Below are 72,089 nucleotides of genomic sequence, written 5' to 3'. Positions count from 1 at the left end.
CGCAGGTTTCATGAAATGAACTCAGAATGTCAAGTTATAATGAAATCTGCATTTTGTGTTAGTTTGTCATGATTTCTTCACGAAAACACGTTTTTCTATAATGTTACGTCAAACTCTTATAGGGGAAGCGCAGGTTTCATGAAATGAACTCAGAGTGTCAAGTTATAATGAAATCTTCATTTTGTGTTTGTTTGTCATGATTTCTTCACGAAAACACGTTTTCCTATAATGGTAGGTCGAACTCTTATAGGGGAAGCGCAGGTTTCATGAAATGAACTCAGAATGTCAAGTTATAATGAAATCTTCATTTTGTGTTAGTTTGTCATGATTTCTTCACGAAAACACGTTTTCCTATAATGTTACGTCGAACTCTTATAGGGGAAGCGCAGGTTTCATGAAATGAACTCAGAATGTCAAGTTATAATGAAATCTTCATTTTGTGTTAGTTTGTCATGATTTCTTCACGAAAACACGTTTTCCTATAATGTTACGTCGAACTCTTATAGGGGAAGCGCAGGTTTCATGAAATGAACTCAGAGTGTCAAGTTATAATGAAATCTTCATTTTGTGTTTGTTTGTCATGATTTCTTCACGAAAACACGTTTTCCTATAATGTTACGTCGAACTCTTATAGGGGAAGCGCAGGTTTCATGAAATAAACTCAGAATGTCAACTTATAATGAAATCTTCATTTTGTGTTAGTTTGTCATGATTTCTTCACGAAAACACGTTTTCCTATAATGTTACGTCGAACTCTTATAGGGGAAGCGCAGGTTTCATGAAATGAACTCAGAATGTCAAGTTATAATGAAATCTTCATTTTGTGTTAGTTTGTCATGATTTCTTCACGAAAACACGTTTTCCTATAATGTTACGTCGAACTCTTATAGGGGAAGCGCAGGTTTCATGAAATGAACTCAGAATGTCAAGTTATAATGAAATCTTCATTTTGTGTTAGTTTGTCATGATTTCTTCACGAAAACACGTTTTCCTATAATGTTACGTCGAACTCTTATAGGGGAAGCGCAGGTTTCATGAAATGAACTCAGAATGTCAAGTTATAATGAAATCATCATTTTGTGTTTGTTTGTCATGATTTCTTCACGAAAACACGTTTTCCTATAATGGTAGGTCGAACTCTTATAGGGGAAGCGCAGGTTTCATGAAATGAACTCAGAATGTCAAGTTATAATGAAATCTTCATTTTGTGTTTGTTTGTCATGATTTCTTCACGAAAACACGTTTTCCTATAATGGTAGGTCGAACTCTTATAGGGGAAGCGCAGGTTTCATGAAATGAACTCAGAATGTCAAGTTATAATGAAATCTTCATTTTGTGTTAGTTTGTCATGATTTCTTCACGAAAACACGTTTTCCTATAATGGTAGGTCGAACTCTTATAGGGGAAGAGCAGGTTTCATGAAATGAACTCAGAATGTCAAGTTATAATGAAATCTTCATTTTGTGTTAGTTTGTCATGATTTCTTCACGAAAACACGTTTTCCTATAATGGTAGGTCGAACTCTTATAGGGGAAACGCAGGTTTCATGAAATGAACTCAGAATGTCAAGTTATAATGAAATCTGCATTTTGTGTTAGTTTGTCATGATTTCATCACGAAAACACGTTTTTCTATAATGTTACGTCAAACTCTTATAGGGGTAGCGCAGGTTTCATGAAATGAACTCAGAGTGTCAAGTTATAATGAAATCTTCATTTTGTGTTTGTTTGTCATGATTTCTTCACGAAAACACGTTTTCCTATAATGGTAGGTCGAACTCTTATAGGGGAAGCGCAGGTTTCATGAAATGAACTCAGAATGTCAAGTTATAATGAAATCTTCATTTTGTGTTAGTTTGTCATGATTTCTTCACGAAAACACGTTTTCCTATAATGGTAGGTCGAACTCTTATAGGGGAAGCGCAGGTTTCATGAAATGAACTCAGAATGTCAAGTTATAATGAAATCTTCATTTTGTGTTAGTTTGTCATGATTTCTTCACGAAAACACGTTTTCCTATAATGTTACGTTGAACTCTTATAGGGGAAGCGCAGGTTTCATGAAATGAACTCAGAATGTCAAGTTATAATGAAATCTTCATTTTGTGTTAGTTTGTCATGATTTCTTCACGAAAACACGTTTTCCTATAATGGTAGGTCGAACTCTTATAGGGGAAGCGCAGGTTTCATGAAATGAACTCAGAATGTCAAGTTATAATGAAATCTTCATTTTGTGTTAGTTTGTCATGATTTCTTCACGAAAACACGTTTTCCTATAATGGTAGGTCGAACTCTTATAGGGGAAGCGCAGGTTTCATGAAATGAACTTAGAATGTCAAGTTATAATGAAATCTTCATTTTGTGTTAGTTTGTCATGATTTCTTCACGAAAACACGTTTTTCTATAATGTTACGTCGAACTCTTATAGGGGAAGCGCAGGTTTCATGAAATGAACTCAGAGTGTCAAGTTATTATGTAATCTTCATTTTGTGTTTGTTTGTCATGATTTCTTCACGAAAACACGTTTTCCTATAATGTTACGTCGAACTCTTGTAGGGGAAGAGCAGGTTTCATGAAATGAACTCAGAATGTCAAGTTATAATGAAATCTTCATTTTGTGTTAGTTTGTCATGATTTCTTCACGAAAACACGTTTTTCTATAATGTTACGTCAAACTCTTATAGGGGAAGCGCGCAGGTTTCATGAAATGAACTCAGAATGTCAAGTTATAATGAAATCTTCATTTTGTGTTAGTTTGTCATGATTTCTTCACGAAAACACGTTTTCCTATAATGGTAGGTCGAACTCTTATAGGGGAAGAGCAGGTTTCATGAAATGAACTCAGAATGTCAAGTTATAATGAAATCTTCATTTTGTGTTAGTTTGTCATGATTTCTTCATGAAAACACGTTTTTCTATAATGTTACGTCAAACTCTTATAGGGGAAGCGCGCAGGTTTCATGAAATGAACTCAGAGTGTCAAGTTATAATGAAATCTTCATTTTGTGTTTGTTTGTCATGATTTCTTCACGAAAACACGTTTTCCTATAATGGTAGATCGAACTCTTATAGGGGAAGCGCAGGTTTCATGAAATGAACTCAGAATGTCAAGTTATAATGAAATCTTCATTTTGTGTTAGTTTGTCATGACTTCTTCACGAAAACACGTTTTCCTATAATGTTACATCGAACTCTTATAGGGGAAGCGCAGGTTTCATGAAATGAACTCAGAATGTCAAGTTATAATGAAATCTTCATTTTGTGTTAGTTTGTCATGATTTCTTCACGAAAACACGTTTTTCTATAATGTTACGTCAAACTCTTATAGGGGAAGCGCAGCTTTCATGAAATGAACTCAGAGTGTCAAGTTATAATGAAATCTTCATTTTGTGTTTGTTTGTCATGATTTCTTCACGAAAACACGTTTTCCTATAATGGTAGGTCGAACTCTTAAAGGGGAAGCGCAGGTTTCATGAAATGAACTCAGAATGTCAAGTTATAATGAAATCTTCATTTTGTGTTAGTTTGTCATGATTTCTTCACGAAAACACGTTTTCCTATAATGGTAGGTCGAACTCTTATAGGGGAAGCGCAGGTTTCATGAAATGAACTCAGAATGTCAAGTTATAATGAAATCTGCATTTTGTGTTAGTTTGTCATGATTTCTTCACGAAAACACGTTTTCCTATAATGGTAGGTCGAACTCTTATAGGGGAAGCGCAGGTTTCATGAAATGAACTCAGAATGTCAAGTTATAATGAAATCTGCATTTTGTGTTAGTTTGTCATGATTTCTTCACGAAAACACGTTTTTCTATAATGTTACGTCAAACTCTTATAGGGGAAGCGCAGGTTTCATGAAATGAACTCAGAGTGTCAAGTTATAATGAAATCTTCATTTTGTGTTTGTTTGTCATGATTTCTTCACGAAAACACGTTTTCCTATAATGGTAGGTCGAACTCTTATAGGGGAAGTGCAGGTTTCATGAAATGAACTCAGAATGTCAAGTTATAATGAAATCTTCATTTTGTGTTAGTTTGTCATGATTTCTTCACGAAAACACGTTTTCCTATAATGGTAGGTCGAACTCTTATAGGGGAAGCGCAGGTTTCATGAAATGAACTCAGAATGTCAAGTTATAATGAAATCTTCATTTTGTGTTAGTTTGTCATGATTTCTTCACGAAAACACGTTTTCCTATAATGTTACGTCAAACTCTTATAGGGGAAGCGCAGGTTTCATGAAATGAACTCAGAATGTCAAGTTATAATGAAATCATCATTTTGTGTTTGTTTGTCATGATTTCTTCACGAAAACACGTTTTCCTATAATGGTAGGTCGAACTCTTATAGGGGAAGCGCAGGTTTCATGAAATGAACTCAGAATGTCAAGTTATAATGAAATCTTCATTTTGTGTTAGTTTGTCATGATTTCTTCACGAAAACACGTTTTCCTATAATGTTACGTCGAACTCTTATAGGGGAAGCGCAGGTTTCATGAAATGAACTCAGAATGTAAAGTTATAATGAAATCTTCATTTTGTGTTAGTTTGTCATGATTTCTTCACGAAAACACGTTTTCCTATAATGTTACGTCGAACTCTTATAGGGGAAGCGCAGGTTTCATGAAATGAACTCAGAATGTCAAGTTATAATGAAATCTTCATTTTGTGTTAGTTTGTCATGATTTCTTCACGAAAACACGTTTTCCTATAATGGTAGGTCGAACTCTTATAGGGGAAGCGCAGGTTTCATGAAATGAACTCAGAATGTCAAGTTATAATGAAATCTTCATTTTGTGTTAGTTTGTCATGATTTCTTCACGAAAACACGTTTTTCTATAATGTTACGTCAAACTCTTATAGGGGAAGCGCAGCTTTCATGAAATGAACTCAGAGTGTCAAGTTATAATGAAATCTTCATTTTGTGTTTGTTTGTCATGATTTCTTCACGAAAACACGTTTTCCTATAATGGTAGGTCGAACTCTTAAAGGGGAAGCGCAGGTTTCATGAAATGAACTCAGAATGTCAAGTTATAATGAAATCTTCATTTTGTGTTAGTTTGTCATGATTTCTTCACGAAAACACGTTTTCCTATAATGGTAGGTCGAACTCTTATAGGGGAAGCGCAGGTTTCATGAAATGAACTCAGAATGTCAAGTTATAATGAAATCTTCATTTTGTGTTAGTTTGTCATGATTTCTTCACGAAAACACGTTTTCCTATAATGGTAGGTCGAACTCTTATAGGGGAAGCGCAGGTTTCATGAAATGAACTTAGAATGTCAAGTTATAATGAAATCTTCATTTTGTGTTAGTTTGTCATGATTTCTTCACGAAAACACGTTTTTCTATAATGTTACGTCGAACTCTTATAGGGGAAGCGCAGGTTTCATGAAATGAACTCAGAGTGTCAAGTTATTATGTAATCTTCATTTTGTGTTTGTTTGTCATGATTTCTTCACGAAAACACGTTTTCCTATAATGTTACGTCGAACTCTTGTAGGGGAAGAGCAGGTTTCATGAAATGAACTCAGAATGTCAAGTTATAATGAAATCTGCATTTTGTGTTAGTTTGTCATGATTTCTTCACGAAAACACGTTTTCCTATAATGTTACGTCGAACTCTTATAGGGGAAGCGCAGGTTTCATGAAATGAACTCAGAATGTCAAGTTATAATGAAATCTTCATTTTGTGTTAGTTTGTCATGATTTCTTCACGAAAACACGTTTTCCTATAATGTTACGTCGAACTCTTATAGGGGAAGCGCAGGTTTCATGAAATGAACTCAGAATGTCAAGTTATAATGAAATCTTCATTTTGTGTTAGTTTGTCATGATTTCTTCACGAAAACACGTTTTCCTATAATGTTACGTCGAACTCTTATAGGGGAAGCGCAGGTTTCATGAAATGAACTCAGAATGTCAAGTTATAATGAAATCATCATTTTGTGTTTGTTTGTCATGATTTCTTCACGAAAACACGTTTTCCTATAATGGTAGGTCGAACTCTTATAGGGGAAGCGCAGGTTTCATGAAATGAACTCAGAATGTCAAGTTATAATGAAATCTTCATTTTGTGTTTGTTTGTCATGATTTCTTCACGAAAACACGTTTTCCTATAATGGTAGGTCGAACTCTTATAGGGGAAGCGCAGGTTTCATGAAATGAACTCAGAATGTCAAGTTATAATGAAATCTTCATTTTGTGTTAGTTTGTCATGATTTCTTCACGAAAACACGTTTTCCTATAATGGTAGGTCGAACTCTTATAGGGGAAGAGCAGGTTTCATGAAATGAACTCAGAATGTCAAGTTATAATGAAATCTTCATTTTGTGTTAGTTTGTCATGATTTCTTCACGAAAACACGTTTTCCTATAATGGTAGGTCGAACTCTTATAGGGGAAACGCAGGTTTCATGAAATGAACTCAGAATGTCAAGTTATAATGAAATCTGCATTTTGTGTTAGTTTGTCATGATTTCATCACGAAAACACGTTTTTCTATAATGTTACGTCAAACTCTTATAGGGGAAGCGCAGCTTTCATGAAATGAACTCAGAGTGTCAAGTTATAATGAAATCTTCATTTTGTGTTTGTTTGTCATGATTTCTTCACGAAAACACGTTTTCCTATAATGGTAGGTCGAACTCTTAAAGGGGAAGCGCAGGTTTCATGAAATGAACTCAGAATGTCAAGTTATAATGAAATCTTCATTTTGTGTTAGTTTGTCATGATTTCTTCACGAAAACACGTTTTCCTATAATGGTAGGTCGAACTCTTATAGGGGAAGCGCAGGTTTCATGAAATGAACTCAGAATGTCAAGTTATAATGAAATCTGCATTTTGTGTTAGTTTGTCATGATTTCTTCACGAAAACACGTTTTTCTATAATGTTACGTCAAACTCTTATAGGGGAAGCGCAGGTTTCATGAAATGAACTCAGAGTGTCAAGTTATAATGAAATCTTCATTTTGCGTTTGTCATGATTTCTTCACGAAAACACGTTTTCCTATAATGGTAGGTCGAACTCTTATAGGGGAAGCGCAGGTTTCATGAAATGAACTCAGAATGTCAAGTTATAATGAAATCTTCATTTTGTGTTAGTTTGTCATGATTTCTTCACGAAAACACGTTTTCCTATAATGTTACGTCGAACTCTTATAGGGGAAGCGCAGGTTTCATGAAATGAACTCAGAATGTCAAGTTATAATGAAATCTTCATTTTGTGTTAGTTTGTCATGATTTCTTCACGAAAACACGTTTTCCTATAATGTTACGTCGAACTCTTATAGGGGAAGCGCAGGTTTCATGAAATGAACTCAGAATGTCAAGTTATAATGAAATCTTCAATTTGTGTTAGTTTGTCATGATTTCTTCACGAAAACACGTTTTCCTATAATGTTACGTTGAACTCTTATAGGGGAAGCGCAGGTTTCATGAAATGAACTCAGAGTGTCAAGTTATTATGTAATCTTCATTTTGTGTTTGTTTGTCATGATTTCTTCACGAAAACACGTTTTCCTATAATGTTACGTCGAACTCTTGTAGGGGAAGAGCAGGTTTCATGAAATGAACTCAAAATGTCAAGTTATAATGAAATCTTCATTTTGTGTTAGTTTGTCATGATTCCTTCACGAAAACACGTTTTTCTATAATGTTACGTCAAACTCTTATAGGGGAAGCGCGCAGGTTTCATGAAATGAACTCAGAATGTCAAGTTATAATGAAATCTTCATTTTGTGTTAGTTTGTCATGATTTCTTCACGAAAACACGTTTTCCTATAATGGTAGGTCGAACTCTTATAGGGGAAGAGCAGGTTTCATGAAATGAACTCAGAATGTCAAGTTATAATGAAATCTTCATTTTGTGTTAGTTTGTCATGATTTCTTCATGAAAACACGTTTTTCTATAATGTTACGTCAAACTCTTATAGGGGAAGCGCGCAGGTTTCATGAAATGAACTCAGAGTGTCAAGTTATAATGAAATCTTCATTTTGTGTTTGTTTGTCATGATTTCTTCACGAAAACACGTTTTCCTATAATGGTAGATCGAACTCTTATAGGGGAAGCGCAGGTTTCATGAAATGAACTCAGAATGTCAAGTTATAATGAAATCTTCATTTTGTGTTAGTTTGTCATGACTTCTTCACGAAAACACGTTTTCCTATAATGTTACATCGAACTCTTATAGGGGAAGCGCAGGTTTCATGAAATGAACTCAGAATGTCAAGTTATAATGAAATCTTCATTTTGTGTTAGTTTGTCATGATTTCTTCACGAAAACACGTTTTTCTATAATGTTACGTCAAACTCTTATAGGGGAAGCGCAGCTTTCATGAAATGAACTCAGAGTGTCAAGTTATAATGAAATCTTCATTTTGTGTTTGTTTGTCATGATTTCTTCACGAAAACACGTTTTCCTATAATGGTAGGTCGAACTCTTAAAGGGGAAGCGCAGGTTTCATGAAATGAACTCAGAATGTCAAGTTATAATGAAATCTTCATTTTGTGTTAGTTTGTCATGATTTCTTCACGAAAACACGTTTTCCTATAATGGTAGGTCGAACTCTTATAGGGGAAGCGCAGGTTTCATGAAATGAACTCAGAATGTCAAGTTATAATGAAATCTGCATTTTGTGTTAGTTTGTCATGATTTCTTCACGAAAACACGTTTTCCTATAATGGTAGGTCGAACTCTTATAGGGGAAGCGCAGGTTTCATGAAATGAACTCAGAATGTCAAGTTATAATGAAATCTGCATTTTGTGTTAGTTTGTCATGATTTCTTCACGAAAACACGTTTTTCTATAATGTTACGTCAAACTCTTATAGGGGAAGCGCAGGTTTCATGAAATGAACTCAGAGTGTCAAGTTATAATGAAATCTTCATTTTGTGTTTGTTTGTCATGATTTCTTCACGAAAACACGTTTTCCTATAATGGTAGGTCGAACTCTTATAGGGGAAGTGCAGGTTTCATGAAATGAACTCAGAATGTCAAGTTATAATGAAATCTTCATTTTGTGTTAGTTTGTCATGATTTCTTCACGAAAACACGTTTTCCTATAATGGTAGGTCGAACTCTTAAAGGGGAAGCGCAGGTTTCATGAAATGAACTCAGAATGTCAAGTTATAATGAAATCTTCATTTTGTGTTAGTTTGTCATGATTTCTTCACGAAAACACGTTTTCCTATAATGGTAGGTCGAACTCTTATAGGGGAAGCGCAGGTTTCATGAAATGAACTCAGAATGTCAAGTTATAATGAAATCTTCATTTTGTGTTTGTTTGTCATGATTTCTTCACGAAAACACGTTTTCCTATAATGGTAGGTCGAACTCTTATAGGGGAAGCGCAGGTTTCATGAAATGAACTCAGAATGTCAAGTTATAATGAAATCTTCATTTTGTGTTAGTTTGTCATGATTTCTTCACGAAAACACGTTTTCCTATAATGGTAGGTCGAACTCTTATAGGGGAAGAGCAGGTTTCATGAAATGAACTCAGAATGTCAAGTTATAATGAAATCTTCATTTTGTGTTAGTTTGTCATGATTTCTTCACGAAAACACGTTTTCCTATAATGGTAGGTCGAACTCTTATAGGGGAAACGCAGGTTTCATGAAATGAACTCAGAATGTCAAGTTATAATGAAATCTGCATTTTGTGTTAGTTTGTCATGATTTCATCACGAAAACACGTTTTTCTATAATGTTACGTCAAACTCTTATAGGGGTAGCGCAGGTTTCATGAAATGAACTCAGAGTGTCAAGTTATAATGAAATCTTCATTTTGTGTTTGTTTGTCATGATTTCTTCACGAAAACACGTTTTCCTATAATGGTAGGTCGAACTCTTATAGGGGAAGTGCAGGTTTCATGAAATGAACTCAGAATGTCAAGTTATAATGAAATCTTCATTTTGTGTTAGTTTGTCATGATTTCTTCACGAAAACACGTTTTCCTATAATGGTAGGTCGAACTCTTATAGGGGAAGCGCAGGTTTCATGAAATGAACTCAGAATGTCAAGTTATAATGAAATCTTCATTTTGTGTTAGTTTGTCATGATTTCTTCACGAAAACACGTTTTCCTATAATGTTACGTCGAACTCTTATAGGGGAAGCGCAGGTTTCATGAAATGAACTCAGAATGTCAAGTTATAATGAAATCATCATTTTGTGTTTGTTTGTCATGATTTCTTCACGAAAACACGTTTTCCTATAATGGTAGGTCGAACTCTTATAGGGGAAGCGCGCAGGTTTCATGAAATGAACTCAGAGTGTCAAGTTATAATGAAATCTTCATTTTGTGTTTGTTTGTCATGATTTCTTCACGAAAACACGTTTTCCTATAATGGTAGGTCGAACTCTTATAGGGGAAGCGCAGGTTTCATGAAATGAACTCAGAATGTCAAGTTATAATGAAATCTTCATTTTGTGTTAGTTTGTCATGATTTCTTCACGAAAACACGTTTTTCTATAATGTTACGTCAAACTCTTATAGGGGAAGCGCAGCTTTCATGAAATGAACTCAGAGTGTCAAGTTATAATGAAATCTTCATTTTGTGTTTGTTTGTCATGATTTCTTCACGAAAACACGTTTTCCTATAATGGTAGGTCGAACTCTTAAAGGGGAAGCGCAGGTTTCATGAAATGAACTCAGAATGTCAAGTTATAATGAAATCTTCATTTTGTGTTAGTTTGTCATGATTTCTTCACGAAAACACGTTTTCCTATAATGGTAGGTCGAACTCTTATAGGGGAAGCGCAGGTTTCATGAAATGAACTCAGAATGTCAAGTTATAATGAAATCTGCATTTTGTGTTAGTTTGTCATGATTTCTTCACGAAAACACGTTTTTCTATAATGTTACGTCAAACTCTTATAGGGGAAGCGCAGGTTTCATGAAATGAACTCAGAGTGTCAAGTTATAATGAAATCTTCATTTTGCGTTTGTCATGATTTCTTCACGAAAACACGTTTTCCTATAATGGTAGGTCGAACTCTTATAGGGGAAGCGCAGGTTTCATGAAATGAACTCAGAATGTCAAGTTATAATGAAATCTTCATTTTGTGTTAGTTTGTCATGATTTCTTCACGAAAACACGTTTTCCTATAATGTTACGTCGAACTCTTATAGGGGAAGCGCAGGTTTCATGAAATGAACTCAGAATGTCAAGTTATAATGAAATCTTCATTTTGTGTTAGTTTGTCATGATTTCTTCACGAAAACACGTTTTCCTATAATGTTACGTCGAACTCTTATAGGGGAAGCGCAGGTTTCATGAAATGAACTCAGAATGTCAAGTTATAATGAAATCTTCAATTTGTGTTAGTTTGTCATGATTTCTTCACGAAAACACGTTTTCCTATAATGTTACGTTGAACTCTTATAGGGGAAGCGCAGGTTTCATGAAATGAACTCAGAGTGTCAAGTTATTATGTAATCTTCATTTTGTGTTTGTTTGTCATGATTTCTTCACGAAAACACGTTTTCCTATAATGTTACGTCGAACTCTTGTAGGGGAAGAGCAGGTTTCATGAAATGAACTCAAAATGTCAAGTTATAATGAAATCTTCATTTTGTGTTAGTTTGTCATGATTTCTTCACGAAAACACGTTTTTCTATAATGTTACGTCAAACTCTTATAGGGGAAGCGCGCAGGTTTCATGAAATGAACTCAGAATGTCAAGTTATAATGAAATCTTCATTTTGTGTTAGTTTGTCATGATTTCTTCACGAAAACACGTTTTCCTATAATGGTAGGTCGAACTCTTATAGGGGAAGAGCAGGTTTCATGAAATGAACTCAGAATGTCAAGTTATAATGAAATCTTCATTTTGTGTTAGTTTGTCATGATTTCTTCATGAAAACACGTTTTTCTATAATGTTACGTCAAACTCTTATAGGGGAAGCGCGCAGGTTTCATGAAATGAACTCAGAGTGTCAAGTTATAATGAAATCTTCATTTTGTGTTTGTTTGTCATGATTTCTTCACGAAAACACGTTTTCCTATAATGGTAGATCGAACTCTTATAGGGGAAGCGCAGGTTTCATGAAATGAACTCAGAATGTCAAGTTATAATGAAATCTTCATTTTGTGTTAGTTTGTCATGACTTCTTCACGAAAACACGTTTTCCTATAATGTTACATCGAACTCTTATAGGGGAAGCGCAGGTTTCATGAAATGAACTCAGAATGTCAAGTTATAATGAAATCTTCATTTTGTGTTAGTTTGTCATGATTTCTTCACGAAAACACGTTTTTCTATAATGTTACGTCAAACTCTTATAGGGGAAGCGCAGCTTTCATGAAATGAACTCAGAGTGTCAAGTTATAATGAAATCTTCATTTTGTGTTTGTTTGTCATGATTTCTTCACGAAAACACGTTTTCCTATAATGGTAGGTCGAACTCTTAAAGGGGAAGCGCAGGTTTCATGAAATGAACTCAGAATGTCAAGTTATAATGAAATCTTCATTTTGTGTTAGTTTGTCATGATTTCTTCACGAAAACACGTTTTTTCTATAATGTTACGTCAAACTCTTATAGGGGAAGCGCAGGTTTCATGAAATGAACTCAGAGTGTCAAGTTATAATGAAATCTTCATTTTGTGTTTGTCATGATTTCTTCACGAAAACACGTTTTCCTATAATGGTAGGTCGAACTCTTATAGGGGAAGCGCAGGTTTCATGAAATGAACTCAGAATGTCAAGTTATAATGAAATCTTCATTTTGTGTTAGTTTGTCATGATTTCTTCACGAAAACACGTTTTCCTATAATGTTACGTCGAACTCTTATAGGGGAAGCGCAGGTTTCATGAAATGAACTCAGAATGTCAAGTTATAATGAAATCTTCATTTTGTGTTAGTTTGTCATGATTTCTTCACGAAAACACGTTTTCCTATAATGGTAGGTCGAACTCTTATAGGGGAAGCGCAGGTTTCATGAAATGAACTCAGAATGTCAAGTTATAATGAAATCTGCATTTTGTGTTAGTTTGTCATGATTTCTTCACGAAAACACGTTTTTCTATAATGTTACGTCAAACTCTTATAGGGGAAGCGCGCAGGTTTCATGAAATGAACTCAGAGTGTCAAGTTATAATGAAATCTTCATTTTGTGTTTGTTTGTCATGATTTCTTCACGAAAACACGTTTTCCTATAATGGTAGGTCGAACTCTTATAGGGGAAGCGCAGGTTTCATGAAATGAACTCAGAATGTCAAGTTATAATGAAATCTTCATTTTGTGTTAGTTTGTCATGATTTCTTCACGAAAACACGTTTTTCTATAATGTTACGTCAAACTCTTATAGGGGAAGCGCAGCTTTCATGAAATGAACTCAGAGTGTCAAGTTATAATGAAATCTTCATTTTGTGTTTGTTTGTCATGATTTCTTCACGAAAACACGTTTTCCTATAATGGTAGGTCGAACTCTTAAAGGGGAAGCGCAGGTTTCATGAAATGAACTCAGAATGTCAAGTTATAATGAAATCTTCATTTTGTGTTAGTTTGTCATGATTTCTTCACGAAAACACGTTTTCCTATAATGGTAGGTCGAACTCTTATAGGGGAAGCGCAGGTTTCATGAAATGAACTCAGAATGTCAAGTTTATAATGAAATCTGCATTTTGTGTTAGTTTGTCATGATTTCTTCACGAAAACACGTTTTTTCTATAATGTTACGTCAAACTCTTATAGGGGAAGCGCAGGTTTCATGAAATGAACTCAGAGTGTCAAGTTATAATGAAATCTTCATTTTGTGTTTGTCATGATTTCTTCACGAAAACACGTTTTCCTATAATGGTAGGTCGAACTCTTATAGGGGAAGCGCAGGTTTCATGAAATGAACTCAGAATGTCAAGTTATAATGAAATCTTCATTTTGTGTTAGTTTGTCATGATTTCTTCACGAAAACACGTTTTCCTATAATGTTACGTCGAACTCTTATAGGGGAAGCGCAGGTTTCATGAAATGAACTCAGAATGTCAAGTTATAATGAAATCTTCATTTTGTGTTAGTTTGTCATGATTTCTTCACGAAAACACGTTTTCCTATAATGTTACGTCGAACTCTTATAGGGGAAGCGCAGGTTTCATGAAATGAACTCAGAATGTCAAGTTATAATGAAATCTTCAATTTGTGTTGGTTTGTCATGATTTCTTCACGAAAACACGTTTTCCTATAATGTTACGTTGAACTCTTATAGGGGAAGCGCAGGTTTCATGAAATGAACTCAGAATGTCAAGTTATAATGAAATCTTCATTTTGTGTTAGTTTGTCATGATTTCTTCACGAAAACACGTTTTCCTATAATGGTAGGTCGAACTCTTATAGGGGAAGCGCAGGTTTCATGAAATGAACTCAGAGTGTCAAGTTATAATGAAATCTTCATTTTGTGTTAGTTTGTCATGATTTCTTCACGAAAACACGTTTTCCTATAATGTTACGTCGAACTCATATAGGGGAAGCGCAGGTTTCATGAAATGAACTCAGAATGTCAAGTTATAATGAAATCATCATTTTGTGTTTGTTTGTCATGATTTCTTCACGAAAACACGTTTTCCTATAATGGTAGGTCGAACTCTTATAGGGGAAGCGCAGGTTTCATGAAATGAACTCAGAATGTCAAGTTATAATGAAATCTTCATTTTGTGTTAGTTTGTCATGATTTCTTCACGAAAACACGTTTTCCTATAATGTTACGTCGAACTCTTATAGGGGAAGCGCAGGTTTCATGAAATGAACTCAGAATGTAAAGTTATAATGAAATCTTCATTTTGTGTTAGTTTGTCATGATTTCTTCACGAAAACACGTTTTCCTATAATGTTACGTCGAACTCTTATAGGGGAAGCGCAGGTTTCATGAAATGAACTCAGAATGTCAAGTTATAATGAAATCTTCATTTTGTGTTAGTTTGTCATGATTTCTTCACGAAAACACGTTTTCCTATAATGGTAGGTCGAACTCTTATAGGGGAAGCGCAGGTTTCATGAAATGAACTCAGAATGTCAAGTTATAATGAAATCTTCATTTTGTGTTTGTTTGTCATGATTTCTTCACGAAAACACGTTTTCCTATAGTGTTACGTCGAACTGTTATAGGGGAAGCGCAGGTTTCATGAAATGAACTCAGAATGTCAAGTTATAATGAAATCTTCATTTTGTGTTAGTTTGTCATGATTTCTTCACGAAAACACGTTTTCCTATAATGTTACGTCGAACTCTTATAGGGGAAGCGCAGGTTTCATGAAATGAACTCAGAATGTCAAGTTATAATGAAATCATCATTTTGGTTTGTTTGTCATGATTTCTTCACGAAAAACACGTTTTCCTATAATGGTAGGTCGAACTCTTATAGGGGAAGAGCAGGTTTCATGAAATGAACTCAGAATGTCAAGTTATAATGAAATCTTCATTTTGTGTTAGTTTGTCATGATTTCTTCATGAAAACACGTTTTTCTATAATGTTACGTCAAACTCTTATAGGGGAAGCGCGCAGGTTTCATGAAATGAACTCAGAGTGTCAAGTTATAATGAAATCTTCATTTTGTGTTTGTTTGTCATGATTTCTTCACGAAAACACGTTTTCCTATAATGGTAGGTCGAACTCTTACAGGGGAAGCGCAGGTTTCATGAAATGAACTCAGAATGTCAAGTTATAATGAAATCTTCATTTTGTGTTAGTTTGTCATGACTTCTTCACGAAAACACGTTTTCCTATAATGTTACGTCGAACTCTTATAGGGGAAGCGCAGGTTTCATGAAATGAACTCAGAATGTCAAGTTATAATGAAATCTTCATTTTGTGTTAGTTTGTCATGATTTCTTCACGAAAACACGTTTTTCTATAATGTTACGTCTAACTCTTATAGGGGAAGCGCAGCTTTCATGAAATGAACTCAGAGTGTCAAGTTATAATGAAATCTTCATTTTGTGTTTGTTTGTCATGATTTCTTCACGAAAACACGTTTTCCTATAATGGTAGGTCGAACTCTTAAAGGGGAAGCGCAGGTTTCATGAAATGAACTCAGAATGTCAAGTTATAATGAAATCTTCATTTTGTGTTAGTTTGTCATGATTTCTTCACGAAAACACGTTTTCCTATAATGGTAGGTCGAACTCTTATAGGGGAAGCGCAGGTTTCATGAAATGAACTCAGAATGTCAAGTTATAATGAAATCTGCATTTTGTGTTAGTTTGTCATGATTTCTTCACGAAAACACGTTTTCCTATAATGGTAGGTCGAACTCTTATAGGGGAAGCGCAGGTTTCATGAAATGAACTCAGAATGTCAAGTTATAATGAAATCTGCATTTTGTGTTAGTTTGTCATGATTTCTTCACGAAAACACGTTTTTCTATAATGTTACGTCAAACTCTTATAGGGGAAGCGCAGGTTTCATGAAATGAACTCAGAGTGTCAAGTTATAATGAAATCTTCATTTTGTGTTTGTTTGTCATGATTTCTTCACGAAAACACGTTTTCCTATAATGGTAGGTCGAACTCTTATAGGGGAAGTGCAGGTTTCATGAAATGAACTCAGAATGTCAAGTTATAATGAAATCTTCATTTTGTGTTAGTTTGTCATGATTTCTTCACGAAAACACGTTTTCCTATAATGGTAGGTCGAACTCTTATAGGGGAAGCGCAGGTTTCATGAAATGAACTCAGAATGTCAAGTTATAATGAAATCTTCATTTTGTGTTAGTTTGTCATGATTTCTTCACGAAAACACGTTTTCCTATAATGTTACGTCGAACTCTTATAGGGGAAGCGCAGGTTTCATGAAATGAACTCAGAATGTCAAGTTATAATGAAATCATCATTTTGTGTTTGTCATGATTTCTTCACGAAAACACGTTTTCCTATAATGGTAGGTCGAACTCTTATAGGGGAAGCGCAGGTTTCATGAAATGAACTCAGAATGTCAAGTTATAATGAAATCTTCATTTTGTGTTTGTCATGATTTCTTCACGAAAACACGTTTTCCTATAATGGTAGGTCGAACTCTTATAGGGGAAGCGCAGGTTTCATGAAATGAACTCAGAGTGTCAAGTTATAATGAAATCTTCATTTTGTGTTTGTTTGTCATGATTTCTTCACGAAAACACGTTTTCCTATAATGGTAGGTCGAACTCTTATAGGGGAAGTGCAGGTTTCATGAAATGAACTCAGAATGTCAAGTTATAATGAAATCTTCATTTTGTGTTAGTTTGTCATGATTTCTTCACGAAAACACGTTTTCCTATAATGGTAGGTCGAACTCTTATAGGGGAAGCGCAGGTTTCATGAAATGAACTCAGAATGTCAAGTTATAATGAAATCTTCATTTTGTGTTAGTTTGTCATGATTTCTTCACGAAAACACGTTTTCCTATAATGTTACGTCGAACTCTTATAGGGGAAGCGCAGGTTTCATGAAATGAACTCAGAATGTCAAGTTATAATGAAATCATCATTTTGTGTTTGTTTGTCATGATTTCTTCACGAAAACACGTTTTCCTATAATGGTAGGTCGAACTCTTAAAGGGGAAGCGCAGGTTTCATGAAATGAACTCAGAATGTCAAGTTATAATGAAATCTTCATTTTGTGTTAGTTTGTCATGATTTCTTCACGAAAACACGTTTTCCTATAATGGTAGGTCGAACTCTTATAGGGGAAGCGCAGGTTTCATGAAATGAACTCAGAATGTCAAGTTATAATGAAATCTGCATTTTGTGTTAGTTTGTCATGATTTCTTCACGAAAACACGTTTTTCTATAATGTTACGTCAAACTCTTATAGGGGAAGCGCGCAGGTTTCATGAAATGAACTCAGAGTGTCAAGTTATAATGAAATCTTCATTTTGTGTTTGTTTGTCATGATTTCTTCACGAAAACACGTTTTCCTATAATGGTAGGTCGAACTCTTATAGGGGAAGCGCAGGTTTCATGAAATGAACTCAGAATGTCAAGTTATAATGAAATCTTCATTTTGTGTTAGTTTGTCATGATTTCTTCACGAAAACACGTTTTTCTATAATGTTACGTCAAACTCTTATAGGGGAAGCGCAGCTTTCATGAAATGAACTCAGAGTGTCAAGTTATAATGAAATCTTCATTTTGTGTTTGTTTGTCATGATTTCTTCACGAAAACACGTTTTCCTATAATGGTAGGTCGAACTCTTAAAGGGGAAGCGCAGGTTTCATGAAATGAACTCAGAATGTCAAGTTATAATGAAATCTTCATTTTGTGTTAGTTTGTCATGATTTCTTCACGAAAACACGTTTTCCTATAATGGTAGGTCGAACTCTTATAGGGGAAGCGCAGGTTTCATGAAATGAACTCAGAATGTCAAGTTTATAATGAAATCTGCATTTTGTGTTAGTTTGTCATGATTTCTTCACGAAAACACATTTTTTCTATAATGTTACGTCAAACTCTTATAGGGGAAGCGCAGGTTTCATGAAATGAACTCAGAGTGTCAAGTTATAATGAAATCTTCATTTTGTGTTTGTCATGATTTCTTCACGAAAACACGTTTTCCTATAATGGTAGGTCGAACTCTTATAGGGGAAGCGCAGGTTTCATGAAATGAACTCAGACTGTCAAGTTATAATGAAATCTTCATTTTGTGTTAGTTTGTCATGATTTCTTCACGAAAACACGTTTTCCTATAATGTTACGTCGAACTCTTATAGGGGAAGCGCAGGTTTCATGAAATGAACTCAGAATGTCAAGTTATAATGAAATCTTCATTTTGTGTTAGTTTGTCATGATTTCTTCACGAAAACACGTTTTCCTATAATGTTACGTCGAACTCTTATAGGGGAAGCGCAGGTTTCATGAAATGAACTCAGAATGTCAAGTTATAATGAAATCTTCAATTTGTGTTAGTTTGTCATGATTTCTTCACGAAAACACGTTTTCCTATAATGTTACGTTGAACTCTTATAGGGGAAGCGCAGGTTTCATGAAATGAACTCAGAATGTCAAGTTATAATGAAATCTTCATTTTGTGTTAGTTTGTCATGATTTCTTCACGAAAACACGTTTTCCTATAATGTTACGTCGAACTCATATAGGGGAAGCGCAGGTTTCATGAAATGAACTCAGAATGTCAAGTTATAATGAAATCATCATTTTGTGTTTGTTTGTCATGATTTCTTCACGAAAACACGTTTTCCTATAATGGTAGGTCGAACTCTTATAGGGGAAGCGCAGGTTTCATGAAATGAACTCAGAATGTCAAGTTATAATGAAATCTTCATTTTGTGTTAGTTTGTCATGATTTCTTCACGAAAACACGTTTTCCTATAATGTTACGTCGAACTCTTATAGGGGAAGCGCAGGTTTCATGAAATGAACTCAGAATGTAAAGTTATAATGAAATCTTCATTTTGTGTTAGTTTGTCATGATTTCTTCACGAAAACACGTTTTCCTATAATGTTACGTCGAACTCTTATAGGGGAAGCGCAGGTTTCATGAAATGAACTCAGAATGTCAAGTTATAATGAAATCTTCATTTTGTGTTAGTTTGTCATGATTTCTTCACGAAAACACGTTTTCCTATAATGGTAGGTCGAACTCTTATAGGGGAAGCGCAGGTTTCATGAAATGAACTCAGAATGTCAAGTTATAATGAAATCTTCATTTTGTGTTTGTTTGTCATGATTTCTTCACGAAAACACGTTTTCCTATAGTGTTACGTCGAACTGTTATAGGGGAAGCGCAGGTTTCATGAAATGAACTCAGAATGTCAAGTTATAATGAAATCTTCATTTTGTGTTAGTTTGTCATGATTTCTTCACGAAAACACGTTTTCCTATAATGTTACGTCGAACTCTTATAGGGGAAGCGCAGGTTTCATGAAATGAACTCAGAATGTCAAGTTATAATGAAATCATCATTTTGGTTTGTTTGTCATGATTTCTTCACGAAAACACGTTTTCCTATAATGGTAGGTCGAACTCTTATAGGGGAAGAGCAGGTTTCATGAAATGAACTCAGAATGTCAAGTTATAATGAAATCTTCATTTTGTGTTAGTTTGTCATGATTTCTTCATGAAAACACGTTTTTCTATAATGTTACGTCAAACTCTTATAGGGGAAGCGCGCAGGTTTCATGAAATGAACTCAGAGTGTCAAGTTATAATGAAATCTTCATTTTGTGTTTGTTTGTCATGATTTCTTCACGAAAACACGTTTTCCTATAATGGTAGGTCGAACTCTTATAGGGGAAGCGCAGGTTTCATGAAATGAACTCAGAATGTCAAGTTATAATGAAATCTTCATTTTGTGTTAGTTTGTCATGACTTCTTCACGAAAACACGTTTTCCTATAATGTTACGTCGAACTCTTATAGGGGAAGCGCAGGTTTCATGAAATGAACTCAGAATGTCAAGTTATAATGAAATCTTCATTTTGTGTTAGTTTGTCATGATTTCTTCACGAAAACACGTTTTTCTATAATGTTACGTCAAACTCTTATAGGGGAAGCGCAGCTTTCATGAAATGAACTCAGAGTGTCAAGTTATAATGAAATCTTCATTTTGTGTTTGTTTGTCATGATTTCTTCACGAAAACACGTTTTCCTATAATGGTAGGTCGAACTCTTAAAGGGGAAGCGCAGGTTTCATGAAATGAACTCAGAATGTCAAGTTATAATGAAATCTTCATTTTGTGTTAGTTTGTCATGATTTCTTCACGAAAACACGTTTTCCTATAATGGTAGGTCGAACTCTTATAGGGGAAGCGCAGGTTTCATGAAATGAACTCAGAATGTCAAGTTATAATGAAATCTGCATTTTGTGTTAGTTTGTCATGATTTCTTCACGAAAACACGTTTTCCTATAATGGTAGGTCGAACTCTTATAGGGGAAGCGCAGGTTTCATGAAATGAACTCAGAATGTCAAGTTATAATGAAATCTGCATTTTGTGTTAGTTTGTCATGATTTCTTCACGAAAACACGTTTTTCTATAATGTTACGTCAAACTCTTATAGGGGAAGCGCAGGTTTCATGAAATGAACTCAGAGTGTCAAGTTATAATGAAATCTTCATTTTGTGTTTGTTTGTCATGATTTCTTCACGAAAACACGTTTTCCTATAATGGTAGGTCGAACTCTTATAGGGGAAGTGCAGGTTTCATGAAATGAACTCAGAATGTCAAGTTATAATGAAATCTTCATTTTGTGTTAGTTTGTCATGATTTCTTCACGAAAACACGTTTTCCTATAATGGTAGGTCGAACTCTTATAGGGGAAGCGCAGGTTTCATGAAATGAACTCAGAATGTCAAGTTATAATGAAATCTTCATTTTGTGTTAGTTTGTCATGATTTCTTCACGAAAACACGTTTTCCTATAATGTTACGTCGAACTCTTATAGGGGAAGCGCAGGTTTCATGAAATGAACTCAGAATGTCAAGTTATAATGAAATCATCATTTTGTGTTTGTCATGATTTCTTCACGAAAACACGTTTTCCTATAATGGTAGGTCGAACTCTTATAGGGGAAGCGCAGGTTTCATGAAATGAACTCAGAATGTCAAGTTATAATGAAATCTTCATTTTGTGTTTGTCATGATTTCTTCACGAAAACACGTTTTCCTATAATGGTAGGTCGAACTCTTATAGGGGAAGCGCAGGTTTCATGAAATGAACTCAGAATGTCAAGTTATAATGAAATCTTCATTTTGTGTTAGTTTGTCATGATTTCTTCACGAAAACACGTTTTTCTATAATGTTACGTCAAACTCTTATAGGGGAAGCGCAGCTTTCATGAAATGAACTCAGAATGTCAAGTTATAATGAAATCTTCATTTTGTGTTTGTTTGTCATGATTTCTTCACGAAAACACGTTTTCCTATAATGGTAGGTCGAACTCTTAAAGGGGAAGCGCAGGTTTCATGAAATGAACTCAGAATGTCAAGTTATAATGAAATCTTCATTTTGTGTTAGTTTGTCATGATTTCTTCACGAAAACACGTTTTCCTATAATGGTAGGTCGAACTCTTATAGGGGAAGCGCAGGTTTCATGAAATGAACTCAGAATGTCAATTTATAATGAAATCTGCATTTTGTGTTAGTTTGTCATGATTTCTTCACGAAAACACGTTTTTCTATAATGTTACGTCAAACTCTTATAGGGGAAGCGCAGCTTTCATGAAATGAACTCAGAGTGTCAAGTTATAATGAAATCTTCATTTTGTGTTTGTTTGTCATGAGTTCTTCACGAAAACACGTTTTCCTATAATGGTAGGTCGAACTCTTAAAGGGGAAGCGCAGGTTTCATGAAATGAACTCAGAATGTCAAGTTGTAATGAAATCTTCATTTTGTGTTAGTTTGTCATGATTTCTTCACGAAAACACGTTTTCCTATAATGGTAGGTCGAACTCTTATAGGGGAAGCGCAGGTTTCATGAAATGAACTCAGAATGTCAAGTTATAATGAAATCTGCATTTTGTGTTAGTTTGTCATGATTTCTTCACGAAAACACGTTTTTCTATAATGTTACGTCAAACTCTTATAGGGGAAGCGCAGGTTTCATGAAATGAACTCAGAATGTCAAGTTATAATGAAATCTTCATTTTGTGTTAGTTTGTCATGATTTCTTCACGAAAACACGTTTTCCTATAATGTTACGTCGAACTCTTATAGGGGAAGCGCAGGTTTCATGAAATGAACTCAGAATGTCAAGTTATAATGAAATCTTCATTTTGTGTTAGTTTGTCATGATTTCTTCACGAAAACACGTTTTCCTATAATGTTACGTTGAACTCTTATAGGGGAAGCGCAGGTTTCATGAAATGAACTCAGAATGTCAAGTTATAATGAAATCTTCATTTTGTGTTAGTTTGTCATGATTTCTTCACGAAAACACGTTTTCCTATAATGGTAGGTCGAACTCTTATAGGGGAAGCGCAGGTTTCATGAAATGAACTCAGAATGTCAAGTTATAATGAAATCTTCATTTTGTGTTTGTTTGTCATGATTTCTTCACGAAAACACGTTTTCCTATAATGTTACGTTGAACTCTTATAGGGGAAACGCAGGTTTCATGAAATGAACTCAGAATGTCCAGTTATAATGAAATCTTCATTTTGTGTTAGTTTGTCATGATTTCTTCACGAAAACACGTTTTCCTATAATGGTAGGTCGAACTCTTATAGGGGAAGCGCAGGTTTCATGAAATGAACTCAGAATGTCAAGTTATAATGAAATCTTCATTTTGTATTAGTTTGTCATGATTTCTTCACGAAAACACGTTTTCCTATAATGTTACGTCGAACTCATATAGGGGAAGCGCAGGTTTCATGAAATGAACTCAGAATGTCAAGTTATAATGAAATCATCATTTTGTTTTTGTTTGTCATGATTTCTTCACGAAAACACGTTTTCCTATAATGGTAGGTCGAACTCTTATAGGGGAAGAGCAGGTTTCATGAAATGAACTCAGAATGTCAAGTTATAATGAAATCTTCATTTTGTGTTAGTTTGTCATGATTTCTTCATGAAAACACGTTTTTCTATAATGTTACGTCAAACTCTTATAGGGGAAGCGCGCAGGTTTCATGAAATGAACTCAGAGTGTCAAGTTATAATGAAATCTTCATTTTGTGTTTGTTTGTCATGATTTCTTCACGAAAACACGTTTTCCTATAATGGTAGGTCGAACTCTTATAGGGGAAGCGCAGGTTTCATGAAATGAACTCAGAATGTCAAGTTATAATGAAATCTTCATTTTGTGTTAGTTTGTCATGACTTCTTCACGAAAACACGTTTTCCTATAATGTTACGTCGAACTCTTATAGGGGAAGCGCAGGTTTCATGAAATGAACTCAGAATGTCAAGTTATAATGAAATCTTCATTTTGTGTTAGTTTGTCATGATTTCTTCACGAAAACACGTTTTTCTATAATGTTACGTCAAACTCTTATAGGGGAAGCGCAGCTTTCATGAAATGAACTCAGAGTGTCAAGTTATAATGAAATCTTCATTTTGTGTTTGTTTGTCATGATTTCTTCACGAAAACACGTTTTCCTATAATGGTAGGTCGAACTCTTAAAGGGGAAGCGCAGGTTTCATGAAATGAACTCAGAATGTCAAGTTATAATGAAATCTTCATTTTGTGTTAGTTTGTCATGATTTCTTCACGAAAACACGTTTTCCTATAATGGTAGGTCGAACTCTTATAGGGGAAGCGCAGGTTTCATGAAATGAACTCAGAATGTCAAGTTATAATGAAATCTGCATTTTGTGTTAGTTTGTCATGATTTCTTCACGAAAACACGTTTTTCTATAATGTTACGTCAAACTCTTATAGGGGAAGCGCAGGTTTCATGAAATGAACTCAGTGTCAAGTTATAATGAAATCTTCATTTTGTGTTTGTTTGTCATGATTTCTTCACGAAAACACGTTTTCCTATAATGGTAGGTCGAACTCTTATAGGGGAAGCGCAGGTTTCATGAAATGAACTCAGAATGTCAAGTTATAATGAAATCTTCATTTTGTGTTAGTTTGTCATGATTTCTTCACGAAAACACGTTTTCCTATAATGTTACGTCGAACTCTTATAGGGGAAGCGCAGGTTTCATGAAATGAACTCAGAATGTCAAGTTATAATGAAATCTTCATTTTGTGTTAGTTTGTCATGATTTCTTCACGAAAACACGTTTTCCTATAATGTTACGTCGAACTCTTATAGGGGAAGCGCAGGTTTCATGAAATGAACTCAGAATGTCAAGTTATAATGAAATCTTCATTTTGTGTTAGTTTGTCATGATTTCTTCACGAAAACACGTTTTCCTATAATGTTACGTCAAACTCTTATAGGGGAAGCGCAGCTTTCATGAAATGAACTCAGAGTGTCAAGTTATAATGAAATCTTCATTTTGTGTTTGTTTGTCATGAGTTCTTCACGAAAACACGTTTTCCTATAATGGTAGGTCGAACTCTTAAAGGGGAAGCGCAGGTTTCATGAAATGAACTCAGAATGTCAAGTTGTAATGAAATCTTCATTTTGTGTTAGTTTGTCATGATTTCTTCACGAAAACACGTTTTCCTATAATGGTAGGTCGAACTCTTATAGGGGAAGCGCAGGTTTCATGAAATGAACTCAGAATGTCAAGTTATAATGAAATCTGCATTTTGTGTTAGTTTGTCATGATTTCTTCACGAAAACACGTTTTTCTATAATGTTACGTCAAACTCTTATAGGGGAAGCGCAGGTTTCATGAAATGAACTCAGAATGTCAAGTTATAATGAAATCTTCATTTTGTGTTAGTTTGTCATGATTTCTTCACGAAAACACGTTTTCCTATAATGTTACGTCGAACTCTTATAGGGGAAGCGCAGGTTTCATGAAATGAACTCAGAATGTCAAGTTATAATGAAATCTTCATTTTGTGTTAGTTTGTCATGATTTCTTCACGAAAACACGTTTTCCTATAATGTTACGTTGAACTCTTATAGGGGAAGCGCAGGTTTCATGAAATGAACTCAGAATGTCAAGTTATAATGAAATCTTCATTTTGTGTTAGTTTGTCATGATTTCTTCACGAAAACACGTTTTCCTATAATGGTAGGTCGAACTCTTATAGGGGAAGCGCAGGTTTCATGAAATGAACTCAGAATGTCAAGTTATAATGAAATCTTCATTTTGTGTTTGTTTGTCATGATTTCTTCACGAAAACACGTTTTCCTATAATGTTACGTCGAACTGTTATAGGGGAAGCGCAGGTTTCATGAAATGAACTCAGAATGTCAAGTTATAATGAAATCTTCATTTTGTGTTAGTTTGTCATGATTTCTTCACGAAAACACGTTTTCCTATAATGTTACGTTGAACTCTTATAGGGGAAACGCAGGTTTCATGAAATGAACTCAGAATGTCCAGTTATAATGAAATCTTCATTTTGTGTTAGTTTGTCATGATTTCTTCACGAAAACACGTTTTCCTATAATGGTAGGTCGAACTCTTATAGGGGAAGCGCAGGTTTCATGAAATGAACTCAGAATGTCAAGTTATAATGAAATCTTCATTTTGTATTAGTTTGTCATGATTTCTTCACGAAAACACGTTTTCCTATAATGTTACGTCGAACTCATATAGGGGAAGCGCAGGTTTCATGAAATGAACTCAGAATGTCAAGTTATAATGAAATCATCATTTTGTTTTTGTTTGTCATGATTTCTTCACGAAAACACGTTTTCCTATAATGGTAGGTCGAACTCTTATAGGGGAAGAGCAGGTTTCATGAAATGAACTCAGAATGTCAAGTTATAATGAAATCTTCATTTTGTGTTAGTTTGTCATGATTTCTTCATGAAAACACGTTTTTCTATAATGTTACGTCAAACTCTTATAGGGGAAGCGCGCAGGTTTCATGAAATGAACTCAGAGTGTCAAGTTATAATGAAATCTTCATTTTGTGTTTGTTTGTCATGATTTCTTCACGAAAACACGTTTTCCTATAATGGTAGGTCGAACTCTTATAGGGGAAGCGCAGGTTTCATGAAATGAACTCAGAATGTCAAGTTATAATGAAATCTTCATTTTCTGTTAGTTTGTCATGATTTCTTCACGAAAACACGTTTTCCTATAATGTTACGTCGAACTCTTATAGGGGAAGCGCAGGTTTCATGAAATGAACTCAGAATGTCAAGTTATAATGAAATCTTCATTTTGTGTTAATTTGTCATGATTTCTTCACGAAAACACGTTTTTCTATAATGTTACGTCAAACTCTTATAGGGGAAGCGCGCAGGTTTCATGAAATGAACTCAGAGTGTCAAGTTATAATGAAATCTTCATTTTGTGTTTGTTTGTCATGATTTCTTCACGAAAACACGTTTTCCTATAATGGTAGGTCGAACTCTTATAGGGGAAGCGCAGGTTTCATGAAATGAACTCAGAATGTCAAGTTATAATGAAATCTTCATTTTCTGTTAGTTTGTCATGATTTCTTCACGAAAACACGTTTTCCTATAATGTTACGTCGAACTCTTATAGGGGAAGCGCAGGTTTCATGAAATGAACTCAGAATGTCAAGTTATAATGAAATCTTCATTTTGTGTTAGTTTGTCATGATTTCTTCACGAAAACACATTTTCCTATAATGTTACGTCGAACTCTTATAGGGGAAGCGCAGGATTCATGAAATGAACTCAGAATGTCAAGTTATAATGAAATCTTCATTTTGTGTTAGTTTGTCATGATTTCTTCACGAAAACACGTTTTCCTATAATGTTACGTCGAACTCTTATAGGGGAAGCGCAGGTTTCATGAAATGAACTCAGAATGTCAAGTTATAATGAAATCTTCATTTTGTGTTAGTTTGTCATGATTTCTTCACGAAAACACATTTTCCTATAATGGTAGGTCGAACTCTTATAGGGGAAGCGCAGGTTTCATGAAATGAAGTCAGAATTTCAAGTTATAATGAAATCTTCATTTCGTGTTAGTTTGTCATGATTTCTTCATGTAAACACATTTTCTTATAATGGTAGGTCGAACTCTTATAGAGGAAGCGCAGGTTCCATGAAATGAAGTCAGAATATCAAGTTATAATGAAATCTTCATTTCGTGTTAGTTTGTCATGATTTCTTCATGTAAACACAAATGCACAAATGTCTTGGCATGCTCAGATCTCGATATACACCTTCTGCAGGTGCGCAATACGCCGTCGTCTCGAGAGTTAGCGTGTTATCATGTTAGCATTTAGCATGTCTTAGCATGCCCGGATCGGGCCCGAACTTTCGATCTACACGTTCTGCGCGTCCTAGGCGCGCAATCTGCTCTTATCGCAAAAGTTAGCATGTTAGCATTGTTAACATCCAAACCGGAAGTGGGCGTGTCTCCGCCTGGGAACATCGTAGACATTAGCAACAAAGTTCCTCAGATCCCTCTCCACCAGTAGAGGCCACCTGCACCAACCAAATCAAAGCCCGCCTACATGTAAAAAAAGTTACGTTTTTTCACAATATCTCGCAAACGGAGCGAGATACGGCCTTCCTTCGCACGCATGGCGCCTATGCACCAGGCCACGCCCCCTGCAACGGCCGTGGGGCGGGCCAGGGGGGGTGCAGCCACAACCATTGCACCAGCCTCTCGCGATGCCGTAACCATTAACCTGGAAAATTACACAAAAATAATTTAAATTTAATTAAACAAAGCCACAGTTGTGGATATATGGATGGACTCAGATTGGACAGTGCACTCCTGTGGCCCTGGGACGCTGTGGTCACAGTCTCATATCCCTAACCAGCCCGTACCATTCAGGTCCATTACATCAAGGCCCAGTGGGCCTACAATTTTTTCGCCGGTTCCCTGATGAGGATCTGGCAGTCCGAAACAGCTGTTGGAGCCTGATCTAAAGATCACGGTTACCACTAATACTTTAGTATAGCCTTAACTGACAACCTGGCCCTAACCCTAAAGCCCAGTGAGGCCTAAACCTAAAGCCCAGTGAGGCCCTAATCCTAAGCCCAGTGAGGCCTAAACCTTAACCTTAAGGCCTAGTGAGGCCTGGGCCTGGAGTGTATATCACCCTGACTTTATATTAACCTTAAGGAAGGGAAATCTAACCATAGATGAGATTTAAAATTATGCAGAGTAACATAATTATTATATATATGCATTACCCACTGTGTACCCTCATTTGCCTCAATCCTCAGAGGAGGAAGGTCATGGGACACAGTTGAGGTGTTAAAATAGTTTATTTATTTATATTAGATGAGGATGGCAGTGGATTGACCTTGGGGGGTCACCGGCACTGGGATGTGCCTCCGGGGGACACCGGGAGCTGAGCCGGCACCGTACACAGGGCGGCGCTATAACCATAGTACGGACAACAAGCCTCAGTGAGGCACATGAAACCTTAGTAAGGACATAACCTGAGACAGGGAAAATAGGACAATTACCTCCTGAGCCGGCGTAGGTCTCATAGTCCAAGCTATAGTATAGCAGTTAAATATATAATATTTAGTGTACAAACCTCAGTGAGGACATTTAAAAAGTAGTACTTACCTGTTTGTGCTGTCGCTCCTCCTTCTGCTCCTCCGGATCACTTACCTGGTGTGTTCAGCTCTCCTGGATCCTTCTGCTCCGTCGCCCCTGGAAAATTACACAAAAACGATTTAAATTTAATTAAACAAAGCCCCAGTTGCTGATATATGGATGGACTAGGATTGGACAGTGCACTGCTATGGCCCTGGGACGCTGTGGTCACAATCTCATATCACTAACCCGTAACCGTAACCAGAACCGTGACCATAACCACTAACCTTGACCGTAACCGTAACCCTCACCCATAACCATAACCGTGAAGAGTAGATTTTATAGGTCATCTTTTCTGAACCAATGGCTTTTGATTAAAGGACTAAAATTCACACTTCCTGTTGCTTGTAGGTGTCAAATAACATCTGCCTCAGATTAATTTAGTCTACTGAATGATGAAACAAGGTCAAAGTGGAAGTGGGCGTGCCCACTTGAAAAATGCAGATTATGTTGAATTTCAAGCATTTTCTCCTGAAGAGTAAATTTTATAGGTCATCTTTTCTGAAACAAAGGCTTTTGATTGAAGGACTAAAATTCACACTTCCTGTTGCTTGTAGGTGTCAAATAACAACTGCCTCAGATTATTTTGGTCTACTGAACAATGAAACAAGGTCAAAGTGGAAGTCGGCATGCCCATTCGAAAAATGCAGATTAGATAAAAATTTAAGCATTTTGTCCTAGAAAGTAAATTTTAAAGGTCCGCGGTCATCTTTTCTGAACCAAAGCCTTTTGATTCAAGGACTAAATTTCACACTTCCTGTAGCTTGTAGGTGTCAAAAATCATCTACCTCAGATTATTTTAGTCTACTGAACGATCAAACAAGTTCAAAGTGGAAGTAGGTGTGCCTATTTGAAAAATGCAGATTAGATAAAACTTCAAGCATTTTCTCCTGAAGAGTAAATTTTATAGGTCCGCGGTCATCTTTTCTGAACCAATGGCTTTTGATTTAAGGACTAAATTTCACACTTCCTGTAGCTTGTAGGTGTCAAAAATCATCTGCTTCAGATAATTCTAGTCTACTGAACGATGAAACAAGGTCAAAGTGGAAGTGGGTGTGGCCATTTCAAAATATAGTTTAGATTAAATTTCAAGCACATTCTCTTGGAGACTAAATTCTACATGTCGCACATACTATACTGGTCCAAAGGCATTTGATTAAAGGACTAAATTTCACACTTCCTGTAGCTTTGTAGGTGCCAAAAACCATCCACTTCAGATTATTTTAGTCTACTGAATGATGAAACAAGGTCAAAGTGGAAGTGGGCGTGGCCATTTGAAAAATGCAGATTAGGTTCAATTTCAAGCATTTTTTCCTGAAGAGTAAATTTTATAGGTCATCTTTTCTGAACCAATGGATTTTGATTGAAGGACTAAAATACACACTTCCTGTAGCTTGTAGATGTCAAATAACATCTGCCTCAGATTATTTTAGTCTACTGAACCATGAAACAAGGTCAAAGTGGAAGTGGGGGAAGTGGGCGTGCTCATTTGAAAAATGCAGATTAGGTTAAAATTTAAGCATTCTGTCCTGGAAAGTAAATTTTAAAGGTCCGCGGTCATCTTTTCTGAACCAAAGCCTTTTGATTAAAAGACTAAATTTTACGCTGACCTTAACATGTAGTTCTCAAAAATAATCTGCCTCAAAACGTATTAATCAACTTAATGATCAAACAAGGTCAAAGTGCTATAGTGGGCATGCCTATTTTAAAATGCAGATTAGATTCAATTTTAAGCATATTCTCTTATAGACTAAATTATGTGTTTTAGCATGTTTCAACAATGAATCAAGGTGAAAGTGCAAGTATTTTCATTGCAGTCCGAAATCTACAGGTCCCAGGTCCTCTTTTCTGTATAAGATGCTTTTGATTAAAAGACCAAAATTTAAAAGTGTGGTACAATCTGGCTTCCATCTCTTCCTGAAACCTTCAGTCAATTGGTTTGTATTGCTTTCTGAGACACACTTCAACCAAATCACAATTTTTGTTATTGCACTCATTATTGACATCAAACTTGCTTTTTAATGGCATCAAAAACGTTCCCCAAGAATTCCAGCTGGGTTATTTTCAGACAAAAGTCAATCACATTCCAGTCAGCATAGTCATCTGACACTTCTCTCATTTTCACGCATAAGCATGATATGCTTTGGACTGGGCTAAATCTTTGCCAATGAAAGATTTTCACGCTGGCTTATATTTCTCTGATTATTACAATCATCTATTATGAGCAGGTTTCCTGTTAAGGTCCATTGCAAGAGAAATATTACAATAGTTTCATTTAGGAACATGTCTTTTTCACAGCATGCAGTTTGATTAAGTTGAGGACCAGGAAAGCCAAGCAAAATATGGAACGCTTCACGAATTTGCGTGTCATCCTTGCGCAGGGGCCATGCTAATCTTCTCTGTATCGTTCCAATTTTAGTATATGTGCTGCCATAGCAAGCACATAGTTGGTGCCTGATGAAAGATTATATAGGTGAGGAAGTGGTATGAGCATTCCTCATGTCGGTGGCACAGCAATGGCTATGCCCTGGCCCTATATTTTGCCAGAACATGAGTATAAAGAAGCTAAAGTATTGGGAAATATTTCTTTCACACTTCCCTTTGCATGTAGATGTCAAAAATCTGCCTCATAATATTTTTGTCAACTTAACGATCAAACGAGGTGAAAGTGCAAGTGGGCGTGCCTATTTAAAAATGCAGATTAGATTAAATTTCAAGCATTTTCTTGGAGACTAAGTTATAATTATCGCAGGTACTCTTTTCGAAACTAAAGGCTGTTGATTAAAAGACTAAATTTCACACTTCCTGTAGCTTGTAGGTGTCAAAAATGATCTGCCTCAGATTACTTTAGTCTACTTAATGATAAAATGTCAAAGTGGAAGTGGGCGTAGCCATTTAAAAAAATATTATAGATTAAATTTCAAGCATATTCTCTTGGAGACTGAATTATACGTGTCCCACATACTCTTTACTGAACCAAAGGCTTTTGATTGAAGGACTAAAATACACACTTCCTGTAGCTTTGTAGGTGTCCAAAATCATCTGCCTCAGATTATTTTAGTCTACTGAACGATGAAACAAGGTCAACGTGGAAGTGGGCGTGCCTATTTGGAAAATGCAGAACTGATTAAATTTCAAGCATTTTCTCCCGACGAGTAAATTTTATAGGTCCGCAGTTCTCTTTTCTGAACCAATGGCTTTTCATTCAAGGACTAAATTTCACACTTGCTGTAGCTTGTAGGTGTCAAAAATCATCTGCCTCAGATAATTTTAGTCTACTGAACGATGAAACAAGGTCAAAGTGGAAGTGGGCGTGGCCATTTGAAAAATGCAGATTAGGTTCAATTTCAAGCATTTTTTCCTGAAGAGTAAATTTTATAGGTCATCTTTTCTGAACCAATGGATTTTGATTGAAGGACTAAAATACACACTTCCTGTAGCTTGTAGATGTCAAATAACATCTGCCTCAGATTATTTTAGTCTACTGAACCATGAAACAAGGTCAAAGTGGAAGTGGGGGAAGTGGGCGTGCTCATTTGAAAAATGCAGATTAGGTTAAAATTTAAGCATTCTGTCCTGGAAAGTAAATTTTAAAGGTCCGCGGTCATCTTTTCTGAACCAAAGCCTTTTGATTAAAAGACTAAATTTTACGCTGACCTTAACATGTAGTTCTCAAAAATAATCTGCCTCAAAACGTATTAATCAACTTAATGATCAAACAAGGTCAAAGTGCTAGTGGGCATGCCTATTTTAAAATGCAGATTAGATTAAATTTTAAGCATATTCTCTTATAGACTAAATTATGTGTTTTAGCATGTTTCAACAATGAATCAAGGTGAAAGTGCAAGTATTTTCATTGCAGTCCGAATTCTACAGGTCCCAGGTCCTCTTTTCTGTATAAGATGCTTTTGATTAAAAGACCAAAATTTAAAAGTGTGGTAAAATCTGGCTTCGATCTCTTCCTGAAACCTTCAGTCAATTGGTTTGTATTGCTTTCTGAGACACACTTCTACCAAATCACAATTTTTGTTATTGCACTCATTATTGACATCAAACTTGCTTTTTAATGGCATCAAAAACGTTCCCCAAGAATTCCAGCTGGGTTATTTTCAGACAAAAGTCAATCACATTCCAGTCAGCATAGTCATCTGACACTTCTCTCATTTTCACGCATAAGCATGATATGCTTTGGACTGGGCTAAATCTTTGCCAATGAAAGATTTTCTCGCTGGTTTATATTTCTCTGATTATTACAATCACCTATTATGAGCAGGTTTCCTGTTAAGGTCCATTGCAAGAGAAATATTACAATAGTTTCATTTAGGAACATGTCTTTTTCACAGCATGCAGTTTGATTAAGTTGAGGACCAGGAAAGCCAAGCAAAATATGGAACGCTTCACGAATTTGCGTGTCATCCTTGCGCTTCACGGCAGACGATCTTCTGCTTTAAGTGAAACAATTGTTCCAGCTTTCATTGGCCGGCGACGCTGAACTGTTTCAAAACGACCCCGCGCGATTGGCCGGCGACGTTGAACTGTTCCAAATCGACCCCGCGCGATTGGCCGGTGCGGCTATATCCCGCCCACCCTGGGAAAGAATTGTTTCAGCCCGCCTCCTCCGCTGAAAGAACTGTTTCGCCGAAATGACCCCGCGCGATTGGCCGAGCCGCGAGCCTTGGTTCCGCCCGCCGGCCGGCGCGCTTATATGAATGAAGACCACGGCTGCGGGGACATTATCGTCGCATCTGTCACTCCTTTTGCTTCGTCTCCGACGTCCTACACAGCTCTAACAGGTAAGCCCGAGAAGCTGCTTATTCTTTTTTTTCGGTCCTTTAACCGATTGATTTCGTGTCTTGCAGATCGTTAGTTTGATGATGTCGATCAGATATGTCATATTGCATACGAATGCCGATGCTCAGAATGTAATTTAAAAAATATTTTGTACAGAAAAGTTATGTAGTCTTTGTCATTAGTAATACTTCTTGCCAGTAATTTAACATAAACATAGCCCTGTTTACTTAAAAAGATGCAAAATTCTCCATGAAACATTATATTAATATATCAATAAATATGACAGCCCTGTTTACTTAAAAAGATGCAAAATTCTCCAGGAAACATTATATTAATATATCAATAAATTTCACAGCCCTGTTTACTTAACAAGATGCAAAATTCTCCAGGAAACATTAAATCAATACATCAATAAATTTCACAGCCCTGTTTACTTAAAAAGATGCAAAATTCTCCAGGAAACATTATATTAATACATCAATAAATTTCACAGCCCTGTTTACTTAAAAATATGCAAAATTCTCCATGAAACATTATATTACAGTTTTTCTCCATTGGTTTGGCTCATTTCTTGAAACCGAGATGACATTCTCAAAATAACATGGACAAATCTCCAAACCACCTTGCAATTGTTCACAACAGAATGTCATTTCTCATTGGTTTTATCAAATTGCAAATGCTTTAGTACATGTCTCAAGTGACTCTGTGCTTTTTTTCAAATGATTATGTACAAGTAGCTACAGTTAGCACAATGAGCCCACATTTAGCACATTTTCCAAATAAATAGATCTTGCTGATCTAAACTGATTAGTTGATTTTTCAGTGAAATGGTTACTCTCTCCAAAACATATCAGCATGGTTTCATTGTGTAAGTCATCATATGCACAATTGTCTGTTCAACTGTCAAGGATATAATACCATGAAAGAATTTCTTGGAACATTTGATAAATTTATGACAGTAATTGACAATCAATCAGGTGAAATTAGAACTAACGAAGGGGATCCACATCACAGGGGATCAATGTAGGGGATGGCTGAGACATTCACGCCGTTTCTTCCCTCGCTGCATCGCAAGAGAAAATATCCGTTGCGATGTGGATGAGAATTTATGGCCTAACAGAGAGCAGCGCGTCGATGGCCAGGAGGATGAGGATGGTGGCCAGGAAAGAGAGGGTGACAATGGCGACCACTGAAAATATTACTGTACTATAGTTCTGAAACTTTATTTAAGTATGGTAGGCTACAGTTTTTTTTGTTTTTTGTTTGTGTTTATAACTGTTCACATTTACAGAATCCTGTATACGTTTTCTTTTCACAGTATGTTCTCTAATGTTAACATTTCTTTGTACGAATAAAAATGTTTACAGTTTCCTTGAGTATGAGTGGTTTATTGGAGGCTGCTTTTACTGTAAAAACTTTTAGTTTTATTCATAGTTGTATTCTGTTGCTAGACCTGTGCCTCAGTGACAAAACGTCTAAGCATTTTGACTTGCAGTGCTTAAACAATGCCAAAGGTATAATGCATTTTGGGGGCATTGACTATTTATATGAGAAGGATATTTAGTTTTGACACATGGATAAACTGTTTTGGGAGAGATATGAGCTTTTGCAGGGGATCCATGGTGTTGTGCTAAACCATCCAGGTTATTTTGACAAAAGCACTAAATGAATGCACATGTGCCAAGGCAATTGAGAAGGATCTGTGCTATTTTGACTGTACTGACCTTTTATATGGGAAAGGAATCTGCTTTTGAAGCATGGATGAAGAGTTTGGGGAAAGATATTTGATTTTGCTAGTGAGCTATAATGTTGAGCAGAACTGTAAGATTGTTTGGCCAAATGACCTTATGGTTTTGAGAATGTCATCTCGGTTTCAAGAAATGAGCCAAACCAATGGAGAAAAACTGTAATATATCAATAAATATCACAGCCCTGTTTACTTAAAAAGATGCAAAATTCTCCAGGAAACATTAAATCAATACATCAATAAATTTCACAGCCCTGTTTACTTAAAAAGATGCAAAATTCTCCAGGAAACATTAAATCAATATATATATTTTTATTTCATTATGTCTTGCATTATGTCCAAGAGATGTTTACATTTATTGAGCTGTTCAGTATTTTTTGCTGAGAATGCAAGTATAACATGGACACAGCTCTGTTTACTTAAAGATCAAAAAATTCTCCAGGAAGAGAATATATCAATATATATTTTCATTTCAGTATGTCTTGGTTTATGTTTGCATTTATTGAGCTGTTCAATATTTCTTTCCTATCAGAATGGACAGTTTTCCGCTTTGAGCCCAGTGGGGAGCTCACTCTGCGCCCCTCACCTGAGGCACTGGCCACCCAGAGAGCCCGTGTGGGCAAGCGAGTGTGCTATCCAGTTTGGCCAGTACCGGGGGAAAACCTTCAAGTGGCTTCTGTCCAATGACGTTGGCTATGCTGCCATGGTCCTGGCTGGGCATCAGGCGGAAGGGATATCCTTTGAGGAGTGGAAGGCACAGCACGAGGAGCCGCGTTAAATTATAGTGTTTTGTTGTTATTTGTTGTTATGTGTATTATTTATTTCAATTGCTTTGTGTAATTTTTGTAAATAAATTCTTTTTTTTTTTCCCCTGAAGTGTGTACGAGACTTTTTCCCCAATATATTAATAAATATTATTATATATTACTATTATAAATTTTATATTTATAATAAAATAATTATATATATTATACTTGTATGTTTTGCTGAAGTAAGGCACATATAAGCCAAGTAGGGGTATTTTCAGACTTATTTCAGAGGTGAGGCGGAGGCCGGATTCGAGCCCACTACCCCGTGCTCCGGAGCGCTGTCTCTTAGCCCTAGCCGGGTGTCTTAAAGGGGCAACGGCGCTGAGGTAGGCCGGTGGGGCCCACACCCCCGGGCCCCGACGGGTCGGCTCGGGAGAGCCGTAGGCGAGCCCTCTGTGGTGAATTTCAGGGGCCCCTGAGGTGGGAGGGGTGGGGCCCGTGCCCCTGCCACACTCAGGGGCCCCGGCGGGGCCCACAGAGAAGACCAGGGGCCACCTTTTGCGCAGGGGCCATGCTAATCTTCTCTGTATCGTTCCAATTTTAGTATATGTGCTGCCATAGCAAGCACATAGTTGGTGCCTGATGAAAGATTATATAGGTGAGGAAGTGGTATGAGCATTCCTCATGTCGGTGGCACAGCAATGGCTATGCCCTGGCCCTATATTTTGCCAGAACATGGGTATAAAGAAGCTAAAGTATTGGGAAATGTTTCTTTCACACTTCCCTTTGCATGTAGATGTCAAAAATCTGCCTCATAATATTTTTGTCAACTTAACGATCAAACGAGGTGAAAGTGCAAGTGGGCGTGCCTATTTAAAAATGCAGATTAGATTAAATTTCAAGCATTTTCTTGGAGACTAAGTTATAATTATCGCAGGTACTCTTTTCGAAACTAAAGGCTGTTGATTAAAAGACTAAATTTCACACTTCCTGTAGCTTGTAGGTGTCAAAAATGATCTGCCTCAGATTACTTTAGTCTACTTAACGATAAAATGTCAAAGTGGAAGTGGGCGTAGCCATTTTAAAAAATAGTATAGATTAAATTTCAAGCATATTCTCTTGGAGACTGAATTATACGTGTCCCACATACTCTTTACTGAACCAAAGGCTTTTGATTGAAGGACTAAAATACACACTTCCTGTAGCTTTGTAGGTGTCCAAAATCATCTGCCTCAGATTATTTTAGTCTACTGAACGATGAAACAAGGTCAACGTGGAAGTGGGCGTGCCTATTTGAAAAATGCAGAACTGCCCACCCGGGGAAAGAATTGTTTCAGCCCGCCTCCCCCGCTGAAAGAACTGTTTCGCCGAAATGACCCCGCGCGATTGGCCGAGCCGCAAGACTAGCTCCGCCCGCCCGCGCGCTTATATAAATGAAGACCACGGTTGCGGGGACATTATCGTCGCATCTGTCACTCCTTTTGCTTCGTCTCCGGCGTCCTACACAGCTCTAACAAGTAAGCCTGAGAAGCTGCTTATTCTTTTTTTTCGGTCCTTTAACCGATTGATTTCTTGTTTTGCAGATCGTTAGTTTGATGATGTCGATCCGATATGTCATATTGCATAAGAATGCCGATGCTCACAATGTAATTTTAAAAATATTTTGTATAGAAAAGTTATGTAGTCTTTGTCATTAATAATACTTCTTGCCAGTAATTTAACATAAACATAGCCCTGTTTACTTAACCTTATGCAGTGAACCAGGGGCCCCTTGCATGGGGGGGCATTTCTTCCCTCTTTGCAATAATTACCTTATAACTTCAGATATAAAAGTCACAGACACATGCCTGATACCTAAAAGCAAAGTTGACCACTTTACAATTGATTGTAGGAAGTTCAATAACGAAATGAATAACCTGTGTATAATTTATGGACATGCGAATATAACAAAAACAATATAACGTCTTTGTGTCTTAGATTTTTGTAAATATTTAAAAACTACCTAATGGAATAGGTCCAATTTTAAAAATCTGGTTCCCAAACTTGTTTTCTACATGTGTGCCCAATTTCATATCATTTGATGCAGCCCAACAGGTTTTACGGAGGAAAGAGCAAATGGTGCAACTGGGAGCCTTTCCTATCCAAAACCTAACCTAAACTAATCTGAAACTTATCCAAAATGGCAATAGTGTAACTAGCAGTGTTTTTTGCGGTAGCAACTTTCTTTCTAAATGCATTACCACTTATAGGTCATAAGTAACAATTTGTCACACATCATCACCACACATTTGTAGGAAAATCTATATTTTATTCACATGACTTGTGCCAAACATCCAAAACCTATCCAAACTGGCCACAGTGTAACTAGCAGTGTTTTTTGGGGTAGCAACTTTCTTTCTAAATGCATTACCACTTATGGGTCATAAGTAACATTTTGTCACACAAAATCACCACACATTTGTAGGAAAATCTATATTTTATTCACACGACTTGTGCCAAACCTATCCAAAATGGCCGCAGTGTAACTAGCAGTGTTTTAGGATAGCGTCTTTCTTTCTAAATGCATTACCACTTAAGGGTCATAAGAAACATTTTGTTTCTAACCATAACCCTGCATAACTGTGCCCAAACAAAGCCCGACAAGTGCCCCGCATAACTGTGCCCAAACAAAGCCCGACAAGTGCCCCGCATAATTGTGCCCAAACAAAGCCCGACAAGTGCCCCGCATAACTTTGCCCAAACAAAGCCGACAAGTGCCCTGCATAACTTTTCCCAAACAAAGCCGACAAGTACCGTACATAATGTTGCCCAAACAAAGCCGACAAGTACTGTACATAACTTTGCTCAAACAAGGCCGACAAGTGCCCCGCATAACTTTGCCCAAACAAAGCCCCGCGTAACTTTGCCAAAGTGAAAGCCAAAAGCGCTGCATTACTTTGCACACTTCAAAGCTTGACAAAGGCGATGCGGAACTTTTCCCAATGTACCACAATACAAGTGTTACCAAAGCAAATGTTAATTGTAATTTGCTGAATCACGTAATTATAAAAATCTATAGAATAAAAGAGTAAAATGTAAACTGTAAATAAATGTACTTATGTCGAGCGTTGCACCCTCTCCGCGCAAAAAAGCGTCCTCCATCGAATCAATGGATAAAAGCGACACTTTCTTCCCCCGAACCACTCTTCAAAATCATCTTCTGTGCTTTCTCAACAGTGAAAGTCATCCAAGCCATTTTTCTTCAGTCAAAAAAGTTGTTGTCCGAAAATAACTGGGTAAACTCACGGAGACTACGTGCGCAATGCGTACTCGAGACACTCCCACAAATACTGCACCTGCAGAGAATAATTTGCGCATTCATGTCCCCAGCGCGAAAAACAATGCCCTATCAGCACATCCCATACCATTTTGCAAACCTTAGACACACCTCTATTGGATGAAGCAAATGACAATGTAATTTGATGTTCATGTAAAAAGTTTATTATGGTGAAACATAACCGTGGGCAAAGGTTCAGTGCGTAAAAAATAATGTGCTAGCAGGGAAGCAGAGCATATATCTGAAAAAATACTTGACAATGAAGGATTACAGTGATTGATTTATGTACATAAGAGATCAAGCTTTCAAACGAGGGTAACTTTGTCATTTTATTCACTGGTTTTCTTCTAAAACTACGAAGATAAAAAACATTGCACGAATGTACAGAATGCCGACTGACATTTTTCCGCGATGAGTGAGCAAGCTATTTGAGAGCATTACAGTCATATTTATGGAAAAATGCGTGTTTTGTCTTAATACTGTGACGGTTTATGAATTATTGGCCATGAAAGAAATAGTTTGAAGTGCTTAGTTTTCATTTTATTAACACTTATATTTTACTTCCTGACAGTAGACCAGTTAAAAGATGGCTACCATGGTCATTTTATTTTTACTTGTTACAAAAAACCATGGCACAAAAATTGAGCAACTTTCTACAGATATTATCTGAAAGGTTTTTTGTAGTGTAACAAGCCGTTTTTGGTTGATTTGATACATTTGTTTCTTTTATTGAACGTCATTTTTTTCTGTTATTGAAAATTCTGACGTATGCGTCCGAACCACTAGGCGGCGACAATGAAAGAGTTAAAAAGATGCAAAAATTCTCCAGGAAACATTAAATCAATACATCAATAAATTTGCCAAATTCTCCAGGAAACATTATATTAATATATCAATAAATTTCACAGCCCTGTTTACTTCAAAAGATGCAAAATTATCCAGGGAATATTAAATCAATATATCAATAAATTTCACAGCCCTGTTTACTTAAAAAGATGCAAAATTATCCAGGGAACATTAAATCAATACATCAATAAATTTCACAGCCCTGTTTACTTAAAAAGATGCAAAATTATCCAGGGAACATTAAATCAATACATCAATAAATTTGCAAAATTCTTCAGGAAACATTATATTAATATATCAATAAATTTCACAGCCCTGTTTACTTAAAAAGATGAAAAATTCTCCAGGGAACATTAAATCAATATATATATTTTCATTTCATTATGTCTTGCATTATGTCCAAGAGATGTTTACATTTATTGAGCCGTTCAGTATTTTTTGCTGAGAATGCAAGTATAACATGGACACAGCTCTGTTTACTTAAAGATCTAAAAATTCTCCACGGAGATAATATATCAATATATATTTTCATTTCAGTATGTCTTGGTTATATTTGCATTTATTGAGCTGTTCAATATTTCTTTCCTATCAGAATGGATTCTGCACCAGTTTTCCGCTTTGAGCCCAGTGCGGAGCTCACTCTGTGCCCCTCACCCAAGGCACTGGCCACCCAGAGAGCCCGTGTGGGCCAGACTGGAGACGCCCGGGACCACCGGCTGGTAGCAAGCGAGTGTGCTATCCAGTTTGGCCAGTACCGGGGGAAAACCTTCAAGTGGCTTCTGTCCAATGACGCTGGCTATGCTGCCATGGTCCTGGCTGGGCATCAGGCGGAGAAGGAGTCCGGCAACCTGAGCGACACTACAGCAGCGAGCAGTGTTATGAGAAATAAGGATGTGTTCTTCAGGTAAGCCATTAAACCACAAGGCACAAAATCACTACATCCCAACAACATTGATAGAAAAGTCCAGTGTTAACCAATCCCTCATTCCATTTCTGCACATAGGTATGCCAGCTCCTTCCCCAAGATGAGTGAGGCCATCAGGCAGCGGCGGCGGGTGGAGGCTCCATCACACAAGTCACTTGTGGGATTTGGTGCACACCGGCATTGCACCTACAAGGAGCTGTATGAGTGCAAGGGCAGGGAGAGGAGGAGGTAAAGTCTCTGTTTTTGCTTTACATATTGTAGTTTTTGCAAAGTTATTTAAAGTTCATGCATAGGACGTGAGCACTCACTCTTAGTAGTAGCCTGCTAAATGTGCTTGTAATAGTAATGATTGTAATTTTTGTAATAATGACTGATGATTTATGTCCCCCCCCGCCCCCCGGTACCCTGCCCGTCATCCAGCTATGTCCAGTGGGTTAGGGAGCAGCCCAGCAAGCCAGGGACCAAAATGGATGCACTGAAGAAGTACATCCAGATGAGGGATGCACAGCGGGCACCGCCCAGCTCTGTGCCCTTCGAGGTCCCCCTTGCCGTTCCGGGCTCCTCTAAGGCGATGACCAGCACAGCTCCTGGTAAGCTTTAAATACAGTTTATGCAGAACTAACAACTGCAGTGTTCTTTTGTTCAGACTTATATACTAAGATATTTTCCATTCGTGTTTGTCAGAGCCCTCAGATGCAGACCTCCTGGCCTGTGCAGTGGAGCTTGAGACGTCAGGTGAGTCTAAATGTAGCGTCTCCTCCGAAAAATGGTCCAGCCTTAACTGATGGTTTTACCTTTTTATTGCGAACCTTGTGTAACAGAGTTAGAATTGCACTTTGTTAAAATTATAATATTTTCAGATTGTATTGTGATTTTTATTTAAAGGTTTTATTTAATATTTGTGAATTTTATCATTTTGAAAACACATTTTGCAGTCATTTTTATTCATTGTCTGTGGCAATTACAAACCTGCACATCGCCCCTTTTTGTACCTCCTGTGTTTCCGTAGTTCGCCTTTTTCCCCGCTTCCCCTCACAATGCTGCCGGGTATTGATGAGGGTAAGTTGTGCGGAGAGTTGCTCCTGAGAGTATTTAATCGTCTCTTTTTGTACTGAAAATAGTTGTCATTTGTGAAAGCTATATTACTATATTACGGTATTTTTGTCTGGGTTTTATTGCGAAATTAAGTTTGTGACAAATTTTACGGAGTTTAACATAAGTGCTAAATGCACGTGGGCAATCCGCCATTTTGTGTTCGTCATTTTTATTTCGCAGTGAGAATACTGTTATTTTTGTATGTATAGGGGTCAGATGTGCATTGCAGTCCGAAGACAATATATATGTTTAATTGTCTTCTACAGGTACGTTTATTGTCTATCATTCTCTTTACAGTTTAATTACCTAAACATATTTAGCTCTGGTGCATTTCATTCTTTTTTTTTCCACATAAATCTTTGTATGTAGTTTTTTGAATTTGGTTCAAGGTTATAAATCAAAAATGTGTTAATTCTGTTGTAACTGGGAAGAAAAGAAAAACGTTTTCCTGTCGATTTTAATGTATCCTTATGTATGGAAAAGTGGATAAATTGTAAAATTTACGAAATGCTTTGACATACATGTTTGAGAAAATAATTAATCTGACCATACAATGCTGCCGGGTATTGATGAGGGGGTCAGATGTGCATTGCAGTCCGAAGACAATATATATGTTTAATTGTCTTCTACAGGATTCAATAAAATAATGGAAAGCAGCTTTTGGTGTTGTTCTGGTGTCTAAGAGTGAAAAGCAGATCCGTCACACTTGCATTAATTAAACAATACACTAATGTACCAACGTAAGGGCTTGTGCCGCTTCGGAGGGCGCAAATCAGTATGTCCTCCCCCTATTTCCCTTTACGTGAGTGCTTACCAGGGCTAAGCACGTGATTTCAAAATAAAAGTCCCACAAAACAAAGTAAAACCTAGGCAATATAAATTCACAAAATTATATAAAAATAATACCTTAGGCATATTAAATAATACAATATTCCCTTGTCCAACAAAAAATAGAAATTGGGCCATTTACACTAAATATATTTTTGAATAAATAAAATGATGCGTTGTACATACAAAATTTGCTAAATTATACAAACATATGAACTGTATATTTACTGTTGTTGTTGTTGTTATTATTCATCTTTGTTAGCCGTAAATGCTGAAGTGGGATAAGGTAAGCAGCTAAGCTGAATGTTAGCCTCACTGTCCTTGGTGCTGGTGGTCTACGCTGCACTGGCCTGCATGTCCTGTCTGCTTGTCTGCCATAGTAGGATAATTACATAGAGAACTTAATACTTAACCACAACTTTTCTTTACATGCCTATGACTATGTGCTTAAACTTGCCTTTCATTAATTAATTAATTAATTCATTCATTCATTGTCTTGCTCATCCTGTCATTTATTCTCTATTAATTTTTTAATCATTTAGTAGAAATCAAATAACAGTATGGCTTCTGCTAGTTGCTTTGTAACACTGCTCACAGTAAACTAAAAAAAATGCTGTATGTCATGTTTCCAACAACACTGGCCATGTAACTGTCAGTCTGTCTGTGCCCCCGCCCCCCACCCCCAAAGCGGTCGCTTCACGCTCCTCTCCCCGGAAAGCCTCCGCAAAGGCAGACGTCTCTCTTGCTGCTTCTGAGGTGATATGTAGCCAAAACTGCATCCTGCTTCATTTATTTTATACTAAGAGTGAGTAGTAGAACGAGTTCCAAATCAGATATTGACATTATTATTGTTGTTTTTTTTGTAGGACGTCCCTCTTCCAGAAGCCTGGAAGCCCCAGCTGCCAAAGGAGCAGCACAAGTGGATCAGCCGCGCCCTGTTCAGGAGGAATAAGGACGGGAGGCCTGTCCTTATTGACTCCTTGCAGTTGTGGTGGCACCCGCCCGCACCACGCCCCGTCTTCAGTCAGCCGCCAGCTTCACCCGCCCCTTTCTTCACCCGCCCCTTCTTCCTGTGGATGCCCTACCGCATTTGGGCGTTTAAGCTCGTGTGCAGGCAGCCCGACTGCTACCGGGTCGGGCAGCGCCTGACGTCCTACGGCCTGTACAAGACAAGTTAGGAGGGTGCTGGACATAGACGGCTGGTACTTCATGGCCACTGAGTACCTCGAATGCCGTCTGTGTAAGAAGGTGGCAGGCTGGTCACAGGACATCTTGGGGCAGCTGGACCCTGCGCACCGTGCAGAGTTTCCGGCCGTCCTGACGTACAGGTAAGCATTTCTCTATCTGTTATGCATTGGGATGCGAACATCTCTGAGCCCCGGTGTCTGTTTGATCTGACGTGAGGCTGCTTGGCCACTTTGGCAATCTAGCAAAAGGTCAGAGCAGGTCAATCACTCATGTCGCCTCGGAGCCACAGTGTCTGATAAAGTCCCTTTGATCTGACACCTGGCAGCTTGGCCTCTTTGACCTGCTCTGACCTTTTGCTAGATTGTCAATCACTCATGTCACCTCGGAGCCCCAGTGTCTGATAAAGTCCCTTTGATCTGACACCTGGCAGCTTGGCCTCTTTGACCTGCTCTGACCTTTTGCTAGATTGCCAATCACTCATGTCACCTCGGAGCCACGGTGTCTGAGAATCTCTTTGATCTGGCAGCTTGGCCTCTTTGACCTGCTCTGACATTTTGCTGGATTGCTACATGTGAAGTCGTTAGCACCCATTGTTCTTGCCTGGGCCCCACGCACCTTTGAATCACCCCGTACTGTGCTCTTTTACACCACCACAATTACCCTTCCACCCCCTGACAGAGACACACACACGCCTACCTCTTAGTGTAGTTGAAAGGTTGGTCTTTTTGAATGAAATCCTTTAACTTTGTGTGCATGTGTGTGTTTTTGTGCTTACAGGTTGTCCTATGACCTGAAGGTGGTGAGGCTGATGCGACAGCGTTCGCTCGGCAACAGTGTCTCCATGCTGCACAACAAGCTGAAGGAGCAGCACAGTGAGACCTGGATGGCACGCACACTGCGATATCTGGCAGTGTGCAGGAAGTTTCAGGTCCCTGGTGCTGTTGTGCAGCAGGTGGCACCACCACCACCCATGGCGCCCGTCCCCTCAGCCCAGTGGCTCCTCACAGTCCATGCTGAGGATGTCAGGTCTCCAATTGGGGAGATGAAGGCCAGGATCACCTCAATTTTTTGATTTGTCTTGAAGATGGATTCCACAAAGAAGGTAATTTTCACCACCTCTCTCTCTCTCTCTCTCACACACACACACACACACACAGGCTTTCAACAAAAGTGGATTGATGGTAACCTTTTTCTTTTTAGGTGACCAAGAAGCTGGCAGGTGCAGCGGCTGGAACAATGGCCTGGTCAACCAACGTGGGCAATGAGCACGGGCAAGTCCTCATGTCCGTGCTCACTGCTCATGAGGGTGACGGGCTGTTGCCCATGGCAACGGGGCTGATGCGGCGCTACCGTGAAGCCGGTGTCCCTCCGCCCAAGCTCCTGTACGTGGACAGAGACTGCTGCTCGTCGGTGGGGAAGTCCAGAGCGGCCGCCATGTTCTGCGAATGGGAGGAGCTGGTCGTCAGGCTGGACGTGTGGCACCTGATGCGAAGATTTGCGGTGGGCGTCACCACGGACAGCCACCAGCTCTACGGCCTCTTCATGGCGAAGCTGTCGTCGTGCATTTTTGAGTGGGACAGTGCAGACGTGGCTCGCCTGAGGGAGGCTGTTCGGGCGGAACTGGAGGGGAAGCAGGGCATCGTGGGCCTGACCGAAGACCAGATCACCGGCAGGCTGACTGCGAAGATGCTGGCTCGGCACTGTCGGCGCCGTACGCGCGGAGCCCAGGAGACTGAGCGGCTCATCGCTGAACTGCTAGAGGCCTTCAGGGATGTGAAGGACACGATGGGCATCCCCCTGCTGGACAGCCAGAGGATGGACGTCATATGGGACACCCAGAGGCGCCACCTTGGTTGCATCCAAGACCTTCCTGGATTATGGCTTTACACGGAGACGGGGCAGCTGACCAAGGGAGGGATCGTCCTCCACACCTACCGCTGCGCGCGCGGCTCCACGTCGTTGTAGTCGTTCTACCTCCACCTCAACCGCTTCATCCCTGGTGAGTATGTCCTCCTTACACTTTCTGCATGTGCCTTTGCTACTGAATTAGTACACGTGTGTGCGTACTGAGCGACTTAACATGCGCGTTTCCTTTGTTTTACAGGCACCTCCGCCAACGCTGAAAATTTCCAGGCCTACCTGCTGGAAGGGTTGGTGCAGTGGAACGAGGACAGAGTGGTGGCGGCGGACCAGCCGGAGCAGGTGCTGCGCTGTTACAGTGGGCAGCTGCAGCACAGCCTCAACCACCTCAGCCAGGAGCTCCTGGGCCTCAAGCTGGTTGAGGACTATACAAACCAGGGGGGAGTACACAGGTAGGTGTGGTTATGTGGACCATCACCATGTTCTAACCATGGACCATCTCCCCGGTTATGTAATGGTTACGGCTTTGTATGATCTGCCATAATTCTGTAAGCCGGATTTCGCTGCAGGAGAACTCATCGGGGTGGAGTACCTGTACTCCCAGCAGTGCAGATGGCACCCCCGATGTCCTGGAGAGCTTGGAGGATGAAGGCTTTGAAGAGGCAGACCAGGAAGAGGAACATGACCACACCATTTCCTCTCTGCACTTCCCTGATGGCTCCCTCCCTCTGCACTCCTCACCCGCTGCTGTGGCAGAGGTCCTCTCAGCTCATGCAGAGCTGCCCATGGACCAAGGCCCCAGCACTGTGACTCCTGGCACTGGTGATGATGAGGATGATGATGGCGATCATGTAAGGCCAAAACTGGCGACGCACAATCTACATTCACTGATTTTTTAAATTAATTTAATTTTTTTCAATTCACTTAATGGATATTTGCAGTGCTGTTTCACTCCACTCACACTTTGCTCCCTTTGTCATCCTGTCAGGCTTTCAGAGGCCCCGATGGAGCCCCGGGGTACGACCACGTGGTCAGGCTGGCGGGGTACCTGGTGGGGCTGCGCCACGAGCTCTGTCTCTCGGATCGTCACGTTGCCAGGATCGTCTCTCTCTGGAACAACCTGCCAGAGAGAGACAGGCAGCGTGTCTCGTACCCACCGAGGCACAGGGAGCGGCTCCTTCAGGGCAGGTTCAAGGCTAGCCACTAGAAAATGTCAGTGTGCGCAGGCAAGGAAAGCCTGAAGCGGTGAGTGAATTGTCTGTGATATTACAGATTTCCAGGCATGCACTCCTTTGCTGCTGTGTTACACTTGGCCTAACTTCTAAATTTTTTTTGAGCAGCTGCCTGCTGGGCCAAGGCACCGGGCCTGCACAGTGGCCTCATGCGAGCAGGCTCGTGGAGGCCATCTGCTTGGAGCTCTCACTTCACCCAGCTGGCCAGAAGATCGCTAGGGTGAAGCTGAACCGCTGGGCTGCCATCCTGCAGGACTACGGCAGGATCAGATGGCTGGTCCTGAGCAGCCCGGGGCTCATGCAGGCCACGTCGCTGCAGCTTTTCGAGATAAACCAGCGTACGCTGTCTGTTTAGTAAGTGTGTTCAGCCACCATTTGAGATCATTTTTTTTTTTACAGCTTAATGGTAAATGCTGACTAAAGTTATTTACAATAGTCTTCCTGCAAGTGTAGCGGAAGCTAAAACCATAGGTTCCTTTAAATCAGAGCTAGATAAGATTTTAACAACTCTGAGCTATTAGTTAAGTTCTCCACAAACAAGCTTGATGGGCCGAATGGCCTGATTTAACTCTCGTTTGTAAATTTCTTATGTTCTTATTTAAAAAAATGTCTCGTTTCCCGTAGGCATAACGAGTTAGTCAAGCAGCAAGAATGTGCTGTGCTGTCCATGGACATCCCTCTCCCCACCACCAGCCTGACAACAGCCGCCCCTCTACCTGAGCCCAGGCAAAAGGAGCCAGAGTCTGCTGAACCGCCTTCAGACCTGAGCCAGTTCGGCTTTTCGTCCCCTCCTGACCTGTCCGGGCAGGCTGTGCAGAGACGGCAGCAAGCTCCCCCTACTGCAACTCCGCAACCCCAGCCTGCTCCCCTGCCCCCTGCATCAGTCCCGCCTGTCCCCTTCCCTGCCCCGCCGACACCTGCACCAGCCATAGCTGCCCCGCCGACACCTGCACCAGCCATAGCTGCCCCGCCGACACCACCGGCTCCCTCGCAGGCAGACTTCCCCGGCAGCCTGCCCGGGTTAAAGACTTGGAGCCGGACCACCGAGTGGAGGCGGAGGAAGGCAGCTGAAGCTTTGGCCGTTTCCCAGGGTCTCCCCATCACACCACTTGTCAGCCATCCGCACTACACGTGCACACAGTGTGGGCAGCCGCGGAGGCAGCAGTATGGACACAGGAGATTTAAAAATAAATTCTTCTGTGAGAAGGCGGAAGGGATGTCTTTTGAGCAATGGAAGGCACAGCACGAGGAGCCGCGTTAAATTATAATGTTTTGTTGTTATTTGTTGTTATGTGTATTATTTATTTCAATTGCTTTGTGTGATTTTTGTAAATAAATTCTTTTTCTTTTTTTCCCTGACTTTTCACAATATATTAATAAATATATAATTATTATATATTATTATTATAAATTTTATATTTATATTAAAATAATTATATATATTATACGTTTTTGTTTTGCTGAAGTAAGGCACATATAAGCCAAGTAGGGGTATTTTCAGACTTATTTCAGAGGTGAGGCGGAGGCCGGATTCGATCCCACGACCCCGTGCTCCGGAGCGCTGTCTCTTAGCCCTAGGCGGGTGTCTTAAAGGGGCAACAGCGCTGAGGTAGGCGGGTGTTTACATGAAGAAATCATGACAAACTAACACGAAATAAAGATTTCTTTCTGACTTCATTTCATGAAACCAGGGCTTTGCCTATAATAGAACGACCTAACATTATAGAAAAACGTCTTCACATCAAGTAATCATGACAAACTAACACAAAATGAAGATTTCTTTATAACTTGAATTCTGACTTCATTTCATGAAACCAGCACTTCCCATATAATAGAATGACCTACCATTATAGGAAAACTTGTTTACATGAAAAAATCATGACAAACTAACTGAAAATGAAGATTTCTTTATACCTTGAATTCTGACTTTATTTCATGAAACCAGCACGTCCCGTATAATAGAACGATCTACAATTATAAGAAAATGTGTTTACATGAAGAAATCATGACAAACTAACACAAAATGAAGATATAATTAAAACTTGACATTGTGACTTCATTCCATGAAACCTGCGTTTCCCTTATAATAGTTCGACCTACCATTATACGAAAATGTGTTTACATGAAGAAATCATGACAAACTAACAAAAAATGAAGATTTCATTATAACTTGAAATTCTGACTTCATTTCATGAAACCTGCGCTTCCCCTATAATAGTTCGACCTACCATTACAGGGGGTGCAGAATTATTAGGCAAATTAATATTTTGTCCACATCATCCTCTTTATGCATGTTGTCTTACTCCAAGCTGTATAGGCTCGAAAGCCTACTACCAATTAAGCATATTAGGTGATGTGCATTTCTGTAATGAGAAGTGGTGTGGTCTAATGACATCAACACCGTATATCAGGTGTGCATAATTATTAGGCAACTTCCTTTCCTTTGGCAAAATCGGTCAAAAGAAGGACTTAACAGGCTCAGAAAAGTCAAAAATAGTGAGATATCTTGCAGAGGGATGCAGCACTCTTAAAATTGCAAAGCTTCTGAAGCGTGATCATCAAACAATCAAGCGTTTCATTCAAATTAGTCAACAGGGTCGCAAGAAGCGTGTGGAAAAACCAAGGCGCAAAATAACTGCCCATGAACTGAGAAAAGTCAAGCGTGCAGCTGCCAAGATGCCACTTGCCACCAGTTTGGCCATATTTCAGAGCTGCAACATCACTGTAGTGCCCAAAAGCACAAGGTGTGCAATACTCAGAGACATGGCCAAGGTAAGAAAGGCTGAAAGACGACCACCACTGAACAAGACACACAAGCTGAAACGTCAAGACTGGGCCAAGAAATATCTCAAGACTGATTTTTCTAAGGTTTTATGGACTGATGAAATGAGAGTGAGTCTTGATGGGCCAGATGGATGGGCCCATGGCTGGATTGGTAAAGGGCAGAGAGCTCCAGTCCGACTCAGACGCCAGCTAGGTGTAGGTGGAGTACTGGTTTCAGCTGGTATCATCAAAGATGAGCTTGTGAGGCCTTTTCGGGTTGAGGATGCAGTCAAGCTCAACTCCCAGTCCTACTGCCAGTTTCTGGAAGACACCTTCTTCAAGCAGTGGTACAGGAAGAAGTCTGCATCCTTCAAGAAAAACATGATTTTCATGCAGGACAATGCTACATCACACGCGTCCAAGTACTCCACAGCGTGGCTGGCAAGAAACGGTAAAAAAGAAGAAGAACTAATGACATGGCCTCCTTGTTCACCTGATCTGAACCGCATTGAGAACCTGTGGTCCATCATCAAATGTGAGATTTACAAGGAGGGAAAACAGTACACCTCTCTGAACAGTGTCTGGGAGGCTGTGGTTGCTGCTGCACGCAATGTTGATGGTGAACAGATCAAAACACTGACAGAATCTAAGGATGGCAGGCTTTTGAGCGTCCTTGCAAAGAAAGGTGGCTATATTGGTCACTGATTTGTGTTTGTTTTGAAATGTCAGAAATGTATATTTGTGAATGTGGAGATGTTATATTGGTTTCACTGGTAAAAATAAATAATTGAAATGGGTATATATTTGTTTTTTGTTAAGTTGCCTAATAATTATGCACAGTAATAGTCACCTGCACACACAGATATCCCTGTAAAATAGCTAAAACTAAAAACAAACTTAAAAACTACTTCCAAAAATATTCAGCTTTGATATTAATTAGTTTTTTAGGTTCATTGAGAACATGGTTGTTGTTCAATAATAAAATTATTCCTCAAAAATACAACTTGCCTAATAATTCTGCACTACCTGTATAGGAAAATGTGTTTACATGAAGAAATCATGACATATTAACACAAAATGAAGATTTCATTATAACTTGAAATTCTGACTTCATTTCATGAAACCTGCACTTCCCTTTTAATAGTTCAACCTACCATTATAGGAAAATGTGTTTACTTGTAGAAATCATGACATATTAACACGAAATGAAGATTTCATTATAACTTGAAATTCTGACTTCATTTCATGAAACCTGCGCTTCCCCTACAAGAGTTCGACCTACCATTATCGGAAAATGTGTTTACATGAAGAAATCATGACAAACTAACACAAAATGAAGATTTCATTGTAACTTGATATTCTGACTTCATTTCATGAAACCTGCGCTTCCCCTACAAGAGTTCGACCTACCATTATAGGAAAATGTGTTTACATGAAGAAATCATGACAAACTAACACGAAATGAAGATTTCATTATAACTTGATATTCTGACTTCATTTCATGAAACCTGCGCTTCCCCTACAAGAGTTCGACCTACCATTATAGGAAAATGTGTTTACATGAAGAAATCATGACAAACTAACACAAATGCTAACACGCTAACTTGAGAATGCAATGGGGCTAAGTGCGTCCCAGTCCCTTTCCCACACTCCTGCCTAAGCTGTTTGTTGGTTACGCTAAGCCTAGCCAGATTTGCTAGGTCTACTTGATGTATTTGATAGTTATGCAAAGGCTGCCCAGATTTGCTAATGTCAAGTTATGGATTTGATAGTTACGCAAGGCCTAGCCAGATTTGCTAGGTCTAATTGATGTATTTGATATTTATGCAAAGGCTGCCCAGATTTGCTAATGTCAAGTTATTGATTTGATAGTTACGCAAGGCCTAGCCAGATTTGCTAGGTCTAATTGATGTATTTGATAGTTATGCAAAGGCTGCCCAGATTTGCTAATGTCAAGTTATGGATTAGATAGTTACGCAAGGCCTAGCCAGATTTGCTAGGTCTAATTGATGTATTTGATAGTTATGCAAAGGCTGCCCAGATTTGCTAATGTCAAGTTATGTATTTGATAGTTACGCAAGGCCTAGCCAGATTTGCTAGGTCTAATTGATGTATTTGATAGTTATGCAAAGGCTGCCCAGATTTGCTAATGTCAAGTTATTGTAGTAATTATTAGCTGAAATTTTTTTTAATATTCTCCACCAATATGTTTGAATTAATTAAAGTTTAATTAATTATTATTTAATGCTGATTATTAATCAATTGTTATGCCGAATGGTCGGCTCCTCCAAACTCAATTGCGGTATCCCTGTGAGTCTGTTAATGTGAGACTTAAATGTGATTCACTAATTACCAGTATCGCTTAGTAACCTGGGTTAGAAGGCTCGTCCAGCGAGCTGCATCACCAGGTAATGTACACGATTGGTAGCGAAGCTCCCCTCACGGCCAATGAGAGAGAGTCTCGCGATGTTTCAGGCGAGTTTGAGGTTCAGAGCGTGTAGCAAGATCGCACAAAGGCAGGAACTTATTATGAGACACACAATGACGGAGGCTAAAGTTGTGTAAAAGACATGCATTTATAGGAATAAATGCATGTCTTTTACACAACTTTAGCCTCCGTCATTGTGTGTCTCATAATAAGTTCCTGCCTTTGTGCGATCACTACAACTGACATAAGACAGACATTACACCTAACACAAACAACAAACACGAAATAACGGAATAAAACAAACAATGTAATTATGAAAATGCAATGACCGGATTTAAATGAGTAACCTGAAATGGGAAATACTGTTCTGCAAAGCAAGCACAGTTTGTGGAAACATGACCCTAAAGTCTTATAGCAGGTTAACAGAACAGCTTAAGTTGTTAGAATGAAAGGAAGTTGGTTTACTTGGTTGAAGAGTGGGGGGGGGGGGTCTTGGCAGTTGATGGCAGAGCTGCTGAGCTGATGGCACTCAGGAAGGCGCGGCGTTTGGAGCAGTGGAGTGGAGTCCCTTTAGATTCTCTCTCCTGGTGAAGCTTTGTCTTGGGTGCTGTTCTCTGTTCAGCTGGGCCTTCACCGGAGGACTTCTGTGGGCTTCTCTCCTCCCGGGCTGATGTTCTCCTTCGGGCTGGCGGTTATTCTCTGCGCTGCTGCTGGTTGTTCTCTGCTCAGCTTTTGTTCTGAGGTGCTAGATTTTTATGGTCTAAAGTTCATGAATAGGGATGACCAGGAATTCGACTCCTGGCCCAATGGCTGGCCATCCATTTGGCGGGCTTTCGGAAGGGGGTCTGTATCAGTCCTTTTGGGATTTATGGCCCGCCTGATTCTACCTTTACTGATGATTTTCATTAAGCTGTTATCACTTTTGATACATCCACTTTTATCGTAATCACTGACCAGATTCGCAATCAGAGGTGATTAACAATCAGTTTGATACCAAACATGCCATAACAGCTTCACAGGTACATATCTCATACCATCTGCATTAATTGATTAAACAATTAATTATTTTATCCATGTGACTCATTCACATCAGTATGGGATACAGGTGTTTTGGGTTGCACCTCAACAGATGTTACACTTTGTGCAGATATTACATCAAATATTCATATTACAAACAGCACATCTTATCCATAGATAGGCATGGCCGTTAGTTTGTGGTAATAACAATATAAGTTGCACATCTGGAAACAACATATTTTGTTTGGTGTGGCTTATGCCAATTCATCTTCTCCAAAATGGATAAAATACACCTTAATTCAGTTCTTTTAACATAGCATGGTAGAAACAAAGAAACTTGGTGAGGTCCACCAAGATCAGATAAGGACCGCAAAGGAATGTTGGAAGAGAAGGGGGCGGTTTTAACAAAGAAGACTGTAGTTAAGACACATTGGTTACATTCACTTTCCAGATTCTTCTGGTATACCATGAGAACATATATACAATGGTAGCTATTGTGGAAGTAGAATTGGACATTAGTAGGACCGGGAGGGGAGGCATATTCGGTCTGTTATGTCTTAGGCCTTAGGCCAGAAGAGATTGTTTTGAATACTGTGTGACCTCGCTTTGTGATAGCTGCCTGCAGTTGGCTCCGCAGAAGCTCGGACCTTGGAGGGGCAGACAGTGGAGCAAAGGGGGGGAGAAACCACTTGCAGGAAGAGACTCGAAGCCACCCCAACTGGTGCACAAAGAGTTATAGCTTAATAGAATAGTAGTAGTCAATATATAATATGTTATATGCAATTGATCGTATCATGTTAATCATACTTATGTTAATCATACTAATCATATGTTAACCATGTATTTTCAGTGATTCAGAGACAATACGTCAATGTGTTAATCATTAATCAAACATTAACACTGATTCAATGTCATATAATTAATATCTATATACATATCTCATGTACAGTCTAGAAGCCGAGGCTGTCTCCAGTAAGTTGCGTACAATGGGTGGATTTTACCTTGCTACCAAAGTGAACCAATGGAGCGGGATAATTGTGTTTGTTATACGTTTCAGCTTAGTTTGTTGATGTTTCATGACCAATCAGGCCTTAGAAGGCCTGGTAGTTATGTTTTATCTACTGGTTGCTCTGTGTGCCGGGTGTGACTTGGTACCAAGTGCCAGAGTGTGATGGGAGCGCTTTGCTGAACTTGCTGGAATAAAAGAGATTTTCTTTACTCACCAAACTAAGAGGTCCAGACTTTTATTCCAAGTCCTTGATTTATAATTTTTCTACCACACTATACCAATCTATTTATTTAAATTTATATGTGTTCAAGAGCAAAGAGGTGAAATAGGTGATACTCCGTGAACATGGTTATAAGGGTGGCACACAAAACACTAAGATTGTCTAAGGACACATAAAAACATAACATATTTGTATATTGAGACTAGTAGTCGTGAGTAAATCAATATACAGGGTATACAAAAGCCCAACTTAAATGAAATTTCCTTTAGGGTGTTTGTCTGTTGGGTGAGTGAAATGTAAGGCAGAATGTATGGGGAGGTGGTTGTGTGCCAAGTCGAGGGACCCCTGTCTGTGAAGTCCACTCTGCTTGTCTGTAGGTCCCTAAATCTTTGGGCAATAAAAGTTGGAGTGCTAGCCTCCCTTGATATCTGTGTTTGGTACGAGAGGCACCAAAGGGGGGTTACACACACAGGCTCGGCCTTGTCTCAGGCCACCTGGAATTTAGGCCCTGTGATATGTGCATGTGTGATCCTACATTATGGATTTGATAGTTACGCAAGGCCTAGCCAGATTTGCTAGGTCTAATTGATGTATTTGATAGTTATGCAAAGCTTGCCCAGATTTGCTAATGTCAAGTTATGGATTTGATAGTTACGCAAGGCCTAGCCAGATTTGCTAGGTCAAATTACTGATTTCAGGGTTTAGGTTATAGTATGTGGTCAGGGGAGAGGGTCTAATGGTTAGGGAAGACGGTCTTATGGTTAGGGAAGGGGGTTTCAGCGTTACGTAAGGCGGTTTTAAGGTTATGGAAGGGGGTTTCAGGGTTAGGGAAGGGGGTTTTACGGTTAGGGAAGGGGGTTTCAGCGTTATGGAAGGGGGTTTTAAAGTTAGGGAAGGCGGTTTCAGGGTTAGTGAAGGGGTTTTCAGCGTTATGGAAGGCGGTTTTACGGTTATGGTTAAGGTTACGGTTATGAAAGAGGGGTTAGAAACCCCAGGGCCTGTGACCCCAGCGTCCCAGGGCCACAGAAATGCACTGGCCAATTCGGGTCCATGCATCCACCCGCTTACGCGCACCACATCCAATCCCAAACTGCGGCTTTAATGATGTTTCTTTGCTTTGCAGGGGCGACGAGACGAAGAAGGACGACGAGGAATCCAGGATCCCAGGACAGCCCGGAGGAACAGGTAGGAGGAGCGACAACGCCATCAAGGTAGGTATTGGCCGTGAACTATGACTTATATACGTCTACTAGACTTTAAGGAAATCCATTCACCTCATTTTCAGGTTTACCAGTGCCGGACACCCAACGGCTACTGGCCTGCGAGGGATAAAGGGCACCATACCGTGGCCTCGTATCTCCCCCCGGTGTCCCCCGGGTGGAGTCACATAATGAACCCAGGAACCCCCCAAAGGTCCATCCACTCCCATCGATGTCGAAATGCTAATAAATAAAAGTTATTGCACCACCACTGTGTCCCACATCCTTCCTCCACGGAAGTCAGATGGATATTGAGGGGACACAGTGGGTAATTGCTATAGAAGTAAAGGGGCAAAGGTCAAAGTAAAATATTTTGTTTAAGACCCGGCTAAAGAGCCTTATGGTCAGGGATCTTAGGGTTAGGGATCCGGCATAGTAGCCTTATGGTTATGGTTAGGTTTATGTATAGGGGCCGAGACCCCTGCCTGCACCCTGGCATGCCAGGGACACAGTAAGGCACTGGCCAATCAATCAGGTTCATCGGTGCATCAGCCCGCTTACGCACCAACACATCATCCCTTTAAACAGGGTTTGGACATGCATAATTATCCCCATAGTAAAAAATGTCAATCTTTACCTTGTTTTCTCCAGGGGACGGCGGCGACGACGACATGGAAGGTCCAGGAGAGTCCCAGCAGTAGGAGGCCAATATGGGTTAAAGCCACACAGGGAGTAGTACACGATGCCAACAGGTTTATGCCCTTCCCTGCAGCTAAAGTACCCCGGTCCATCATTGTTATGGGGTTTCGCCTAAATCGGATGTTGCCCCCTCAGATCTGCATTCCAATGTGGTTCACAGCATGGAGGGCCTTTAACCTCAGCCTACGCCGGACCGCCTTCTCCCAGATCTGGCAAGCCGCCCACTATAGGCTGGCAACCACCTGTGGCACGGACTTTCACCTGAGGGCCCCCCAGAGGCACATCCCAGCATGCGAGTTAGCTCCAGATTCAATCCATTGCCATCCTATGCCAGGCACGATCCCAATAGAGATAATCCATTAGAACTGTGTCCCAACACCCTTCCTCTATGGAGGTTTTAGGGAGATTAGGATAACACAGTATAGAAAAGTTTAGTATATGGCAGTTATTTAAACTCTCCATAAATTTATGTGTGGGAGTTATTTAAACCCTCCACAATCCAATATCTGGGGGGTGAATTAATTCTCCCCAGGTCTGATTTCAGACCATCCAGTGCCAAGCACCTTTCCACTAACATTAGTTAAATAATTTTATTATTTCCACAGCATAAAAAGAGTGAGAAAGCCAATACCTGCAGCCTTGTGTCCCACGTCCTTCCTCAGTAGAGGCTTAAGGAGAATGAAGGTGACACAGAAAGAGAAACAGACATTGCCGCAACAAAATTAATCCATCCAGTGTTGTGTCATGCATCATTCCTCTGTAGAGGCTTAAGGAGAATGAGGGTGACACAGTGAGAGAGTAGAATACAACCACTGTAAAGTTGATCGATCCAATATATATTGTGTCCCACATCCTTCCTCTGCGGAGGCTTAAGGCAAATGAGGGGAGCACAGTGAAAAGTAGTTTTTATATATGGCGGTTATTTAACCCTGCACAATTTTAAAAGTCATTATAGACCTTATTATAATTATGTTTAATGGTTATTTAATCATTAATGATTTTAAAAGTCATTTTAGACTTTATTATATTTATATTTAAAAGTTATTTCAGATAAGTGTTAATACATTTACATGTGGTGGTAATTTGACCCTGCATCATTGTAAAAGTCACTTTATACAGTAAAATCTTTTTATAATGGCGGTTATTTAACCCTCCAACACTTTAAAAGTCCCTTTGGACAGTAATATATTTATAATGGGAGTTATTTAACCCTCCATCATTATCAAACATGTCCAGACTATGAATTATATAAATAATTAATCCCCTCCAAGGGATGTAACCCAGTTGGATTACAATCAGGGGTGTATGGGTTCGAGGCCCCAAGTACAGTTGCCCTTAGGGTCGAGAATAGCTTAGGGTTTGGACCCCAAAGTAAATTATCCTTAGGGTTAGGATCAGAGGTGTAGTTTAGGTTTAGGGCCCTAAGGTAAGTTATCCTTATGGTTAGGGGTTTATTTGGGGTTAAGGCCCTAAGGTCAATTATCCTTAGGGTTGGGGTTGTCTTAGGATTAGGGCCTTAAGGTAAATTATCCTTAGGGTTATGGTTATGGTTACGGTCATGGTCAGGGTTAGGGTTATGGTTAGGGTTAGGGCTATGGTTATGGGTTATGGTTAGCGGTTATGGTTAGGGGTTAGGGTTATGGTTACGCTTAAGGTTATGGTTAAGGTTAGGGTTTGGGGTTAAGGTTAGGGTTACGGTTAGGGTTATGGTTAGGGATATAGATGGGGTTAGAAACCCCGGGGGCCTGTGACCCCAGCATCCCAGGGCCACAGGCAATGCACTGGCCAATCCGGGTCCATCCATGATTCCACCCGCTTACATGCACATCCCCGACTGGGGCTTAAGTTAATTAAATATAACTATTTTTGTTTTACAGGGGCGACGGAGCAGAAGATCCAGGAGAGCTGAAGACACCAGGTAAGTGATCCGGAGGAACAGAAGGAGAAGCGACGACACAGACAGGTAAGTACTATTCTTCTTTAAGTGCCTCACTGAGGCTTACACACTAAATCTTATATTAATCATCTCCTATACTCTAGCTCGGACGTGGCTGACCAAACCTACGCCGGCTCAGGAGGTAAGTACCCTACACTAAACACTATATATTATATCATCTCCTATACTTTAGCTCGGACGTGGCCCACCAAACCTACGCCGGCTCAGGAGGTAAGTATCCTATATTCCCTGTCTCAGGTTATGTCCTAACTAAGGTTTTCATGTGCCTCACTAGGCTTGTCGTCCCCACTAGGGTTATAGCGCCGCCCTGTGTCCGGTGCCGGCGCAGCTCCCGGAGGCACATCCCAGTGCCGGTGACCCCCCAAGGTCAATCCACTGCCATCCTATCCAATTGAGTGACAAATAATAAATATCTCACCAGCACTGTGTCCTATGACCTTCCTCCACGGAAGCCAGATGGATATTAAGGGGGGGGGGGGCAAAGTAAAATAATGTTGCAGACCCGGCTAAATAGCCTTATGGTCCGAAGATTAGGGTTAGGGATCCGGCTAAATAGCCTTAGGAAGACGGGATTTAGGGTTAGGGACCCGGCCACTAGCCATAAGGTCCAAGGGTTAAGGGTTAGGGAACAGGCCTACTGGCCGTAAGGTAAGGGAAATAAGGGTTAGGGATCCGGTCTACTGACCTTATGATTAGGGTTAGGGTTACGGTTAGGGGTTATGGTTAGGGGTTACGGTTATGGTTGTTAGGGTTAGGTTATGGTATATATCATCTTAACCCTTAGGAGTCGGCGGACCCGCCGGCGGGGACACTTGCATTTTTTTCTGGTAACCGTGAAAAGAACTTAAAATGCGTCGTCATGTTTGATCATACACGTAAGTGTAGTACATCATTTTAATCTGTAAATGGTCTACTTTTATTCATGTATACTCACAATATCCACGAAACATTGTGCTTTTGTAAAATAAAGAAAATAAACAGGGTGCGCTTTCAGCTGTCTCAGTCTCCGCGAAAATCTTTTTGAAACACGTCACTAAAATGAACTGAAACTCCGCGAATACTGCACAGACAGACATGAGAAATATATCTATAGAAAGCTTAAAGTGTCTACTTTTAAACAAAGCAATTTAAATTAAAAATAAATATTTTCAGTTTATGTAATTCATGTGAAACCAAGGAGAGGCACAGAATTTCTGTCGCACTTCATTATCTGCTAATGACCCGAGGCAGGGCACGCCCACAGCCATTCACACGGAAAACAGTCCGGGCAGCATGCGTATAAGGCCACGCCCCCCGGCTTAAAAACACATACAGTCTAATGGTGCGTTCGTTTTTCTCTCGGATCTCGGAAATTCTGAGTTGAGTGACATTATGGTGCGTTCGACTATTTCTCTCCAAGTCGGAACTCGGATGAAAACGTCACGAAACGTCAAGAAAAACGTCGCTTCCCGTCGGAAACAAGCCTCTTTTATGACGCTGAAGTCGGACAAGATTTGCCCCAAGAGCCTGTCAGCCAGTCAAAAAAAAAAGAAAGGGTGTACACAATAGCCAATCAGAAAATATTACTATTGTATCTGGGTAAATTACAACACAACAACCAATGAAAAGGCATCCTGTGGAATGTCACTCTTGACTGTCTTCAAAACTTGACAGCCCTGGGGTAAGTTATTAAGTCTTATATAACTCTTATTTTGATAATATTAAACTAATATTAGTAAATATTTTCCACACTTCAGCTAGCTTTTGTCAGCTTATGTGAAACATTGGCTTTCAATGCCATTTAGGTTAGTGTAGCATGTAGATAACTCTGCTAACATGCTGCCTTATGTAGCAAACATGTTGTTTCCTGGTGGCTAAGATAATGCCTTATGGAGTTTACAGATGTTTGTAAATGTTCTAATGTATTTCACCTCGTTTTGGATAGCTTTAGATTATGGTTGCTAATATATATTTGGCTCCGTTTTGATTAGCCTATAATACTGCTATCGGTAATGTTATTTAGCACAAACATTTCGGGTGTAAATGTTTGAGATGCTAACATTTTTTTATTTATTTGTTTTTAGCAATGTGTCTGCATCACCCTTGCCTTCACCAGCACCTCACATCGGGACATGCATGCTAAATAAACCACAAACCAAGAAATATGTTTCTGTCCTCAAATTATTTTCTTGTAGCACTTTCCTCTGTCCCATACCTGACTGAAAGGGGTAATTATACAGCTCATTATGCAGGTCTTTGTCTTCTCTGGTGTGAACTACAGCATTATTCATGAGTATTCCCACCTCCTCGCATATGGCCTTTCTAAACAAAAAGTGTCTTAGAAAATTTAAATTAATGTATTGTTTTCTGTAAATGAGTGAGTGAGATGATTGTCACATCATTTTGAAGTAAAACCTCTACACTACAAGATCCAGGTCACAAAAGTCTTGCACACAAATGTCATGAATGTGTTTTGTGGTCTAATTTCAGTGACTTATTTTTTTGTTGTTTTCAATAATCACGCATAACTGTTTTTTTCTCCAATATAAAGACTTGTACATACATACTGCTCATATATTATTGTAACCCAGTTTCTGCTGAATACAATGTTATCAGACTTTAGACATTTATATGTTTATAAGTAACTGAAAAATGCACAAATGTCAGGACATGTCAGAATCTGTTCAGGGCTCCAAAACACCTTCAGACTCCTAAGGGTTAAAATACCATCATGGATGTTCTGAGTGCACTGGCTACATTCAACCTTTATTAACTTTTTCCCTTTTTCATTTTTACAGGTCCCCCTGGCGGAGATGCCCACACCCCCAGGCGAAGACGGCGAAAAGTCCCCAACGGCGGAAGCGGCGCCCCCTAGTGGTTTGGCCCCCATATTATGTCTTACGGGTGGCTACCTTTAGAAAGATGATATTGTATTTGGGATTTGTAAGCCCAAAAATATTTAATGAAAACTGAGAACTGTGAATAAAAAATAAAAAACCATTTTTGGAAAAAATAAAAAGGAAAATAAAAAAACCAGAAAACAAAAGAAATTAAAAAGGGTAAGTAGTAGGGACAAAGTATCCCAGTGGTGCTGCCCTCCCGTTCCCCTCCCCCCCATAATTCCTCCCTTCCTGGTCTATCTCCTTTGTCCCTCCCCGGAATCCCCGACGGAAACGACAGTAACGGCGGCATCCCGGACGGTGTTGGAGGAGTCCATAAGGGATCTTCTCCTAGGTAAGTATAGTTTTTTATTTTTATATTTTAACAAGAGGCGGTGTTTTTCTTTCCCCAATCCTGATTTGTATCGTATAGTTTACAAGTACACTTAGTAGCAGATGCCATTAGTGGTAAATGGCAGTAACAGAGGCCCATCTGGTAAGTATGTAGTAATTCTTGTAGGTAAGTAAGGCAGATTCCTGGATAACATTATGCAAAAGAAAACTTTAAAAAGAGTCATAAGTAGGCTTTACAATAAATACCTAATTGATGCTTAAAATATAATAAAATGAGTGTATAAAATATCTCATAAAATGACATAAGCCAAACATAAAATTTAATAAAAAGTAGTCACAGTTCATAAGTAATAAAAATGCAGGTCCTAAAGGTGAACACATCCTAAATCCGGGAGTGAGGAACTCCAAATGTCTCAAAAGGAATTCGATGTATGGATATATATTATTTAAACCATGCTCTAGGGTTAAAGGATCCCTTTAGATTAGGGTTTCAGGTTTTTAAGGGGTCCCTTAGGGTTAGGGGGAGGGGGGGTAAAGGGGAATCTGTAGGATAACAGGAGTCCCTTAGGGTTAGGACAGGAGGAAGTAGTAAAAGGGGAATCCCTAGGGTTATTAGGTCTTATAGGAATTAAGGTTAATCGGTCCCTTAAGGTTAAATCTTACGGTTAAAGGATCCCTTAAGGTGAGGCCTTAGGGTTAGGGAGTGCCTTGGGATTAGGCCTTACGGTTAGGGGGTCCCTTTAGGTTAAGGGGTCCCTTAGGGTTAGGCCTTAGGATCAGGTGGTCCCTTTGGGTTAGGCCTTATGGTCAACCAATCCCTTACGGTTAGGCCTAAGAGTTAGGGGGTCACTGAGATTTAGGGAAAGAAACAAGAAGGGGGGGGGGGTTGTTTTGGTTTGATCTATATCGTATGGTGGTCCTTATGGTTAGGGAAGAAGAAGGTAAAGGGGGTCCCTCAATTAACAGGGTCTCTTAGGATTGAGGCCTAGAGTTAAAATACCCCTTAAAGTTAGGCTTTGGGGCTGAGGGATCCCTCCAGGCCAGGGAAAGAGGAGGTAGAAGAAGGTCCAAATAATAAAAGTAATCCCTAAGGGTTAGAAAGGGAGAGGGAGAGCAAATAAATCCATACCAGACCAATTTTTAAAAACAATTCCTTTATTTCACTCCCTTCGATGTGGTAAGAGAGTAGGGCCCGAAAGTAAATAGAATTATTTGTTATCCAGATTTGTAAATGGAGGAAGCTCAGGGCCCAAGACCCTGTTATCAGTAGCAGAAGATGCCAGATCTAATACTTTTTGTTAAAATAACACCTATGACCATGATATATATAAAAAATATTTTTGTTATAATCAAAATATTAGTAAAATTCATAGAATACTGAGTAAATCCTTTCAAGAACTCAGCGTTAGTATTTGTTAAAAAACTTTTATTGTTAATAATTAATTTATTTATATAATTATGTTATTTCCACTACAAACATTTAATTTTTGTTAGTCAAGTTAGGGACTATTAGTACAGTTCTTTACAGAGAGTGTCCTCCATAGGTACTCTCTGATTGGTCATGGGTGTTTCTAAAAGCCTGAGGGTCTGCCCAGTTCCTCCACTTCCTTACTGCCTCACTTACCTGTGATTCAGGCCGCGAGGGGACCACGTCTGCAGCCTTTGCATCCAGACATACTCCTTTCTGCGTCTTTGTGCAATGGACCAATTGATGCATGTCTCTAGGCCTGACAAAATCATGTTTTCCAAACCATGTTGGCGGAAATGCTGTACCAGAATTGTAGATCTATTGTTTTGAGAGACTGTATGTAAGTGTTGCTTTAGACGGACTGCTAAGGACTTGCCTGTCTCACCCACATATCTCATTTTACACCGGGTACACTGAATAAGGTAAACCACATTTTGGGTATCAAGGGAGATTCTTTCCTGCACGGGAAAGTTCCCCCCAGACCCTAATATTACTTTGATTGGTTTAAAATGTATTTGGAGATTTGTATGATTGTCCTTAGTAGAAAGGCCAAATTTGGCATGCACCAGCAGATCTTTAAGATTTTTGTTTTTCCTGTAGGCTGAAATGAGTCGGTAATCCCGAAGCTGAGGGACCACCTGTTGAACCTTGGAAAAATGTCTTTTAAGGTGAGTATTCAATTTAGTAGCTGCAGAGGAGTAAGTGGTGATTAATGGAATTATTTTGGAGTTAATTGTAGGCGGTTGTACCTTGTTTGTAATCTCCCGTAATGTATCTGCTTTGATGTGTCTTAAAAACTGTTTGGTATATCCCCGTCCCCTAAGGGCCTTAAATAGAATGGAGGTAGCAGTACCAAAGTCCTCTGCCTCTGTACAGATGCGGTGGAATCTAATCAGCTGTGATTTAATAAGCCCCGCAAAAGTGTGCTTGGGATGGTAACTGGTTTTGTGCAATAAACTGTGAGTATCCATATCCTTAAAGTAAACTTTTGTTTTAAAGGGTTAGGGTTAGGGTTATGAGACGGGGTTAGGAACCCCTAGGCCTGTGACCCCAGCGTCCCAGGGCCACAGTAATGCACTGGCCAATCCAGGTCCACCCATATATCCACCCCCTACACGCACCATGTCCGTTTCCCCACTGGGGCTTTAAATATTAAATTGTGATGAATGTTGTTTTCTTTGGCAGGGATGATGGAACAGACGACGATCCAGGAGTCCAAGACAGGTAAGTGATCCGGAGGAATATGGAGGAGCATCGACGCAGACAGGTAAGTACAACGGCTACACTGCAACAGGGCATGTCCCTACTAGGGCTTTAGGTCCCCCACTGGGGCTTTGGATCCCGCACTTGTATCTAAATATTATATGTTCCTCTCCTATATTCTAGCTCGGACGTGGCTGACCAGGCCCACGCCGGCTCAGGAGGTAAGTATCCTATTATGTCCACACTGTGGTTTTGTTTCCTCACTAAGGTTTCATCCTATTGCAGGTAGAGCGCCCCCCTGTGTACGGCGCCGGCGCCACTCCGGTGTCCCCCGGAGGCACCCCCAGTGTCCCAGACCCCCACAAGGTCAATCCATGTCCATCCTAATTAGTAGAATGCCCAATACACAAAACCACACCAGTACTGTGTCCTATGACCTTCCTCCACGGAAGCATGATGGAAATGAGGAAGCACAGTGGGGGATTATTGTATAAATGGGCAGGGAAATTTGGTTTAGGGATCCGGCTGAATAGCCTTAGGAGGGGGGACTTAGGGTTAGGGATCCGGCCAGTAGCCTTAAGGTCCAGGGACTAAGGGTTAGGGATAGGGCCTACTGGCCGTAGATAGGGACATTATGGTTATGGTTAGGGTTATGGTTAGGGTTACGGTTAGGGGTTAGGGTTAGGGTTAGAAAAACTATGGCATATCGAGACATCAACGTGTTTTTATGACAGTACTGCTCCCCACACGGATGAGAAAACAAAATTCAGCATGCTTTAGTAGCATATTGAGTACTTTCCAACTACCTGTTGATTCACCATAAGGCCCCAAATTAAGGTTAGTAAACTCAGGCTATGGTTAGGGTAAGAAAAACTATGGCATATCCAGACATCAACTTGTGTTTTTATGACAGTTCTGCTCCCCACACGGATGAGAAACCACAATTCAGCTTGCTGTAGTAGCATATTGCCTACTTTCCAACTACCTGTTGATTCACCATAAGGCCCCAAATTAGGGTTAGCAAACTCAGGCTAGGGTTAGGGTTAGAAAAACTATGGCATATCCAGACATCAACATGTGTTTTTATGACAGTTCTGCTCCCCACACGGATGAGAAACCACAATTCAGCTTGCTTTAGTAGCATATTGCCTACTTTCCGACTACCTGTTGATTCACCCTAAGGCCCCAAATTAGGGTTAGCAAATTCTGGCTAGGGTTACGGTTAGAAAAACTATGGCATATCCAGACATCAACATGTGTTTTTATGACAGTTCTGCTCCCCACACGGATGAGAAACCACAATTCAGCTTGCTTTAGTAGCGTATTGCCTACTTTCCAACTACCTGTTGATTCACCATAAGGCCCCAAATTAAGGTTAGCAAACTCAGGCTACGGTTATGGTTAGAAAAACTATGGCATATCCAGACATCAACATGTGTTTTTATGACAGTTCTGCTCCCCACACGGATGAGAAACCACAATTCAGCTTGCTTTAGTAGCATATTGCCTACTTTCCAACTACCTGTTGATTCACCATAAGGCCCAAATTAAGGTTAGCAAACTCAGGCTACGGTTAGGGTTAGAAAAACTATGGCATATCCAGACATCAACATGTGTTTTTATGACAGTTCTGCTCCCCACACGGATGAGTAACCACAATTCAGCTTGCTTTAGTAGCATATTGCCTACTTTCCAACTACCTGTTGATTCACCCTAAGGCCCCAAATTAGGGTTAGCAAATTCAGGCTAGGGTTACGGTTAGAAAAACTATGGCATATCCAGACATCAACATGTGTTTTTATGAAAGTTTTATGCTTTAGTAGCATATTGCCTACTTTCCAACTACCTGTTGATTCACCATAAGGCCCCAAATTAGGGTTAGCAAATTCAGGCTAGGGTTAGGGTTAGAATAACTATGGCATATCCAGACATCAACATGTGTTTTTATGACAGTTCTGCTCCCCACACGGATGACAAACCACAATTCAGCTTGCTTTAGTAGCATATTGCCTACTTTCCAACTACCTGTTGATTCACCATAAGGCCCCAAATTAGGGTTAGCAAACTCAGGCTAGGGTTACGGTTAGAAAAACTATGGCATATCCAGACATCAACATGTGTTTTTATGACAGTTCTGCTCCCCACACTGATGAGAAACCACAATTCAGCTTGCTTTAGTAGCATATTGCCTACTTTCCAACTACCTGTTGATTCACCCTAAGGCCCCAAATTAGGGTTAGGGTTAGAATAACTATGGCATATCCAGACATCAACATGTGTTTTTATGACAGTTCAGCTCCCCACACGGATGAGAAACCACAATTCAGCTTGCTTTAGTAGCATATTGCCTACTTTCCAACTTCCTGTTGATTCACCATAAGGCCCCAAATTAGGGTTAGCAAACTCAGGCTAGTGTTACAGTTAGAAAAACTATGGCATATCCAGACATCAACATATGTTTTTATGACAGTTCTGCTCCCCACACAGATGAGAAACCACAATTCAGCTTGCTTTAGTAGCATATTGCCTACTTTCCAACTACCTGTTGATTCACCTTAAGGCCCCAAATTAAGGATACGGTTAGCAAACTGAGGCTACGGTTAGGGTTAGAATAACTATGGCATATCCAGACATCAACATGTGTTTTTATGACAGTTCTGCTCCCCACACGGATGAGTAACCACAATTCAGCTTGCTTTAGTAGCATATTGCCTACTTTCCAACTACCTGTTGATTCACCGTAAGGCCCCAGGTTACGGTTAGAAAAACTATGGCATATCCAGACATCAACATGTGTTTTTATGACAGTTCTGCTCCCCACACGGATGACAAACCACAATTCAGCTTGCTTTAGTAGCATATTGCCTACTTTCCAACTACCTGTTGATTCACCATAAGGCCCCAAATTAGGGTTAGCAAACTCAGGCTAGGGTTATGGTTAGAAAAACTATGGCATATCCAGACATCAACATGTGTTTTTATGACAGTACTGCTCCACACAAGGATGAGAAAACAAAATTCAGCTTGCTTTAGTAGCATATTGCCTACTTTCCAACTACCTGTTGATTCACCGTAAGGCCCCAGGTTACGGTTAGAAAAACTATGGCATATCCAGACATCAACATGTGTTTTTATGACAGTTCTGCTCCCCACACGGATGAGAAACCACAATTCAGCTTGCTTTAGTAGCATATTGCCTACTTTCCAACTACCTGTTGATTCACCATAAGGCCCCAAATTAGGGTTAGCAAACTCAGGCTATGGTTAGGGTTAGAAAAACTATGGCATATCCAGACATCAACATGTGTTTTTATGACAGTACTGCTCCACACAAGGATGGGAAAACAAAATTCAGCTTGCTTTAGTAGCATATTGCCTACTTTCCAACTACCTGTTGATTCACCATAAGGCCCCAAATTAGGGTTAGCAAACTCAGGCTAGGGTTACGGTTAGATAAACTATGGCATATCCAGACATCAACATGTGTTTTTATGACAGTTCTGCTCCCCACACTGATGAGAAACCACAATTCAGCTTGCTTTAGTAGCATATTGCCTACTTTCCAACTACCTGTTGATTCACCCTAAGCCCCCAAATTAGGGTTAGCAAATTCAGGCTAGGGTTACGGTTAGAAAAACTATGGCATATCCAGACATCAACATATGTTTTTATGACAGTTCTGCTCCCCACACGGATGAGAAACCACAATTCAGCTTGCTTTAGTAGCATATTGCCTACTTTCCAACTACCTGTTGATTCACCATAAGGCCCCAAATTAGGGTTAGCAAACTCAGGCTAGGGTTACAGTTAGAAAAACTATGGCATATCCAGACATCAACATGTGTTTTTATGACAGTTCTGCTCCCCACACTGATGAGAAACCACAATTCAGCTTGCTTTAGTAGCATATTGCATACTTTCCAACTACCTGTTGATTCACCCTAAGCCCCCAAATTATGGTTAGCAAATTCAGGCTATGGTTACGGTTAGAAAAACTATGGCATATCCAGACATCAACATGTGTTTTTATGACAGTTCTGCTCCCCACACGGATGAGAAACCACAATTCAGCTTGCTTTAGTAGCATATTGCCTACTTTCCAACTACCTGTTGATTCACCATAAGGCCCCAAATTAGGGTTAGCAAACTCAGGCTAGGGTTACGGTTAGAAAAACTATGGCATATCCAGACATCAACATGTGTTTTTATGACAGTTCTGCTCCCCACACTGATGAGAAACCACAATTCAGCTTGCTTTAGTAGCATATTGCCTACTTTCCAACTACCTGTTGATTCACCCTAAGCCCCCAAATTAGGGTTAGCAAATTCAGGCTAGGGTTACGGTTAGAAAAACTATGGCATATCCAGACATCAACATGTGTTTTTATGACAGTTCTGCTCCCCACACGGATGAGAAACCACAATTCAGCTTGCTTTAGTAGCATATTGCCTACTTTCCAACTACCTGTTGATTCACCATAAGGCCCCAAATTAGGGTTAGCAAACTCAGGCTAGGGTTACGGTTAGAAAAACTATGGCATATCCAGACATCAACATGTGTTTTTATGACAGTTCTGCTCCCCACACGGATGAGTAACCACAATTCTGCTTGCTTTAGTAGCATATTGCCTACTTTCCAACTACCTGTTGATTCACCGTAAGGCCCCAGGTTACGGTTAGAAAAACTATGGCATATCCAGACATCAACATGTGTTTTTATGACAGTTCTGCTCCCCACACGGATGAGAAACCACAATTCAGCTTGCTTTAGTAGCATATTGCCTACTTTCCAACTACCTGTTGATTCACCGTAAGGCCCCAAATTATGGTTAGCAAATTCAGGCTAGGGTTATGGTTAGAAAAACTATGGCATATCCAGACATCAACATGTGTTTTTATGACAGTTCTGCTCCCCACACGGATGAGAAACCACAATTCAGCTTGCTTTAGTAGCATATTGCCTACTTTCCAACTACCTGTTGATTCACCATAAGGCCCAAATTAGGGTTAGCAAACTCAGGCTAGGGTTAGGGTTAGAAAAACTATGGCATATCCAGACATCAACATGTGTTTTTATGACAGTTCTGCTCCCCACACGGATGAGAAACCACAATTCAGCTTGCTTTAGTAGCATATTGCCTACTTTCCAACTACCTGTTGATTCACCATAAGGCCCCAAATTAGGGTTAGCAAACTCAGGCTAGGGTTAGGGTTAGAAAAACTATGGCATATCCAGACATCAACATGTGTTTTTATGACAGTTCTGCTCCCCACACGGATGAGAAACCACAATTCAGCTTGCTTTAGTAGCATATTGCCTACTTTCCAACTACCTGTTGATTCACCATAAGGCCCAAATTAGGGTTAGCAAACTCAGGCTAGGGTTAGGGTTAGAAAAACTATGGCATATCCAGACATCAACATGTGTTTTTATGACAGTTCTGCTCCCCACACGGATGAGAAACCACAATTCAGCTTGCTTTAGTAGCATATTGCCTACTTTCCAACTACCTGTTGATTCACCCTAAGGCCCCAAATTAGGGTTAGCAAACTGAGGCTACGGTTAGGGTTAGAATAACTATGGCATATCCAGACATCAACATGTGTTTTTATGACAGTTCTGCTCCCCACACGGATGAGAAACCACAATTCAGCTTGCTTTAGTAGCATATTGCCTACTTTCCAACTTCCTGTTGATTCACCATAAGGCCCCAAATTAGGGTTAGCAAACTCAGGCTAGTGTTACGGTTAGAAAAACTATGGCATATCCAGACATCAACATATGTTTTTATGAAAGTTCTGCTCCCCACACGGATGAGAAACCACAATTCAGCTTGCTTTAGTAGCATATTGCCTACTTTCCAACTACCTGTTGATTCACCGTAAGGCCCCAAATTATGGTTAGCAAATTCAGGCTAGGGTTATGGTTAGAAAAACTATGGCATATCCAGACATCAACATGTGTTTTTATGACAGTTCTGCTCCCCACACGGATGAGAAACCACAATTCAGCTTGCTTTAGTAGCATATTGCCTACTTTCCAACTACCTGTTGATTCACCATAAGGCCCAAATTAGGGTTAGCAAACTCAGGCTAGGGTTAGGGTTAGAAAAACTATGGCATATCCAGACATCAACATGTGTTTTTATGACAGTTCTGCTCCCCACACGGATGAGAAACCACAATTCAGCTTGCTTTAGTAGCATATTGCCTACTTTCCAACTACCTGTTGATTCACCATAAGGCCCCAAATTAGGGTTAGCAAACTCAGGCTAGGGTTAGGGTTAGAAAAACTATGGCATATCCAGACATCAACATGTGTTTTTATGACAGTTCTGCTCCCCACACGGATGAGAAACCACAATTCAGCTTGCTTTAGTAGCATATTGCCTACTTTCCAACTACCTGTTGATTCACCATAAGGCCCAAATTAGGGTTAGCAAACTCAGGCTAGGGTTAGGGTTAGAAAAACTATGGCATATACAGACATCAACATGTGTTTTTATGACAGTTCTGCTCCCCACACGGATGAGAAACCACAATTCAGCTTGCTTTAGTAGCATATTGCCTACTTTCCAACTACCTGTTGATTCACCATAAGGCCCCAAATTACGGTTAGCAAACTGAGGCTACGGTTAGGGTTAGAATAACTATGGCATATCCAGACATCAACATGTGTTTTTATGACAGTTCTGCTCCCCACACGGATGAGAAACCACAATTCAGCTTGCTTTAGTAGCATATTGCCTACTTTCCAACTTCCTGTTGATTCACCATAAGGCCCCAAATTAGGGTTAGCAAACTCAGGCTAGTGTTACGGTTAGAAAAACTATGGCATATCCAGACATCAACATATGTTTTTATGAAAGTTCTGCTCCCCACACGGATGAGAAACCACAATTCAGCTTGCTTTAGTAGCATATTGCCTACTTTCCAACTACCTGTTGATTCACCATAAGGCCCCAAATTAGGGTTAGCAAACTCAGCCTAGGGTTACGGTTAGAAAAACTATGGCATATCCAGACATCAACATGTGTTTTTATGACAGTTCTGCTCCCCACACGGATGAGAAACCACAATTCAGCTTGCTTTAGTAGCATATTGCCTACTTTCCAACTACCTGTTGATTCACCATAAGGCCCAAATTAGGGTTAGAAAAACTATGGCATATCCAGACATCAACATGTGTTTTTATGACAGTACTGCTCTACACAAGGATGAGAAAACAAAATTCAGCTTGCTTTAGTAGCATATTGCCTACTTTCCAACTACCTGTTGATTTGCCATAAGGCCCC

The 72,089-nt window shown here is 39.3% G+C and overlaps 2 protein-coding genes, 1 non-coding gene and 1 pseudogene across 5 annotated transcripts; 2 read left to right on the top strand and 2 right to left on the bottom strand.

The window, feature by feature from the left end:
• Nucleotides 1-31,378: 31,378 nt before the first annotated feature.
• On the bottom strand, nt 31,379-31,485 carry LOC140578290 (U6 spliceosomal RNA). Its single transcript, XR_011982374.1, has one exon. It is a non-coding gene; the product is annotated as a U6 spliceosomal RNA (small nuclear RNA).
• Nucleotides 31,486-36,887: 5,402 nt separating this feature from the next.
• LOC140578292 (U6 spliceosomal RNA) lies at nt 36,888-36,957 on the bottom strand (annotated as a pseudogene).
• A 793-nt stretch (nt 36,958-37,750) lies between these two features.
• On the top strand, nt 37,751-43,815 carry LOC140578245 (uncharacterized). 3 transcript variants are annotated; one of them, XM_072698673.1, is made up of 7 exons: nt 37,751-37,846; nt 41,084-41,395; nt 41,495-41,644; nt 41,837-42,006; nt 42,101-42,151; nt 42,426-42,475; nt 42,721-43,226. In XM_072698673.1, exons 2-7 carry the CDS (start codon nt 41,085-41,087, stop codon nt 42,811-42,813), a joined length of 825 nt encoding a protein of 274 aa, XP_072554774.1. In that variant the 5' UTR covers nt 37,751-37,846; nt 41,084; the 3' UTR covers nt 42,814-43,226. The 3 variants fall into 3 exon arrangements, with proteins under 3 accessions (XP_072554774.1, XP_072554776.1, XP_072554775.1); XM_072698675.1 differs by lacking the exons at nt 42,426-42,475; nt 42,721-43,226 and adding an exon at nt 43,602-43,815; XM_072698674.1 differs by having other exon boundaries at nt 42,426-42,825.
• A 1,691-nt stretch (nt 43,816-45,506) lies between these two features.
• LOC140578134 (uncharacterized) lies at nt 45,507-48,973 on the top strand. Its single transcript, XM_072698062.1, has 7 exons — nt 45,507-45,629; nt 45,728-46,526; nt 46,632-46,839; nt 46,957-47,238; nt 47,376-47,632; nt 47,728-47,973; nt 48,244-48,973. The coding sequence occupies exons 1-2, from the start codon at nt 45,612-45,614 to the stop codon at nt 46,490-46,492; spliced, it is 783 nt and encodes a 260-aa protein (XP_072554163.1). The 5' UTR covers nt 45,507-45,611; the 3' UTR covers nt 46,493-46,526; nt 46,632-46,839; nt 46,957-47,238; nt 47,376-47,632; nt 47,728-47,973; nt 48,244-48,973.
• Nucleotides 48,974-72,089: the final 23,116 nt, after the last annotated feature.

The sequence above is a fragment of the Paramormyrops kingsleyae genome, chromosome 13 (assembly GCF_048594095.1).
Source record: "Paramormyrops kingsleyae isolate MSU_618 chromosome 13, PKINGS_0.4, whole genome shotgun sequence".
Taxonomy (NCBI): domain Eukaryota; kingdom Metazoa; phylum Chordata; class Actinopteri; order Osteoglossiformes; family Mormyridae; genus Paramormyrops; species Paramormyrops kingsleyae.
This window is presented reverse-complemented; position numbering and strand designations above follow the sequence as displayed.

Bases quoted from the DNA above. Each gene is read 5' to 3' on its own strand.
- LOC140578245 (XM_072698673.1), top strand. From the start codon at position 41,085: ATGGATTCTGCACCAGTTTTCCGCTTTGAGCCCAGTGCGGAGCTCACT. The intron at 41,645-41,836 runs GTAAAGTCTCTG...CCCGTCATCCAG, and splicing joins AAGGGCAGGGAGAGGAGGAG to CTATGTCCAGTGGGTTAGGG. The intron at 42,007-42,100 runs GTAAGCTTTAAA...CGTGTTTGTCAG, and splicing joins GATGACCAGCACAGCTCCTG to AGCCCTCAGATGCAGACCTC.